General features: G+C 34.4%; 5 protein-coding genes and 1 non-coding gene across 8 annotated transcripts in view; 3 read left to right on the top strand and 3 right to left on the bottom strand.

Moving 5' to 3' along the window:
- Positions 1-1,349, top strand: part of LOC109000676 (small nuclear ribonucleoprotein-associated proteins B and B') — an 8,939-nt gene extending 7,590 nt beyond the window's left edge. The window contains exon 2 of the mRNA XM_018977637.2: positions 1,001-1,349. The gene's annotated coding sequence lies outside the window, so the exon portion shown is untranslated. The remainder of the gene's footprint in view (positions 1-1,000) is intronic.
- Positions 1,350-10,288: 8,939 nt separating this feature from the next.
- Positions 10,289-17,045, top strand: LOC109000677 (glucomannan 4-beta-mannosyltransferase 2-like). The gene is made up of 9 exons (XM_018977638.2): positions 10,289-10,982; positions 11,164-11,262; positions 11,649-11,901; positions 13,386-13,496; positions 14,514-14,650; positions 14,833-14,946; positions 15,084-15,283; positions 15,391-15,609; positions 16,288-17,045. The coding sequence occupies exons 1-9, from the start codon at positions 10,653-10,655 to the stop codon at positions 16,448-16,450; spliced, it is 1,626 nt and encodes a 541-aa protein (XP_018833183.1). The 5' UTR covers positions 10,289-10,652; the 3' UTR covers positions 16,451-17,045.
- Positions 17,046-35,420: 18,375 nt separating this feature from the next.
- Positions 35,421-35,503, bottom strand: TRNAL-UAA. The gene has a single exon. It is a non-coding gene; the product is annotated as a tRNA-Leu (tRNA).
- A 124-nt stretch (positions 35,504-35,627) lies between these two features.
- LOC109000678 (splicing factor U2af small subunit B-like) lies at positions 35,628-46,655 on the top strand. Of its 3 annotated transcripts, XM_018977639.2 has the most exons (6): positions 35,628-35,950; positions 36,062-36,230; positions 36,832-36,958; positions 37,068-37,533; positions 37,998-38,021; positions 46,289-46,655. In XM_018977639.2, exons 1-4 carry the CDS (start codon positions 35,714-35,716, stop codon positions 37,513-37,515), a joined length of 981 nt encoding a protein of 326 aa, XP_018833184.1. In that variant the 5' UTR covers positions 35,628-35,713; the 3' UTR covers positions 37,516-37,533; positions 37,998-38,021; positions 46,289-46,655. The 3 variants fall into 3 exon arrangements, with proteins under 3 accessions (XP_018833184.1, XP_018833186.1, XP_018833187.1); XM_018977641.2 differs by lacking the exon at positions 37,998-38,021 and having other exon boundaries at positions 35,640-35,950; XM_018977642.2 differs by lacking the exon at positions 37,998-38,021 and having other exon boundaries at positions 35,640-35,950; positions 46,218-46,655.
- A 790-nt stretch (positions 46,656-47,445) lies between these two features.
- Positions 47,446-52,268, bottom strand: LOC109000679 (histone deacetylase HDT1-like). The gene is made up of 10 exons (XM_018977643.2): positions 52,141-52,268; positions 51,030-51,100; positions 50,709-50,920; positions 49,943-49,956; positions 49,533-49,595; positions 49,332-49,450; positions 48,656-48,739; positions 48,480-48,570; positions 47,809-47,941; positions 47,446-47,722 (listed from the first exon to the last, which is right to left on the bottom strand). Exons 1-10 carry the CDS (start codon positions 52,151-52,153, stop codon positions 47,662-47,664), a joined length of 861 nt encoding a protein of 286 aa, XP_018833188.1. The 5' UTR covers positions 52,154-52,268; the 3' UTR covers positions 47,446-47,661.
- A 13,503-nt stretch (positions 52,269-65,771) lies between these two features.
- Positions 65,772-66,402, bottom strand: LOC109000653 (uncharacterized protein At4g22758-like). The gene is made up of 2 exons (XM_018977606.2): positions 66,074-66,402; positions 65,772-65,950 (listed from the first exon to the last, which is right to left on the bottom strand). The coding sequence occupies exons 1-2, from the start codon at positions 66,363-66,365 to the stop codon at positions 65,772-65,774; spliced, it is 471 nt and encodes a 156-aa protein (XP_018833151.2). The 5' UTR covers positions 66,366-66,402.
- Between the last annotated feature and the right edge of the window lie 5,687 nt (positions 66,403-72,089).

Genomic DNA, 72,089 nt, shown 5'->3' with positions numbered 1-72,089 from the left:
TTGTTTACTTATAAAAAAATGATAGGTTCTTGTGACAAGTGTTTGGCAAACCAGTACACCTGTTACATGTTCTAAGTGATTCAGAAGTTATTCTATGCACAAATTTGAAGAACAATGTTGTGCTTGTGCGTGAACCAATTTGAAGAGCAATGATGCAGAAGAGAACCGTATTGTGCAGTGCCACTTGATATGTTATTATTTAGGTATTTAGATTTCCTAGTGTTACTACCCAAACTTCAGGGCCTAGAATGGGAGAGAGATAGGCACATAAAGTAAGTCCTATAACATTTATGGATGCCTGAGTAAATTTTTCGGGTTGCATTAAATTCTCAATAAATATTGTGGGACTCACTTTGTGTGTCTATCCTCCCACTCTAGGCCTGGAATTCTTGCCGGGGATCCATATCTGTATTTTAGGTACAGACTCATGGATTTCTTCTTGCTCTACGACCATTCTTGTATTGCAACCATAGGTAGCAAAGTCCTATGAGGTGTTATGGAAACTGGATTTTGAGTTAAACGATGAAGATGCTATTGCTCTTTCTTGGGGATTCTGAGGTTGTAGATAATGAACAAGTCTCAATTTAGTTCACATAGTCAGATAGTAATTTCTGGTCCTCTAAAAGCACTGGGGGATAGAAAATAGAAAGAAAGAGTTATCTATTTCGGTTTTTTGCTCATTAATTCTTTTGCATGACGTTCTGTTGGGGCTGTTATCTTTGACTGGCCATTTGAATCATGTCTCTCAGTAGTTTTGTCTCTCTTGGTTCTCTCTATGTTTTTATTTTTTTTATTTTGTGTTTAGGGCCGGGCTCTGGCTCTGAAAGAAATCAAAGTTCCTTTTGGTCCCTTACTGAGTCTCTGATGCAGCTGACTCCTATAGGCTTCACCTTCACATTACTACTACTTTTTCGTTTTAGAATTCAATCTCCTATCACTTTCACGTACCAAAGTTTCCTATATAAGAAATTCACTTATATCATCAAATTTTTTGGAGCAGGGCTAGTTCTATCCGAGCTGTGAAGGCTTTCAATTGGTTCATCCTTGGCTGCATCTACATCCAGTTTCAGTTTGCTAGTGAGGTGGAGTAGGGCAAATCTCTCTCGTCGGTATTGTCGAGGTTGTCTTTTGATGTTAGAACAGTCTGGCCTCTGCATGGAACTTTTAGACCGATATTTACGTATTTTTGTTAGTGCATGTTGTGAAGTGAATTTGAATGTATAAGACAATTTCCTGATTTGGTACCTGCGTCTGTGTCTCTCTATCTCTCCATCATTAGTTTCTTATGAATATGATATGTTAGCAATATAAGGGAAGAGCCACTTCCGATAAGGTGCCCATGATTTATATACTCTGATCTGCTCTACTATTTCTTGCAAGACGAGAAACGATTGATTCGGCACTCAGTCTTCTTGTTCAAGCTGATATGCAAGCATGTCTAACATTTCAAGCCCGAAGAGTTTCAACTTTCATGTTTATTTTCCTTATATTTATCACCCATTCCTTCTGCCCAGAAACAAAAACAAAAATAATGAGTTTAGTCAACCAATATTCTATTAAAATCGCTACGCAACACCCCGCCATGCCACAGCAGGGGTCTGGGTTGCCTGACCGAGTTGTTGCCTAGGACGATCAATGCAATGCCTGAGTGCTACTCAAAAGTTTAAAAAATTACAAAGATGAGAAAGTTAAAAAATGGAATATAGGAACCAATATCTCCCAAAGATAAAACACATGAATTAGGATGTCAATCATCAGAAAGTTATTATCATCATGTGATAAATATATATATATATATATCTTTTTATACTCATCACATTGAAAAAAGGTGCTCGATCAATACGCGCATGTACACATACAACTACATACATATATACATACATACATACATACATAGACAAACACGTATTTATATATAAACGTACACTTGTACTAGTGTGGATGAAAATTCGTTTTTATATATCACTTTTGTAACAATATGGGGGGCCGGAGAAATTTGCTTTATAAATGGCCTTTCATTATAGAAAATGCTATTGATCAAAGATTGAAAAAGTGCCAAATATCACATAGAAGAAATTAAAGAGAGTAGAGATTTTTATATTATATATATAGGATTGAATGAAATACGACATCGACATGCATGCATGCATGCATATATCAAAAGAGTGGGCCGGGGGCGATTCTCACGAGTTTAGTCAAAATTATAATGAGATTTTTCAAAATCAAACCGAACTTTGCTTTGTCGATGGGATCGATAAAGTAGAACCACCACTACTCATGAAAGCATATATAGAATTAATGAAGTAAGCTAGCAGGGAAATGTGGAAGAAAAAAATGAAAAAAAAAAAAAAGAAATGGACGAAAAGAGAAATAAAAATAAAAATAAAACTTCAAAGTAAATCATCTACTCATTGTCCATGCATGCACTTATATTTAGTACGTAATATTTGACCTTCATGTCATTTCCAATGGTTATATGTAATATTATATTATAAGATCGAAAAATGTTGATCATGATTATGGATTCCTAAGTCGGAACTCGAATGAACAGTACTATCCATATATATATTTCAAGCAATTCTTTATTGAATTACTTGACCAATAAAATCACTTATTAAAACTTCTCACAGTCAGAATGATAAAAAAAAAAAAAAAAAAAATTACAAAATAGCGTTGCACTGCTATAACATTAGTACATTATATAGATTTGGAAAATGTTATATATGTTGCCCTTTTAAATATATTGTTCAAAATTATCGTTAATGTATTTGTGTATTTTTTTTTATATATTTTAAAAATATATAATAATAATAATAATAATAATAATAATTTTGAGGGCACATTCGGAAGTCTGAGTACAACGCCCTATAGATTTTACAACTGATATTCTTATCTGATTACTGAACTCTGGGCCAAAATAATGAAAGCTGATCAGGTAAAGACCATAGATTCTCTTCAATAAAAGCTGCCACCATCAAAGACATATTATAAAACGAAAAAGAAAGAAAAAAAAAAAAAAAGAAGAGAGAGAATAGAATGAGAATCATAACTGTCGGTGCCATGATTTGTGTGTGTGTATATATATATATACACACATTGCTGCAGGCATGACAAAGGTAGCTAGTGAACACGTACATCATTGCTTATAACTAACATTAATGACATACATAACGTTTATTCATGAGATATATATTGGTCAACCAACTGATCATTCCACTTGCAATATTTAATTCATTAGTCTAGCTAATTAGTTTGATCTTAAGGTTTTTTTTTTTTTTTTTTTAATCTTATGTATGTATTGTTAAGATATAAAATAATAAAATCTATCTCTTCTGATCATCAGTTTGAGCTTTTGGAACAAGTGATGATTTCACATGGTATCAGAGCAGAGATCTTAAGTTCGAATCCTGACTCTACACTCTATTTTATTTAATTAAATATTTCACTTGTTGAGCCTACTCATTGAGAGAAAGTCTAATCCACAAGTGAGGGGAGGGTTAATATATAAAATAATAAAATTTATCTCTTCTCATCAGTTTAAACTTTTGGAACAAGTGATAATTTTATATGTATAACCCTCAATGATAAGAAAGAAGAGAGTTTATAAATGTGGGGAAAGATTAATTATACAATTTATGTTTCGCGCATTTTTTGTCCAATTCAGAGACAATTAATTAATTAATTAAATATTTGATCTCCATTTCAAATTAAGTACTCGATCGATCCAATATTCGATCGTATGGTTCAGACTTTAATTAATCTTATATATATATATATAATATAATATATATAGATGTAATTTGTTAAGAATTCGTTTTCAATTTTGTTTCTAAGTTATCTAAAACTTTTATTTTATCATAAATTATTTAAAAGTAGTCAATGATTAGCATGACCGCCCACGTTTGAATACTTTGGGCAAATCATGGCTCTATGATAAATGACAAAAGAGAAACAGCTAGTCATGTGTACTTAGTGGCTCCTTTATGTTCACCATATTATTAATTATATATAATATTAGTATAACTAGATCACCAAAAAAGAGTAATTCCCTCGTGCATGATCTTTATTCGTAGCGAGCACTAAATTAAGTTTAGTCTAAAATCTTTTAATTTAAAGAAGGAAAATCCCCACAAAATACAAATGCAAAAAGAATCCAAAGCTCGAATAATACTCATTAACCATGACTTTGCTCTCCCAACCGACATTAATCTATATATATATATATATATATATATCTATATACATACAAACACATATATATCTATAGTAAATAAATAAGTTACGACAGAAGTAAACAGTAAAATTATCGTCCTCCGTGCATCCCATCTATTTTTTTGGATATTTTAACTTTTTTATCCTTTTATATTTTCTTTTGTGTCCATTTACATAAGAATAATTTAATTTTTTTACTGTGACGGTGTAAGAGGGGCTGTAGGTATGTATGTATATATATATATATATATATATATATGAATGTATGAATATATTTGTAGATTAATAATGTCGGTTGGGAGAGCAAAGTCATGACTTGTTCATAGCAAAATTAAAGTAAATTAAGGTTATGATGAGACGTTGTTGATAGAAGCTTCATGCACCCAGCATGCATGCTGCATCCAGTACGTACCTTCTTTAATTTCTACATTTTTACGTACCTTGGTTTCTCGTGCAGCAACCACATGCATTAATTAATATTATCGCAGTACTGTTGCTCCTGATGATCATGAAAGTCCACCTGTGATCAGATCATATATATTCAGCCGGGTTTGATCTGTTTAATTATTTCTTAGATCGATCTTCTTTAATTATTATTTTTCTAATATCGGATTTTAAACTTCTTTTATAAATCAATTCGAGTATAATTTATACAGATGTAGTAGTAGTAATACTACTGCATATAATGTCATGTCATGTATATATATATATATACATACACGATTTGTAAATATTAATTTATATTAAAAATACGTACGTAGTACCATTCATCCAAAAATGAAAAACAAAACAAAAACAAGAAGAAAAAGATCACGGCTATTGGCCTCCCCACAAGAGACGAGAGAGAAGACTATATACTTTATAATATAGAGTGGGGTGTAACAGTTAAAGGTGGACGATCACACACATTCAAAATGTGGTAGGTCACCAATGTCTCGCTTTTGGCACATTATCCCTGTGATTACCCTCACCTTCCCCCACAAGCATCGGTACAAGAGTTCAGATCAACTAGCAGCCAAAATGATAAGGATTATTATTTTTCTTTTCTTTTCTGGACAAATAGATAAGGATCAGTTGGTTTAGCCTTGATCACTCATGCCTTTACTACCCACCGACAAGCTGTGAACCCCAGCTTTTATATATATATATATATATATCACCCATTAATTATACCATTAGTTCCAATATCATGCTTGAAGTTTCAAGGGTTTATATGATCGATCGATCCTCATAATATTTATCAATAAAAATACACACTTTTTGCCAAATTTTAATGCATTCACCCTACTTTAAGCTGCCTCAAAATACGTGGGTAGCAAGTCATGGACTGTTTTTTTCCTTGGTTAATTTGACTCATACACCACAAAATCCGTGATCCCTCACCTATCGACTTGGAGTACTGAATGTACCATTTGTACAAGTCAACTGTTACAAATATAAAAAAAATTATATAAAAATAAATTTATAAATTAGATAATTTCATACGAGATCCATTAGATATAACTTTATAATAAAAATAATTTTATAATTTAACGTACCACAATAAGTTATATTAGTTTGTAATTTTATTTTTATATAATTTTTTTATAACTAAAATATTGCAAACATTAAAATACCTCAAATATAACAACATTTAATAAAAGAAAAAATAAAGAAAGACAGGAAAGGAAAAAAAAAAGGTACCAGAAGTTGACTACTAATGACAGACATAAACCCTAGATCAAGGCTTCATAGCAGGCTAGCTTAAATTAATTGGTATGGTTTTGTATATAAAAACTATATATTTAACCATTAGAGAAATTAAGCCGAAGCACTAAATCCTATGTCATTAATGGCCCACATGATGTTTAGCACTCTAGCTACCTTAAGATCATCAAGTCAAACATGATTCCCGGGAAACATGGTGGCAAATTAGGGTTTCGCGGGTATGTATGAAAAGAAAACTTGTAATTGATAAGGATTTTCCGAATTAAAAAGAAGAAAATTATTTAATATTTCCCCTTTAAGTTGGAGTAATTGGAATAGTGGGAAAGCGTATAATATATGCATGACCAAAAGCATAAAAAATACAAGAGCAAGATTGCATAATTTTGTTGTCACTCTAGCTATCACTAGAAAATGAGTGTATCTACCACCTTGTTTTTTTTATCTTTTTGTTTGCATATTGACATAACCTTTTTTTTTCCCTCTATATTTTAAGAGAAAAAGATTAAAAAAAAAAAAAATCCAGGAGATCAGGGGCCGATATGTTGACTGGAGACATGATCATGATCATCAGTAAACATCATGTCTTAGTGACTGTGCAAAGAAATCTCTGAGTTTGTAGGTTTTTTTTTTTTTTTTTCACTTCTCTCCAAATTAAAAGCTACTCCAATTGTAGTTGTTAAATAAGATTAAGTCGAATTATTTCAAGGAGCGGAATTTTCACAAGGTCGGATCTTTACTTTTCTTATAGTCCACGTCATTTTATTGTTTGCACTTTTACTTCGCTTAGGAGACTACTAGAGTATCCTAAAAAATTTCATGCTTCAAGATTAAGAGATCTAAATAGTTTCTCTAAAAAAATGAAGAGAGATAAGAGATTTTATCTTTTTACTAAACTTTTTTACTCATCACATTTAATTTACGTAGACTCTTATTTAAATAATTTTCACACTTAAAAGTTAATTAACTTCTTTAAAGTTGTTTGCCAAATGTGTATGGCCTGATTGACATAATCCTTAACCTCCAAAATAGAGGTTTGGAGTTCGAAACCCCCATCTTCCAATAGAAAAAAAAAAATTATTTTCTTAAAATTGTGGTAGTGGTGGGGAGTTAATAAATAACTTTCTGACCAATGTGGACATAACTTGGTCATGAGATTTACCTCTATCAACAATAGTAAAATATTGGAATGTAATTATTTCAATATTTTATTACATAAATTATTCTTTTATCTCATATTTGTCATTCTAATTTTAAAGAAAATAATGTTTTGAAGTGGTCGCAATCCATGCATGCACTGCAAATTAATTAATAAAATTAGGCATGCAGGAGATATCATCTTTGTCGTTAATTGCATCCCAGTAATTACCTAAACAGCCGATCTGGGTGGTATCAGCAAAACATTTCAGTGCATAACTTTTGACTTTTCATAATAGAGACAACACCAAGACGAATGCCGCAACTTATGAGAATGTGTGATGCCACTTTGCTCGGAGTGATTGAATGCAATGAACCATACCTAAAATATTGGAAAATGTACTTAAAAGTAAAATTTATAAAAAATTTACTTTTTCACGTATCAATTATTGATATGCTAAAATTTAAAAATTAAAAATTAAAAATTTAAATTTAGAAGAAAACTAACAAAATTGATCTTGTAAGTAAAAATATAAATAAAATCGTAAGTATATATAGCACTATTCTAAAATATTTTTTTATTTTTTATTTGGATAATATTGTTCCGAAAAAAAAAATAGATTTTAATATTTTTTTTTTATATATAGAATCGGGATGGGGGGTTCGAATCTAATTCCCTCATTTAGATATCAGACCTAATTACCTCATCTAATCCAAAATATTAAATATTATAAAGTCCAATTTGTCTGTCAATTTTTCTCACTTAAAGTTCACAAATTTGCGATAAGTTTAGGAGATTTTATCGTAAACTTGAATGAATGATATATCACGTTGACCCATAAGCCATTTTAAGCTCATTCATTTGGAGTTAGGACCAAATTTTCTTCACATATCTGAATTCTAGTGATAGAGACAACACCTAGATGAACGCCGCAACTCATGAGAATGCCACTTTCGTCGGAGTGATTGGATGTAATTATAACCATATAAGAGACTTGAATAATATATAATTGGAAAGTCATGTACCTATATATATGTATGTAAACATGAACTTAATTCATCTTTCTATATATATAATTCATCTTTTAACTCAATTATTATTCTAATTAAATTGAATCGATTCTATATATAACTTGGGCATGCAAGGAAATGATTTATACAAAAGAATTATATTACTTGTAAGTTCGTGTGTAATTAATTAACATATTGCTTATTATGAGATAATGTCCGTAAAAAATATATATCAAACCAAAGAACTTTTCCACATTAATAGTATGTTGTGTACATACACACACATATATATATTTTTTTATGGAAATAACTTGCACTAAAGGAATGCCTCCCGTTCTTGACTTTTAAGATGCCATGCAATTTTTAAAAAGTTAAATATAAATATAAAAAAAATTTAAATTTATGAAAAAATATAAATTTTATTATTTATTTTATATTTTAATACTCTTACTCACATGTGAATTAGAGTCATGCATCCTCAATGAGTAAGCCCAATACGTAGACTTTAATACTCATTCTAATCATGTGTGGACTAATACGTGAAATATTTAATTTAATAAAATAAATTGTAGAATCATAATTCGAATTTAGAACATCTACTCTGATAGCACTTGAAACTATCATTTATCTCAAAAACTCAAATTTATGAAAAGAGATCAATTTTATTTATTTATTTTATTATTTTATATCTTAACCTCTTTCTTTCTACTTCCTAAATCTACCTAGAATTGTGCAAGAGTAGTTTATAGAATCTTTACCATCAAAGTCAAATTTCAACCTTGTGGATTTCAACCATGTAGTAGGTAGTACGTATTCATTGTACTTATGAAGAATAATTCATCTTTTTTTTTTTTTTAATCTTATAGAATGTGGAATCAATGAAAAGTGTAATAATCTTCTTGTTCACATTGGAAAAGATGAAAGAAAAATAAAGCAAGCCTTAATTTGTCTATGCATGCAATAAATGGATATATACTTTGAGTGCTCGAGGTGAACGTACCCATTCATGTTCAAGTCTGTTTCCTCTTTAGGTGGCTACGCAGTTTAGAACACATCAAATTACGGTCATGCTCAATACAATATTATCTTTAATTTGTATACATTTAAGTGGCTTTTTATTGGAATGAAAAGTCCCTTAAAATATTATCTTTTGTATACATTAATAATTATAATCTAACATTTTCTTTATAGTGTTACAGCCACAAAAATATTTTATAAAAATAAACTCATATAAGACTGATGTGATTTTACATGATCCATTATAATATTATAATCGGACGTACCACATCAAAATATATCAGTTTGTGAGTTAACTCTTATGTTTAAAAGCATTTTTCAATCAAAAGATGATCGGTTTCAAATATCACCCTCCATTTAGGCTGGACAATCACCACTCACATAATCAGACCAGAAACAAAAACCTACACACTACACAAATGATCTACAATGTTAGTAGGATTGTCTTTTGGAAAAAAATCTTTGGTAATTCTTGTGTTGGGTTTCTGATTCTTGCCTCCAATTTACAGCTTCTCAGGAGTCTGAAAGGAAAACTTTTACTTTTAAAGAAGCATGCAATTTTCTTGTCTATAAACAAGTTCGAGATCCCAACCTGGAAATATAGGAAATTTTAGGATGCTTGCTCATAATGTCTTTGAAGCCAATTTGTTTTGTTTTGTTTTTTGTTTTTACCCCTTTGGTCCCTTTTATAGGTACTTGGAATGGGGTAATCATAGTGGTTGATTAATTGGCGCCCCTGAAATTGCAAGGTACTTCATATTCCTCAGGCTTCGGATTCCTAACACACTGGCCAATCAGAAGAAGCCACCTCATTTAATTTACAGACAATATGCAATGATTTCAAAAAAAAAATTTATATTTTACACATTATTTAAAAATATATAATTTTATTTTTTTATTTTTAAATGATGTGGGCGAAACTTATATTTAAAATTTTTAAAAAATATATACAATTTACAGGCGTACTGAAATGTTTGTTCAGCCTTGAATTGACAATTATGTGTCCAACACATGGTAATAATCTTGTAATGAAGCCATTCACACTTGCTGTTGGAACGGCTCTAAAAAGGGTTCCGAAAATCTTAAAGAAAGAAAATAGTCACTAAAATCCAAAAATATTAACCAAAAAAGAAGTACAATATTCACAAAAATAAAACTGAATAGTACTAAAAATACTATAAAAGAACCTACTTTCTCTCTCTATCAATTGCTCATCCCTCCCTATCTCTCTGGTCTCTATAAGACTATAACAATGTCCCAATAAGGTTCTGTATCTGGTTCATTTCCGTAGTGAGTAATAGAGTTTTGGCTGGCAGAGGGGAGGCCTTTCCAAGAGTGCGAGGGAGGGGAGGCCTTTCCAAGAGTGCGAGTTAAAAATTTGTTTGTACTTAACATTTGTTTTTGGGGAGAGAAGATCTCTGGTGTCCTTCTCCTTGTATGTGCACCTTATAAATTACAGTGACAAAAGCCAGTTACAAGTGTCCCAAATCCACCACATTTTGCAAACACATAAACCCAAATTAGGGAGAGAGATCTTGGGTTAGGGGCCATAATCTTATCTTTTGTGCGAGATGGCTGACATTTCACAGAAGATTCTGTTGCCGGAAACGTTTCAGGGGGTGAGAGATGAGGTTGCAGGGCAAATTGGGATGATGTGGGAACTGATCAAAGCGCCATTGATTGTGCCTCTACTGACTCTTGGGGTGTACATTTGCTTGGCCATGTCGCTCATGCTCTTCATTGAGAGGCTTTACATGGGAGTGGTTATAATCCTGGTCAAGCTCTTCTGGAAGAAACCAGAAAAGCGTTACGATTATGAGCTCTTACAAGAAGACTTGGAAATGGGCAGCTCCAATTTCCCTGTTGTGCTCATTCAAATTCCAATGTTCAATGAAAAAGAGGTCCGCTTTGTGTATTTTTCTCTCTGGATTTGCTCAATATATTTGTTGGTCGTCTGTGTTATTTTCACCATTGCGCTTCTTTTCTTGTTGTATGTGTTTTCCTGATTCTAACGATAAAGTACTAAATCTCGATGCTTTTCTAAGTTTTCTTTGCTTGTGTTTTCATGGGTGTTTGGGTCAGGTTTACAAGATCTCCATTGGAGCGGCGTGCGGACTTTCATGGCCGTCGGATCGTCTTGTGATCCAAGTCCTCGACGATTCAACTGACCCTACAATCAAGGTACTCCATTTTGGCCAAAGCCAGCAAATTTCTCCCTAAAATCGATAAATTTCACACAATTTCTCTGCTTTCTTCGTTACTCTTTGGTATTGACTGATTTTCTTCTGGTGAAATGGACCAGTTCTCTATATCTCTGTTTTTATCACATACACTTGATTCCCAAATCAAGCATCACTGAATTCTTACTGATTTCAGCCTTTTTCCTGATCTGGGTAAATCTGCCTTTTGCCATTTCATGTTCACTTAGCAGCATTTCGCACATTATAAAACTTTTGTTTGATGCACAAACATCAAAACCCCTAATCTGAGTTCTGCTGCTACAACCAATGCTTAATGCCAGAAAGCTGTTTCATAATTTTGTTTTTGGGTACTACATTATGTTGCAGCAAATGGTGGAGGTAGAATGCCAGAGATGGGCGAGCAAAGGCATAAACATAGTATATCAAATCAGAGAGACCAGGGGAGGGTACAAGGCCGGCGCTCTCAAAGAAGGGCTGAAGCGAAGCTACGTCAAACACTGCGAATACGTAGCCATTTTCGACGCAGATTTCCGGCCAGAGCCCGACTTTCTCAGGCGAGCCATCCCTTTCTTGGTCCACAACCCAAAGATTGCATTGGTTCAAGCTCGCTGGAGATTTGGTAAGCCTTCAAAATTAACCCATGTTTGAACCATTTTAAGTTTTAACTACGCTCATTAATATGGCCTAATTCTGTTCTTGGTCTTGCATGTTGAAAGTGTCGGTGCCCAAATCTTTCCCTTTTTTTTAATTTTATTTGGGGGTAAAAGTAAAATCCGGCACAGTTTGTTTTCTCTCTCTTTCTCCGTCGGCGGGATTTGTTGCAGAGTGCATGGCGTGGGTGGGGTCTACCAAACGAAAACCCACCAATCACGGGGGTGTGGGACCATCTTCTGCACTTTCTTTTTACACTTGCTTGTCTCTTGGCCGTCCCTCCCCTGATCATGTGTCTCCCCTCATTACATTACAATCTAGGATAACTTTGCTTACAAGGCACAGTTTGAATTCAAAATCATTTCACCTCTTTATTATAATTTTCGTAAATTTTAACATAAATTACAATAAATCATTTAATTTTTTTTAAATATCAAAACAATAATAATATTAAAAAATAATATTTTAATCAACTTTTAACTTTCATCTCCGTTAATTCTTATCATCTAATCTCTTGCTAACATACTTCATATCTGTCTCACTTTATCTTTATCTGTCTCACTTTACTTAAAATGTGGCAATTTTATCTTTATTTGATTTTATACTTTTATTTTTGAAAGAAAGATTCAAAGAAAGAATGGTTTGCCACCTCAATTGGAATTTATAATTGAAATAGATCTCCAATAATTGTGTCTGCTTATAGATGAACAGAATGTGATTTAAGAGCAGAATATTAAAAATGAAACGAAATGATTAGTTGGTGAGATTTTCACTCAGTCTTTTTAATCCCCCATTTTTAACATGTTAATGGACATAGCTTCCTTCTTTGGGTCTTGAAATGACGTAAGTGTCCTGGCTATAGACAGAGAATCTGTGTCCTTTTCCTCGGACTAACTGGCTTGAACAGAGTGGAAGTCGAGGGTAGGTTTGTCATTTTGTGGGAAAACAACCAGTATGGTAGTTCTCTTCTTTCCTGCCTTATCAAGGACCCAGATTGTACGGATCAAACGGTCAACTCTTATGGGAAAGGTGAAAAGTTAAGGGCAAATCTGTCATTTCGTGTTGTCACACCAAATTCAGCCAGCAGCTCCACTTCCTAGTGGTCTTTTTGATTCTTTTTATTTCCAAGTTTATTTTGTCGGTTAAATGATTGATCAAGAATTGGGTCTAAAGTAGAAACAAAAGAAAATATAGAAAGTGGGCAGGACCATAGTCCAGTTGTAGACCCTGTGTCCGGTTGCCGACACTTTAGCTTGTGCTTCATTTTGAGTCACGTGAGAATTTTCCCACTTTTTTATTTCATTTATCTTTTGTTTTTTATGATGATATCAAGTATGTGTTGAGCTTTCGGAATATGTACCCTTTCATCTGATAAATGAGATTACTAATTATGAAGAATGTGGTTGGTTTGGTATGGTTGGTGGTGATTGAGTTTTTGAAGTGGTTTTGCAGTGAATTCTGATGAGTGCTTGTTGACAAGAATGCAAGAGATGTCATTGGATTACCATTTCAAAGTTGAGCAAGAAGTCGGGTCTGCAACACACGCCTTCTTCGGTTTCAATGGTAATTTGCAACTCCTCCTATCTATCTGAATTGATCAAGATATACTTATTCAAGCCACATTAGCTAGACCAATTCAACTATTTGAATTAGTCTGACCATACCTGTTCAATGCAAATGAGCTTTAAACTATGGTTTAAAGATAACTCTTTTTAGAAAGTCAATAGGTTAGAAGGAAGAACCTCAGATATCGAGTGACTAGTGACTGGTTCAATGTTCGCAACTGAAGGGAAATTAGTTGAACAAATACACATGTTAGTTAATGCTCTGTGAGGGCTATTGGAACTGGTGAGAAGTTTTGGTAAAAATAAATAAGATTCACCTACTCTATAACATTATTAATGGGTTTAGTCCATTTTCCAGAATCTGCAGTGATGTGCTCATAAAGACTGTCACTGTTATCATCATCATCATCATCATCATCATACATTATGACTCAATAGAAACATTCATACCATCATTTTTTTCCTAAAAAAATATGGGGCATTTTGTTAAAACTTAAACCAGTGCAATAAATTTTAAAAGAAGTCAAAATTACTTGTAGTACCCATTTTTAGTCACAGTGAGTGTTCTCATAACTTGATAACTTCCCCAATCAATGAAACTTTCTTTTGACCGCAATTCAAGGAGCACAATAAGATTTAAGTATGAAAATCCAAACAATGCATTTATTAGCGATATCAATTCCATTGGGATTGCTTATTAATTGTGTCCTTGCTTTGTTGTTAATTTTTGTTTCATGGTAAAGCACTACAAATTTAAAGTCTTAACACCCAAATTACCTTAGAAGAATTTTAAAGATGAAATTGACACGAGGCATTTCCGAGGCCAAGACACCTATGCATTAGAAGCTATGTGCACATCAATATGCATAAAGTGAACTGCTTGCATACTGCTAATTTTCAGAGAATAATTTCAAATTAGTTCCAATTTCCTATCTTCACAACCAGGCAAACGTGTGCATTGTTTTTTCCATGTGTAGAAGTAATGAATTGGGTTTTATATATGAATTTTAAAAAGGGACTGCTGGTGTATGGAGAATCGCTGCTATTAATGAAGCAGGTGGCTGGAAAGACCGAACAACAGTGGAGGACATGGATCTTGCTGTTCGTGCTAGTCTTAGGGGCTGGAAATTTTTGTACCTCGGCGACCTCCAGGTATCTAGTGCGGGTGAAATTGAAGCAGTTATTCCATTTTTCTGTTTTTAGCCAGGTCACAGATATGAACTGTCTTTTAATGTTATCTCTGACTTATCTTAGCCGCACATGGGCTCTAGTTTATTACTAAATTTATCTTGGTGGATTAGCATTTACTAAATTACCAATTATCTTTATGGCAGGTGAAAAGTGAACTTCCTAGTACTTTCAATGCCTTCCGATTCCAGCAGCACCGTTGGTCTTGTGGTCCTGCTAATCTGTTTAGAAAAATGGTGATGGAGATTGTAAGAAATAAGGTCAGTTTATTCTTAAGATATGCTATAGAAGTGTCCAGACTTATTAGATTTATGAACTTAAGCTAGAAATCAATTTATTCAGTTTCTTTTATAGCTTATAAGTTCTAATATTGTTTGTTTTTTAAATACCGCTGCAGAAAGTAACATTGTGGAAGAAAGTATATGTCATTTACAGTTTCTTCTTTGTTCGGAAGATCATAGCCCATATGGTCACTTTCTGCTTTTACTGCGTTGTACTCCCTCTGACCATCTTGGTTCCTGAAGTTCATGTTCCAATCTGGGGAGCTGTTTATATTCCTTCCATCATCACCATACTTAATTCAGTAGGAACTCCAAGGTCTGCTATACTACATAAATTTGTTTTTCTCATCCATTTTCTCATATTTTTTAGTCCTCTTTTCCTAGGCAAGAACTCCCTTTGCTTAGGTAGTCTCGAACTTGCAGGTCAGTTCACTTACTGTTCTACTGGATTCTTTTTGAGAATGTGATGTCTTTGCACCGGACCAAGGCAACATTAATTGGTCTGCTGGAAGCTGGGAGAGCCAACGAATGGGTTGTCACAGAAAAACTTGGAGATTCTGCCACCAAGAAAGATGCTACCAAGAACAAAACAAACGCCAAAGCACCTTCTAAAAGACTAGGATTTTTCAAATTTGGAGACAGGTAACTTTTCATTGGAACCCTTATAGGTAACTGCATAACCATCTGCATGATAATTATTTTGAACAATATTTTGTTATATCTGGATGCTAACAGAGGAACAATGACAGGAAGAGATACGGAGTTCCCCCAAAATGGCACCAGGCCAAACAAGACAACTCACATATTACTAGAAACTAATTTTTTTTCTTCTTTTATTACCGTGATTCAGTCGTTGTAATAGTAGGTTATTAATAATTAGTAAGGAGCAAGGGAGTTACTAGTTAGTGATTCTATTTTGTTAGGCACAAATTTTTTTTTTTTTTCCAGTTGCATATAGACAATGGTCCTGCTCAACCTAAACTTGACATCGTTTTACTGAATGCACATGGAAACGGATGAGTTTAGAAACACATGAGTTTGCGGAGGAACGGAAATTTTATTGCAATCTGTGAGCTTGAGAAGTGAATACTAGTTGTCCCTGGTGCATCATGATAAAACCAAGAGGGTATTTTGTATTATTTTCTGCAGTTGTTAGATTCTAGGTTGACCTGTTTTGGTATATTATATTTCAGTTACCTGGCATGGTTGCATATATCCTATGCAATTGCATCATTTGCATGTGCGCGAATTTGAAGGGTGTGTATATCTTTCATGACTTGAATTTTCTTTTTCTGTTTCTTCTTGCTTAAATTCGAACAGGATGCATACATTGGAGCTGGGATTTGGAGTTTTCCTCTTCTTCTGTGGATGCTATGACTTTGTCCATGGGAAGAACAACTACTTTGTCTACCTCTTCCTCCAAACCTTTACCTTCCTCATCACTGGATTTGGCTACATCGGGACCATCATCCCCAGCTCTTAGTGGCAGCATGCTCTCATACATTAGATTGGCACATCATCTTATTAGTGTTTGTCATGCCGTTTTCGTATCTTTCTTGTCTGCAACAACTTATATACGAGGAGGGTTCCATGAGCCACGATTGATTGCTATATGTATTATTTCAACTCATTCGAGAAGAGGTCATTCATCATGCTGGACAAAAAAGTTCTTGGCATGCTTTCCTCACCCGCTTACTCAAAAGCAATCTTGGAAAATAAGAGAAAGAAAATGTTGGCTATATTGGGAAAATACATTTATACAGAACCAGGTGCAAGGAAACAGCATAAGGTTTAGACAACAAGGAGATGATGTTATGTAGTTTGTTTGAATAGATTGTAATTGTGAGATTTTGATTTTGTTCTTTCTTTTTAATTTTCTATTTGTTAGTTTTCCTAAGTTTTGTTGAATAATCTTGTCAATCAAAAGGATGAAGTTGTAACCAAAGTACTTATAATTTTGAAGCCATTTGCTGTTGGGAATTCATTTGCAAGACTGCATTTTTTCCCCTTTGCAAGACGATTTTTATTGAAATAGAAATTTTACATGGAAGTCTTACAACACACCTCCATTTATTCAATTTGTAATTTGTCAATTTTACTATTCTATGCTTAAAAACGTGTGTTTAAATAAAATGACAAATCAAATATTGATTAGATAGAAGCGTGTGGTAGCATTTCCATCTCCCTAGTAGATCATGATCTTCGCCATAGATCTAATTCTAACTAGTCAAGCAAATTAGTGGATATTCATCACAAATATTAATTAAGAATAAGAGCGAAGATCATAGATCTAATTCTAACTAGTCAAGCAAATTAGTGGATATTCATCACAAATATTAATTAAGAATAAGAGTGGGGAGGAGGGACATTTTCATGTCACTTTCCATGCCTTGTCCCAATCATATATATAAAATGATCCCATGTTACAAGGGAAACATTGTTTACTCGAGGTTTACTTCTAGTACAAGGCGTCTTTGTCTTCCCTAACCTTTTTCTCTGCTCTGAGAGAGAGAGGATGACAGATTTGGACCATTGGAAGAGCAACAACATGTTTATTTATTTAAAAATAATTGGGCTCTTAGAATTATGTAACCTTTCAATGCAAACCCACTGATTATGGAAACTTCCAAAGCAAGGTTGTGCTGCAGTGGGCCACCCTACCATGTAGCATCACACCTTTACTATTATTTATTATTATTAATATTGGAGAATATCATCACGCCTTCTTAAGGCTGTTGGATGATTAGCACACTCTTTGCTGTCTTTAGGGTTGGCTACTTTTTTTTATCCAACAGGAAAGATTCTAGCCTTGCTGCTGAGACAATTCAGAACTCTCTCTCAAAAAGGGAATATAAATTGCGTGTGTGAGGCTTCAACAGTACTAATTGCACAATTGCGCGATTTGTGGGAAGAAATTATTAGTTTTTTTTTTTAATGTGATATCAATTGATAATTTTAATAAATCAGATATGGAGCAAAGAAGAGGAGGTTATAGAATAAAGGAGATAAAAGAGACGCTCCTAACTTTTGAAAATTTTTAATCATGCAAATTTTAAATAGATAAGTTACACAGTCACTTGGTAAAAACTAGATCTCATCATGAATAAGTGTTAAAATGAAAAACCTATTATTTTTTTAGTGGAATCTATTTTTTTTATAAAGGATTTGTGCAATGCTTACACACTTTATATTTGTACCTTGTATTACTCTTTTGAATGTTCTAATGGATGATGTGACTCAACATCAAAATAGTTTATACTTCAAAAATTATATATGTTTTAGATGGTCGAAAAAGCATAGATTCAATGTTGAAAATGCATTGGGCATATTGTGAATGGGTAGTGCTACAAGAACCGATAATTTAACTGAAGAATTCAACTGATAAGTGCAAATGCAATCGACAATCAAAATAAAGTAAAACAAAAAATAAACGACAATCGACAATCAAAATAAAGTAGCCTATTTTTTTTTACTCTCCTCTCGACTCTCCAAGATGAGTTCTTCCTCCCCTCTAGTAGTCTCTTCTTTTATGATCCTTACCTAACTTCCCTTTAAACTTTTCACCCTCCACCATCATCTACCAATCATTCCACTGCATCTCCCAACCACCTATTCTTAGTCATGACAAAAGATAAACCAAGCATGGACCTCCTCATTGAGCAAACGAAAGCTTTGACTTGAAATGATATTATCTTGGTCCTAGTCTCAGAAACTGCCACAAAGATCTCCAACCATGCACTCATAGGTAAGTTGGCTTCATCCCAAAGCCCTTAACAAACATACCTTTCATACTACCAACTATGTGGTTTGGAGTTTTGTTCTGAGACTTAACATTGAAGATTTGGGAACCAACACTTTTCTTTTCACCTTTCCATCACCATTAGAAAAGAATAGAGTATTCCTTCAGAGACCTCGGAACTTCAAGGGTTGTCATATGGTTCTCAAGGAATGGCCCCCAGGACTAGTCTCTAGGAAATCGATCTCTCTTTTCCTACGTTTTGGATTCACATTTGTAGTCTACCCCTTGAGGTGATGACAGAAGAAAATGCGGTCAAAATAGGCAGAGTTTTGGGACGTCTTATTGAAATAGACCATTCTTATCTCCCCTATAACTGCGTAAAGCCTTCCATGCGTATTAGGGTTGAAATTAACACAGAAAAACCGCTCTATGAAGGCTTACTTTCCCTACAGCAAGCTTGTCCAATCTTCATCAATTTAGCAGAGGAACCATAGTTCGGTCACTGGATGAGGGCTGATGTCCAAGAACCACGTCGTTTGAGTGCTGGTTTGTCAAGGGTTGAAGAACCACTGAGAGATCAAACCTAGTCAATCCCATTGCTCGAAAATTTACCCCAAATCCCACCTAGCTTACCACCAATGAGAATCAAAGAAGAATCTGAAGTTCTCTTGCAAGTTCGTCTAGGGTTATCGAAGCAACAAAGAAAAGCGTCTAGGTAGAACATATGTGAAAAGGCAAAGCGGTTCTCATCAACACTGAAAAAGGAAACAAAAAAGAATTTTGCATAATCCAACTTTTCTCTGGAGCTTCTGACGCTAACTTGTCTAGCCAAGAAGATGACACTATTCACCATTCTGAAGGTCAGCTCTCTCAAGAATTGATCCATGCACTACCTACTCAACTACATGTGGCGTTGATCAATATCATCCCCAAACAATCCTGATTGTTCCATTAATTAAGGGCAATAACTCTATCTCAATCAAACATCATGCCCCCTTATCCCAACAACCCTGACAGCTGATGTAAGCCTCACCATTACTCCAAGTGCCCATTTCAGAACTAGAAGTCTCCCCTGGTCCCCTAAAGCAAAAGTCTCATTTCCCCCCCTATCGATAACGTCAACTTACCCTTACCAGCCACACCCACTGAAACAATAAGCCCAACTCCAATTAAGCCCATGGTCAACCCATTCTTTTCAATCAAATCATCTCCCATCTCCAAAACAAGAATGGCCCAAATGACCTTCCTGACTTCCCTAAGCCCAATCATAACCTCTCCCTTCTTGTGAGCCCTTCGGGCAGGGCATGCATTGCCTTCAATACATTCCAGTTAAGCCCTGCCCAATCTTTCTTTCTAGCCCATTTAGTTCCCCACCATCAATCCACCATCCCAACATAAACCTTCTCCCTGCCCTCTCAAACCCTAGCAAAGAAAAAAATGGCCTCTGCCTTCTCAATCTCAGCCCCTCCTCCAAAATTATCCAATGAGTCTATTAAGAAGAGGAATAATTTCAATGAGGAGAAACCTATTCCACCATTTCCCCACAAAAAATGCTTCCTCAGTTCAATAGTCACAGTGGACGAAACCGAAATCAATGAAAAAGAGAATGGAGGCTTGAAGCTAGGAGCTGAGACACACAATCTCATTAATATTTCAACAAAAACAAAGACAACACAAAGATCGAAGAAGGAAAGGGTGCAAAGGAGGAACCTAAAGAACAAATCCACCACCGTTCGATATGCTCCCTGCCAGAACCAAGAACTGAGGGCTTCGAGTAATAAAGTCCAGACTCAAACTATGAACATTGTTTACATGAACCCAACGACTGAGGTGGTCCTCACTGCTACCAAAGAATCCATGAGGCTTCTAGCATGGAATTGCCGAGGTATTGCCCGACCTCGTGCAGTCATATCTCTTAGGGCCAATATTAGGGTCTTCAACCCTAAGTCATTTTTCTTTCTGAAACTTTATTATCTACTAGTGATACAGCACACATTGTAAATATGTTGGGATTTTTGTATTTTGTGCATGCACCTCCCACCGGAAAATAGGGGGGACTTTTTCTCATGTATCGACCTGGCTTCGATACTGAACTTGTGAATATTTCTAGTAATATGATATCCATGTTAGTCTACTCTGATTCCACCCACATGCCATGGCTCTTAAATTTAGTTTACTGCCTTGCCTCGTATTGTAAAAAGCAGAAATTTTGGGATCTTCTTAGTAATTTAACTTAATCCTTTTCGAGTCCTTTTTTATCAATAGGAGATTTCAACTCAATCCTCTCCCAATTAGAAAAGCTATTTGGTAAACAATTTGCTCAAACTTCAAACTCGAAAGGTCTTCAATTATTCATGAATATGTTTGGATTTGTTGACCTAGGATCCACAGGCCCAAAGTATAATTGGACCAATAACAGACATGGCCATAATATGATCAAAGAGAGACTTGACAGGGAGATTGCCAACCTCCCATGGCTTGACCTCTTTCCCCAAGCATCTCTTACAACCCTCACTCAAGTCTCATCTGACCATGCTCCGATCCTTCTAGACAATTCAAACAGGAATCAATTTCCAAAATCCTTCAAATTTGAAGAATTCTGGCTTAGAGATCCCTTCATATTCAAGACTATAAAAGAAGTATGGAATTCTCACTTTATTGGCACGCCTTCCTTCATTCTATCAAAAAAACTCAAAATAACAAAAAAAACACTTCGAGAATGGAATCGCAAAAGTTTTGGTCATATTCAAACCCAAATAAAAAAAATATTTTCATTCTTCTTTCCTCAATCTAGGGTCAAGAATTAGTTTCATTGTCCATCTCTTTGGAATCTGATTTGAAAGAAAATATGAATGAACTGCTCTTAAGGGAGGAATCTTCAAAAATTTCAGAGTGACTTGGCTTACTACCACTGATTTTAACACAAAGTTTTGTCATGCATCCATCTCGATAAGATGTAGACACAATAATATTGAGTGTCTCAAAATAGGCAGAAATCAATGGGCATCTGATCATTCGTTAGTCATTGCCAAAATTCAAGATCATTTTCAGAACACCTTCACCTCCTATAATCCTGCCCCACCTATAGGATTAGAACATTTATTTCCAATAAAGGTTAATGACACTAAGAATGAATTCTTTTGTAAAATCCCCTCTGATGAGGAAATCACTCTTGTCGTTAGAAAACTCCCATTTTCAAAGGTCCCAAGACCTGATGATTTTACAGGCCTCTTTTACAAAACTTTCTGGAAAATCATAAAAAAAGACCTAATTGCTACTATAAAAATTTTCTTCATTCATGGCAAACTTCTTAAAGAACTCAACCATACCAATTTGGTCTTAATTCTCAAAGTGGACAATCCAAATGATGTAAGTCAATTTAGACTTATTAGTCTCTCAAATATTTGCTATAAGATCATAGCAAAAATCCTAGCTGATAGGTTTAAATCTGTCTTACCAAATATCATCTCTCCATGTCAATCTGCCTTCATACCGGGTGGGCTCATCCAAGAAAATACAATCCTGGCCCAAGGAATTTTTCACCTAATGGAAAAAAGAAGGACCAGACTAAGTACCATGGCTATAAAAATCGATATAGCCAAAACTTTTGATTCCATGGAATGGTCTTTCCTCATTGTTGTTCTCCATCAAGCTGGCTTCAAACAACAGTAGATTAACTGGATCAATGAATGCATCTCAATAGTTACTACTCACTCATCATCAATGGTTCCACTCACGAGTTCTTCCATCCTTCAAGAGGTCTCAGACAGGGAGACCCCCTATCTCCTTTTTTATTTATCTTAAGAATTGAGGTGTTGTCTAGACTCATAACCAAAGAGGAAAACCTCAACTGTCTGAAGGGTATAAAACTGTCAAGAGAGGGCCCATTTATCTCCCATTTACTTTTTGCTGATGATTTATTTCTCTTGGGATCTGTCTCCAACCAAATTGCTCAAGCCTTTGCAGAATGTCTAACTCTTAGTCAGGACAAAACATCAACCAAAGAAAATTTTCCCTCAATTTCAGTAGGAACACCACCCTGGATTCTATCAATATAGTTAAAATTTCTTTTGACTTTAGAGTCTCACCTCCAAACTCTAAATACTTGGGGTTACCTCTCTTAAATGGTGATGAAAAGAAAAAATTCCTCTCAGAAATCATAGAAAAGATACAAACCAGACTTCAGGGTTGGAAAACAAAAATTATTTCTCAAGCATAAAAAATAGTACTGATCAGAGTAGTAGCCAGTTCAATACCTTCGTATGTCATGTCTACCATGTTAATCCCAAGGAGTATGGCAAAGAAGATAGATACCATCTTAAGAAGGTTCTAGTGGGGTTTTGAAGATAAGATAAAAAAGAAAAAAAAATTACCCCCAAATCATGGAAAACCATTTGTTTGCCGAAATCTATGGGTGGCCTTGGACTCAAACAAACATTTATCTTCAACTCGGCCCTTGTTTCCAAGCATGCATGGTCTTTCCTCAATGGATCCATTAGACTTTGGAAAGATGTTCTGACAAAGAAATACTTAAGATCCAACTCTTTCCTTGATGTTTCTCTTAAGGCCACTGATTCATGGTTCTAGAAAAGCCTTCTAAAACAAAGTGATTTTTTAAAGTCAAGTGTCTGCTTTTAGATTAACAATGGAGTCTCTACTAGAGTCTGGACTGACCCTTGGATTCCCACCTTACCATCCCATAAGCCTCTTCCAAATCCAAACATTCTAAATGTTGATCATACCATGGCTGTTTCTGAGTTTACCTTAGAAGAACCGAGGTACTGGAACATTTTACTATTAAACACCCTATTCTCAGAAAACACATTAAGGGAAATTCAGAAAATTCCTCTGGCCAACCACAACTTTCATCTCATACTAGATAAAACCAGATGGCTCCATCATTCCTCAGGTAAATTCTTTGTCAAATCAGCTTATACAGCCCTGGTCAGTGAAAACAGATCACCCACAACTAGTAATCTGTCCATTAACTGGAAGAGTTTATGGAAAATGAAACTGCAAGATAGACTAAAGTTGCTTCTTTGGAAAATAAGCCACAATATTCTTCCCACAAAAACCCTTGTCAACACTGTCATCCCCCTTGAAAAGGACCAGATCAGATGTCCCTTGTTAAAACAGAACCAGAGGACCTCACACATCTCTTCCTCAACTGCATTTATTCCATAATAATGTAGAGACAATCCAATTGGTCAATTGACACTTCCTTCTTTGCAAGTCAACCGATCTCTAATTGGATTAATAATATTCTCAATCCATCGACAAACTTAAAAATTCCAGAGGAAGAAGAACACCAAGCTTTTCAGAATTTTGCCACCATAGCAATGGACAACCTCTGGTTCCTTAGAAACAAGCTGGAACATGAACAATTAGTACCTTCAGTCTCTATGTATATCGAATCAGTGTTTAACACCTTCAATCAGCATTCAAGAGCTTGGTCAGAGAAAAACAACCAGAATGGTGAAAATGAAGAAAGGCAACCTGTGGGACATCATCTCATTACCTTTGATGTTGAAATCAGAAAAGAGGGCTCCATCCTAGTAGTCGTCTGCTGGAAAGACAGTGGAGAAATATTATTTGCAAAAATAGATCTCATCAACAAAGTCAATCCGAATCTAGGAGAAGCATCTGCAACCTTAATGGCCATAAAAGAAGCGGAAAAGCTAAGTTGGAAAAAATAGTTCTAGAAGGAGATTCAAAGGTGACTATCCAAACAATTTCAAACTCCTCTCCCATTCAAGAATGGATCATGAGCCCCATCATTAATGACATTAGACATCATTTAAATTCATTCAAGGAATGGACAATGAGGAAAATTCATCGACCACAAAATCGATGTACGCACAACTTGGCGCAATGGGCAGTGGTGATGCAAGCCTTGGGTAACATCTCATTAATCCAAAGTCCACCATCCTTGCTATAATTTTATAGTAGAAAAGATCCACCTCTTAATTCTGTATAATTCTATATGCTTCTTGAACTTATAAACTCTATTTTTTATTGACTACGTTCTAATATATATCAATATCATCTTGCGAAAAAAAGAAAAGTAAAGCAAAATTAGATAAAATAAAAAAAGTCAACCTATCATTTTTATCGGTCACTTTTATAGGTTCAACTAGCATTTTCCATTGTGAATTGTCCTGATTTTGCATATAACACCGCATTACTAAGTGCTTTTGTTTTATTATTATTATTTGTAATTTCATTAGGGGTAAAACTCATCCAAATTTAAGGTGCTTAAAAAAGATGGAAAAAAAATTATAATACTCTTCAAGCCGGCTGAGATGCCAAATTTGCAATCAGATAATTAGACTCGATAACATAATTTTCCTTGCATGCATGCCCTAGATAGCTTGCTGTTCAACTTTGAAGTGAACCAAATTACATCCAAAAGGATACATACTTGGACTTGCCAACCACTTTGTGAGTATTAATGGCCGATAAATAATTATATCAATCAACACCATATCAAAACGGAAGACCACACTCCACAAGTTGGCACTATTACTGCTTTGAGAGGACCGATCTATGCATTAATTTGTACATTCCATTCATAGGGATAGGAATCTGTTTTCTTCTTGCACAAGTTTTCAATTCATGATGTGGATGCACTATAAAAAGCTAGTATTAATAAATTTAATTATCATTTAATTTATATCTTAACGCAATATCACAAATATACAGATCTATACAGAAGAGTTGGTGTTTGCTATCTGAAGTGTAAATAATTAAGCTTTGTATAGGAGAGAATATATACATGCTTTGATGAACGAGATTTTACTTGTAAATGGTCTTTTATTCCCTCTCTTTGGGAGAATCGATAAATAAAGTTTTTTTTTTGTTTTGGTAGGAAAAAAAAAATCTACACTGTGTGTATAGAAAAAAGATATCGTTCAAGTTTTTATCAAAATATGATGATTTTAAATAAGAAATATATAAACACATGAAATAGATCATATAACATTTGTAAAGTACTTGTATATATAGATTTTTCAAGCAGCATTAAATATTCTATAAATGCTATAAGACCCGTTACATCATACATGTCTTTTATCTCTCTACCATTTGAAGTTCTCGAATTCATGTAAAAAGGTTAAAACAATAGGCATCGTTTAATTATACAGATGAGATAAAAATTAAATAAAATATTATTAAAATATAATTTTTTAATATAATTTTTATTTTAGTATTTAAAAAAGTTAAATTATTTATTATATTTTATGTGAGAGTTTAGAAAAATTATAAAGATTAAATGAGATGAGATGAGATGAATTGAAATAATTTATGTAACCAAACAAGACCTTAATCCATGTTTGTGTTTGGATATTAATAAAGTGTACATTTGTCGAATCAAGCTAAGGTTAAATCTTGGATAAATAAATGATATTTTGAGTTCTACTATTCATCGTTTCCACATATTACACACTATACTTTTTTTTTTTTTTTATTCTTCTTAAATTAATTAAATTTTTCTACTCATTATCTAAATACCACACATTTAGTAAGAAAATAAAAATAAAAATAAAAAGTGTCACGTGTGGAGGTGAAGAATATTATTTTTCTTTGCTCGACTCAAAGGGAAAAATAATAATAGCAAAAGTAGGATAGTCGTCACTAGCTAAGACTTTATCGTTTGTCTTTGTTTGTGGATTTCCTTAGACTTTATTGTTTGGCTTTGTTTGTGGATTTCCTTGTGGATCCATGCTTACGAAATGGACATGTTTCCATGTCTTTTTATTCCAGTTTTTTCTTCTTCTTCTTCTTCTTCTCTCTCTCTTCTTCTTCTTCTTTTATTTATTTATTATTTATTTATTATATATATATATATATAAACCTCATTTCATTGATCCAACTGTATCATCTAAATACAGTGGGGAGTTTCCTCCATATCCAACTATATACATTGTGATACAAGCAAATCAAACAATGTATGTGCAACTACATTGCCTTCTCTAAGGATCTATTTAATATTACAAACATCAAAACATATTATTCTTGATCTGATATATGAAATGATCATCTCAAAATAGCTTTCATCTACCACTTGTTTCTAAATGTCTATTACTACTCATTTGGAATCACCTTTTAAAAATACCTTTCTCATTCCCAGAATTTATTGCTGTGAGTGCTCTCCCCTTCCTTTTGCTAACAGTGGATCATGAAATAGTGCTTGCTTCTTCCTCTTGGTAGCCAATAAGTTGCCTTTCTCATCCCTAACATCAATCTCAATTCCAATCATACAATGCTTATTATCAATTGCCACATTCCAATTTATCCTACAAAAACCTAGAATTGGATTTTGCCATGAACCACTTCTTGCTGTATTGCTATTAACTCAGTTGGATACCCTGGTTTTAGCTGTTGCAATGTCTTGTAGCATTTGATGAACCCTGTTTAGTATTGATTTAGGATCAATCAGGATGTTCTTAAAGATATATTCATTCATTCTCCACCACAAATTCCAAATGATCAGGGACAATTCTTTCGTCTCTTCCTTTGTAAGCTTGCTAAACATGTCTTCTACTAGTTCATTTAGACTCCTGCATGAAAGCCTTGCTTTTTTGAATTTTCCTTGAGCATTGTCCTAGAATATCATTTGCAGAAATACATTCTCATAGAATATGTTCTGTGGTTTCTGGTTCCTCTAAGCAAAGAGGACAAATTTGATCTTCCAATACCTTATTCTTGCACAAATTGCTCTTAGCAAGTAAAATTTTAAGTCAAGCTCTCCACAAGAAACTCTTTGTAGCTGGAGGGATGGCTAGTCTCCATATTCTGGTCCAGTGTTCATTATTATAGGAGTTTTGTGAACTTTCACCCTTTTTTCTTTCTTGAAGTTCCCCTTGTAGATTGTAAGCACTCCTAATAGGGAATATTTCATTTGCTATGCTTCTCCACATCAGTGTATCTGGCCTGTTGTAATGGCTAATAGGAATCTGACTTATTATTTCAACATCTTCCTTTGAAAAGACTACTCTTATCAAATCTTGGTTCCGTTTCATTGTTCCTTCATTGATCAGGACCTCTACTTTTGCATTTGCCCCCAGTGTGTTCTGTCCACTCTGAGGTTTGAATGTAGTTGGTTGTAGCAGCCATTTATCTGACCATATTCTAACTGACTATCCAGTCGCAACGCTCCATAGAGTCCCTTCTTGAAGCAAGGATCTAGCATATAAGATGCTCCTCCAAATATAAGGTGGATAGCTTCCCAACTTAGCATGGAAAAAATCAGTATTGGGAAAATATTTGTGATGTAACACTTGTGAAGCTAGAGAATTATGGTATTGAGTCATTCTCCATCCTTGTTTTGCTAATAAAGCAAGGTTGGAATTTTCAAAATCTCTAGGGCAGGTTTGGGGGGTGAGATGAGAATTTTGTGTTTTGTTTGAGAGTTTAAAATATTGTATTTTAATATTATTATTGTTTTGGGATTTGAAAAAGGTGAATTAAGATTTGAAAAAGTTGAATTGTTTATTATATTTTGTATGGAGATTTGAAAAATGTGTAATGATGAGATGGGATGAGATGAGAATTTTGTATCTCATCCCACACCCTAAACCTGCCCTCAGAACCCCCTTCACCTTTTGATTTCTCCATTTGTTTCCAATTTATCCAACTAACCTTTCTCTCCTGATTTATTTGGCCCCACCAGTATCCTTTCATCAGCTTGTTAAGGTCTTTCAACAATCCTTTAGGTAGTTTAAGAACTCCCATAGAATAAGTAGGAATAGCTTGAATCACTGATTTGAGTAGTATCTCTTTACCTGCTTTCAATAGGAACTTCATTTTCCAGTTATTAAGTCTTCCTCTAACTTTGTCAAGAATGTTGTTAAAAGCCTTTACTCTGGATCTTCCAACCAAAGCTGGTAATCCCAGATAGCTCTCATAAGAAATTGTTGTTCTTATCACTGCAATACTGAGTATGCTATCTCTTGTAGAAGCTCTTGTATTCTTGCTAAAAAATAAAGAAGATTTTTCTTTGTTCAACCTTTGGTATGATGTAGTTTCATATTGGCCTATCAAATGTAGCAACCTACTTCATTCTAAATAGGACGTTTGACAAAATAACAAACTATCATCTGCCAAAAACATATGTTATTGTTAGTTGTCCTCTTGCCATTAGAAAACCAGAAATGACTTTGAACCTTTCTGTTTTGTTGAGTAACTGATTGAAGGCCTTTGAGCACAAGATAAAAAGAAAGGGTGATAAGGGATCACCCTGTCTTATGTCTCTTGAGTGTATGAATGATGGTTGTGGGTTCCCATTTATCAGGATAGTGTATGAAACTATATTGACAAGAATAAGATCTATCCACTTTTTTTCGAACTCCATCCTTTCCATCATTGCTGCTATGAAACTCCATTACAATCTATCGTATGCCTTGCTCATGTCCAAATTTAGTGCCATATACCCAGTTGATCCTCTCAATATGCTTTGCATAGAGTGCAAAACTTCAAAAGAAACTATTACATTATCAGCAATTAATCTCTTAGGCACAAATGCACTTTTTGTTGATATGATTTCTGGCAAAATGGTTTTGAGTCTGTTGGCTAATACCTTGGCAATAACCCTGTTTGGGGTTTCTGTTTTTTGGAATGAGAACTATAAATGTTTCATTTATAGAACTGTCCCATTTATTTGTATTTAAAACCTATGTCACTGCTTTACTAAGATCATTACCTATTGTTTGCCAGTGCTATTGGAAAAATCCAGCTAAAAATCCATTTGGTCCTAGAGAACTCATAGGGTTCATACTGAAAATAGCTTATTCCACTTCTGTGAATGTAAATTCTTTTAGCAGCCTACAATTAATCTCCTCAGAAACCTGTGGTTGCATAGGTTCCAGACATTCTATTTGACCTATTGGATTTGAAGTTGTAAACAAATTGTTTAAGAAAGTCTGAAAAACTTGATTTATCCCTTGTGGTGAATTGTATATGTGCCCATCTTCATCACTAATGTTGCTGATATAATTTGTTTTTCTCCTCTGGAATGCACAAATGTGAAAGTATTTGGTATTTCTATCCCCCTTCTGAAGCCAACGTTGTTTTGCTCTCTATCTTCACTTCACTTCATCTTTCTCTAATCTCATTGTCACTTCTTTTTTAATCTGTTTTATTTCTTCCATATCTCTTCCAGTGTTCCTCTCCTGAAGTTGTTGTAGTTTTGACTTTCTTGCCTCAATAGCTCCCTTTGTCTCCTTCTCCTGGACCATGCACCATTTCAATAATTTATCCTTGCATCTGTTAAGCTTGTTTGAAACTGCTTCTATTGTTTTTTCAGTATTAAAATTTCCATTCCATGCAGTAGAAATTATTCCCTGACATTCACTTTTTTGTCCCCAGCTATATTCATATCTAAATCCTCTAGCCTTCCTTCTTTCATATTGAATTTGAGTATTCAAATCTATGATGAGAGGGTTATGATCTGAAATACATGTTGCTAATGTGTTGACATTGATCTGTTGGTACAGTTTGATGTATTAGGAATTAGCTAGAGCTCGATCTAACCTTTCTTTTGTGAAGTTAGCACCTTCTTTGTCATTGGTCCAGGTGTATTTTGGTCCTCTATATCTCAAATCATTCAATTCAGTGTCTTGCATGGCTTGGGTTAAAAGACTCCATCTGAGCATAAGGCCTTAAAGCTCTCCCAAATTTCTCGTTTTGCTGTGATATTTTATTAAAATCACACATGCAAAGCCAATGTCTGTTATCTACTAGTTTTAAGATTCTTAGCAGCTTTCTGAGTGTTGTACAAGGATTGCCATAAAAACCTGAGAGTAGCCATCTCTTCCCATTTTTTGGATCAATTACATTAATAGATATATGAAGATATATGATGATTAGTATAGGATTCCAATTCTATGTGAACAATTGATTTCCACATAAATGCTAGCCCTCCATTGAATCCTCTACTATCTATTATAAAGCTTCTGTCAAAACCAAGTTTGTTCCTTATTCTTTCCATCTTCTCCCTCTTACTTTTTATTCCAATTGATACTAGATGCAAACTTGCAGTGTGTGTAAAACATTAATGAAGTATATTATACTTCAACCTCCAATCCTATAAATGAGATTGGTTGGGTATTTTTTAAACAGAGATGTTTTAATTTTGAAGAGACGTTCTAGTTACAAAGAAATTTCAGAAAAATAAACTCGCAAATTAACATGTTTTGATATTTTGTATGTTAGATTATAAATATATTTTTATTATAAAGTAAATTCAACGGATCATATGAAGTCATGTCAGTTTGTATATTTATTTTTATAAAATCTCTTTATAATTATTGCAAAATTACATACTACACACAAATATTTAATACTATTTGCATAAAAATTAAAATCTATATAAACAACAATTTAATGCTATGTTTATCTTTCTCGATGTTCGGTCCAATGATATCTCCCAACAAGTGTTTAGTATTTTACAAAATAAGTAATTTTACATTCGTGAAATGGGTAAACACTAGGGGTGTAAATTTAAACCGAAAAACCGGAAAACCGGTCCGGACCGGACCGAACCGGACCGGTTGGTCCGGTTTTGAACCGGTCCGGTCCGGAACCGGTTCCTATTTTATGAAAACCGGCCGGTTCCGGTCCGGTTCCGGTTCCGTAGTTTTTGGGACCGGACCGGACCGAACCGAACCGGTTAGAAAAAAAAATATAAAAATTAATTTATATATTATACAAAATATTTATATATATAATATATAATTATATGTTAAATTTTTATATATAATATATATAATTATATATCATATATGAAAAAATTTTATATTATAATTTATAAATAATAACATAAAATGTTAATCTTAAATATGAACATTTGTAATTTATTTGATCATATGTTATTAATATAATTATATATAAGATAATGTTGTTATAATTTATAAAATAAAAGTTTAATCTTAAAGATAAAAATTTAATTGATCATATGCTTTAAGCATAATATATATATTAAATTTTTAATAACATTTTATAATAAGAATTAACATTTTATTATATGTTTTTTATATTTAAAAAAAACCGGAAAATCGGACCGGACCGGACCGGGAACCGGTAAAACCGGAAGTATCGGTTTAGGAGGGTAATCGGGGCGTAATCGGTTTTGAAAAATACAAAATCGATACATACCGGTTCGGTCCTAGATTTTGTCCAAAACCGGACCGGACCGGACCGGTTACACCCCTAGTAAACACCATATAAAATATAAATTATGATGCAAAATAAATCATGGGAAGGTTTTGCATGGCCCTGTAAATTGTAGCTTTCTGGAAACATCAATCTCATACGCTTTAAAGTTTTCTTGTTTTCTCTCTTTTGGTTTGATGAGATATGTGAAGGTTTCTTCCACACAAACATAACATGTACACGTGATGCCAGAGACGCACACCCAAAAATAAATAAATAAAGGATTATATGAGATGTTTTTGTATAATAAATGTGTCAGTTGACGGGTCCTTTCACATGGCTGTATAGTAAGTCTCTGGGCTCTTGATTAATGTTGTCTTGTTATGTATTCAGACATGAAGCATCCATTCTGACATTGACACGTCAGCTTCTCCTTATGTCAGCTGCCCATTATTTGGGTGATAGCTTTGATCCCCCATTCTATGCAACATGGGGTCATCTCTTCTGTATAATATTCCCTACCTTCTTTTGTTTTGTATTATTCTCTGCAAATTTACTGTACATTCAATTGACACCTTTCTAAAACTAAAAGGAAAAAACTAATTTTTCTCTCCATTTTGATCACTCCATTTAATCGTTAATTAAAAAAAAAATTTATTTAATAATTAAAAAAATGATTTTAAATATATTAATATATTTTATTTATTTTTTAAATATATTTAAATATATTAAAAAATATATTAAAAAAATACACTCAGCAGTAAGAGTGGAGTGATAAAATAATCCCACTCTTTTCAAAAAATCTATATGTTAGCTCTTTTTTATAGTTATTTACACCTTAAATACATTATTAATATATATTCTTAAAGAGAAATAATAAATACAATTATGAATGTATAAGCACCGTATAATTATTTTAAAAAAAATAAATAAATATGAAATCTACATAAAAAATAATTCTTTTAATAATAAATCTTATTTTTTTTCAAAATGACTATGCCACAATTACAACTTCACAATTACAAACAGTATTACTCATTTATAAATTGATTTGTTTGTAGTGGAATTCTTTCGTAATTGTCCAACTCGCTTTCTCGATACTAAAAAGCGGCAAGCAGTTGATTATTTCATGGCATCGAGAAAGCCATTTGTGTGCTTTAATGGCTAATATCATGTGCCTGATCCTATTTGGGGACGAATTGTAGTTGCATCCCGTGATATGATTCTAATTTTTTGCAGGTGAAGATTGGAGTTGCATTATTTATATTCATATATCCTAACACTTTCTGCTAGTTAGGATAATGAGATGAGATGATATTTTAGATGAGTTGAATAAAAATATTATTAGAATATTATTTTTTAATAGAAAAAACATATTTACAATTGTGAATTATGTAACTACTGTGTAATGGCTTTGAAATAAATAAATAAAACATAGGATTTACATAAAAAAAATTAATTTTTTAATAATAAACCTCACTTTTTTTCAAAACGATTACGTGGCGTTTACACACTTCACGATTGTATGTAGAATTACTCTTTTTAATATTATTATTATTTTAAAATTTAAAAAAATTAAATTCTTTATTATATTTTATATAAAAATTTTAAAAAATTATATTAATGAGAGAGAGTTTCTTATCCAAACCAACCTAACCTACCCTTCAATCTCAAAGATTAGGCCTAAAGTTTCTTTCATATCCAGCATCGCCAAAACAGGTACAGAGCGCTAGCACCAGCCTCATGATCCCAGGCCCAAATACTTGAACCTTTAACGTGACCTACACCGAATAATTGGGCCAAGGTTCAAGTTATAAATCTTTGGGTCCGAGCTTTAGCTGTTATAAACAGATATGATATCAATCTCATCACCTTTTGAAAGAATAATGCCAGCTTTTACCGTTTGAATGTGAGTTGGTGTTATGTGTTGGAGATAAAATAAGTCTATAGCCCAGCCCACGAGAGGATATATAGAGGCCCGTGATCAAGCAACGAAGAGATAAATAACCTGAAAAGAAATAAAGCCAAAAATTATGGATGATTGGAGTGGCAATATTACATACAATCCGTAAACTTAACACAAATATGATATAAAAATAGTAAATTTAGATTTTATATAAATGAGTTCGGATAAAAAAAAGTTGATTCGTTAAGACACGATTAATAAGCGGATAACTTGCTTAACCCGAAATCAACCCGCAATAACTTGTTTAAATGGAAGGATAAAAATGATAAATCATATATTAATGTGTAGTGTATGAAATGATAAGTAAAATTTCTCAAATTTTATTATTGTCGGATTTTTACTATTGATTTTGGTAGTAGGTACGTGTACCTCCGTCCAAGTATCATTATGTATAAAAAATTGCATCAACATTATTGTTCACTTCTAACCTTGACAAAAAATTGCATCAACATTATGTATAAAAATAAAAAATAAAATAACGATGATACATTTTCTTTAAAAAGAGTGGGTAAGTAATACTGCTATGCCCTCTTACCAAGTGTGCAAATTGTACTTTTTTTAAAAATTTTTTTTTTTCAAATATTTTTTAAACATGTTTAAACATATTTTTTAAAAATTTTAAAAAATACTAATACACTAATAGTCATTTCCTTAATCAATAAGCAAAAAAAAAAAAAACTAAATGTATGAGCGGTCAAAATGAGGGGGCATGCTAGGGCTGTACAAAAATCGACGCCACTGGCCGCCACTGACGCGAATCGATCGGCCACATCAGGAACTGGCTGGAATCAGTGGAGAACCAGTCGGCGTGCAGTGAAAATTTGAAGAAACTGACATTCAGCAGTTTGGTTCCAGTTTTGAAGCTGAACCGGACAATTAAACCAATCGATATAATAAAATCTTTTTTTTTAATATACCCTTATCGAAACGTTAATAAGTATTACAACAGATAATGGAAACGACATCGTTTGACATTAAATCAAATGACGTTGTTTTATTAAGAACGTACGGAAAAGAAAAAAAAAAAAAATCTGAAACGACGTTGTTCCACTTAAACTTAAGTGGAACAGCATCGTTTCGAGATAAGTCATCTTCTTCCCCAGCTTCTTCTTCTCGAATCCGATCTCTGCAACTCTCTCTCAATAAAATTGCCAAAGAATTGAAGCCGACCGAGAACCGTCTCGATCAGTTTCCTCCTCCCTATTGTCCAATTACAGTCAATGCCTCTCTTATTTTTTCAGACGTCGATTTTCACCCCTAGAGCATACTAGCATTATTCAATTAAAAAATAATATCTATTCTATAAAAACAACATAATTTTGACCAAAGCAAGAATGTTGAAAGTGTTTCTAGTTGTAAATTGTTTAGGCTGCGTTTGGATGTTGAGATGATTTTAAATAATTTGAGTTTATCTGTAAATAATAATATTTTGTGGGTCTTATTGAATTATATTTGAATATAAATAGATTGAGATGTGTTTGAATATATAAAAAAAGTTAATATAGATTTAACTTTTTTATGAGGAGTTAAAAAATAATAGATTTTATCAACGATTGAGAGAAATTGAATTGATCTCAATAATAAAAAACTATGAAGAATTGCTGGCTGTGGGGTTCGAACCCACGCGCACTTATGTGCAGAAGATCTTAAGTCTTCCCCCTTAACCTCTCGGGCAAACCAGCTTCTTGTTTACTAATCATGTCGTTTTATTTAATTACCATAACAATTCAAAGGAACCATCTAGAAGAAAGAGAGAAATCATCCAACGGTGAGGATTATATATGACAGATCCAGATATAAGTATTCTCTCCGTCCTCTATTAATCCAACCAAAACCCTCGCCCCAACCCAGATAGATTCTGATTCAGAGAAACAAGGCTAAAGAATAGTGTAATGGCGGAGCATTTGGCTTCGATATTCGGGACGGAGAAGGACCGCGTGAACTGCCCCTTCTACTTCAAGATCGGAGCTTGTAGGCATGGAGACCGCTGCTCCCGCCTCCATACCAAGCCCAGCATCAGCCCCACTGTTCTCCTCTCCAATATGTACCAGCGCCCCGACATGATCACCCCTGGTGTTGATGCCCAGGGCCACCCCATTGACCCCCGCACCATACAAAGGCATTTCGAGGTTTCTGATTGAATTGTTATTTCTATGCGTTTTGGGTTTTTACTAGTGGTTTGTTTGGCCTTGTATTTATAATTTATTTTCTTACGCAATTTCTATAATTGGGGTTTTTAGGAATTCTATGAAGATCTGTTTGAGGAACTAGGGAAGTACGGAGAAATTGAGAGCCTCAATGTTTGCGATAACCTTGCTGACCACATGGTTGGTAATGTCTACGTTCAGTTCAGAGAGGAGGAACATGCTGCCAATGCTCTCCGGAATCTTACCGGAAGATTTTATGCTGGTTAGTTTTTTTCTTCATCAATTTCCCGACGACTGTTCTTTAGGGGTTTCTACGTGTCTATTTCATTTTCGAACTTTTGTTGTCTTTATAAATTGCGAATTCCGAGAATGAGTTAGCTATTGTCTGCAACCCGTACGACCACTAATTCAATTGAAGCACTCTTTTAAGGATTGATAACTGACGTGGCTTAGGCAGAAATAATTTGAAGAACTGACGTTGTTCATCTTAAATCTACTTTATAATAAAATAATTTTATAATATGATAAAATCATACGAAATCATGTCAATTTGTAAAATTATTTTTATGCAATCTTTTTGTTATTAAAGTATTTCTCTTCGTGGCTTCATGTAATTTTCCTTATCCGAAGAATTTGTTCATCGTCACAATTTTCATGCATTTTACACACTAACAAGCTCTCCTATTTAAGCCCTTATACAAAGCATGGTAAGTGTATTTTCTTTTGGAGTTGCTCTCTCTCTCTCTCTCTCTCTCTCTCTCATACGCCACTCTATCTTTCGTGGCCCATATCTTTAATTGATATATAACGAGAACCTGGCCAACTTTCATCTCACTTTGGGAACCCAAATATTGTAATTGCAGGCCGTCCCATCATTGTTGACTTTTCTCCGGTGACAGACTTCCGTGAAGCCACCTGTAGGCAGTATGAGGAGAACACATGCAACCGTGGTGGATACTGTAATTTTATGCACTTGAAAAGGATTAGCAGGTTAATCTCCTTTACTTTTTAAAAAATATATATTCTCTAGAATATGTAATGTGGAGTTCCGCCTGAACTTGTTGAGCTGAATTTGTTCGATTGTGCTGATCTTTGTCAGGGAGTTGAGGCGTCAATTGTTTGGGAGGTACCGACGAAGGCACAGTCACAGTCGCAGTCGAAGCCCCTACAGGCATCGTAGCTATGAAGAGCGCTCTCACGGAAGCCATGGTTCAGGAAGAAAGTATGATGAAAGGGACCGTTATTATGAAAGTCAGAGCAGGAGGCATAGGAGTGAAGGCCCTGGCCATAAGCGAGAACGAAGCAGAAGTAGGAGCCCTGGGGGAAGGAGGAACCACAGTCCGATTAGGGAAGGCAGTGAGGAGAGACGTGCCAAAATTGAGCAGTGGAACCGGGAAAGGGAACAACATCAACAGCAAGACAATTCTAGTAAGATTGACAATTATGGAAATAATGATGGAAGTTATAATGGACATGTGCAGAATGGAGATCAGTATGATGACTGCCAGCAGCAGCGGAGTCCACTACAAGAAGGATATAATTACTGATCTTTTTATCTGAATCTGGTGTGTTTCCTCTCTTTTTGTGATTTTGATATTGTGTTTACTTCATTAGGAGAAAGTTACATTTCTGGTAGAAAAATGCTACATATTATGTCCTCATCCCACTTTTATTCCACTACAATGAGGTAAAATTGCCCACTTTTAAAAAATAAGAGATGATCCAAGGGTGATGTAAAGTACTAAATTGTACTCAAGTAGGCGAAATATGCTTACCTTACCTTACCTCATGAGTTTTTATCTTCTTTCTAGCGTACTAGAATGTAATTAGGTGTCTCACTTTGTATACTTCATGTGTACTTGAGCATTGCTTAGTTTCATTCTATTCGATAAAGATTCATACTTATCAAAAAATAAAGGCCATTTTTAAATTGGGTTAAGAGTGGGACAGGTATGTAGTATATAGTATTACTCTACAAAGACCAATAATTTATATTAAAAAAGCTTACAATCCATATTTCACTTTGCAGTTGGCGTGCAGATTCACAGTTCTGGTATGGAATGTAAATTTTTTTACCCTTTGCCTTTTCATCTGCATGCATACTCCTTGACTGTTAGCTTCATGGATGCTTTACTGCAGGATAGGCTTTTAAGAACAATCATCTAACCTTTTTACCAATGTCTTTGCCTTGATTATATCCATACTGATAAAGAAACCTTTGAACAATTCCATCTTGAAAAAGCAGTGGTTCTATCCCAAACAACATCTAGAGGGGGTGAATAGGTGTAATTCAGATTTTGTGGACAAATAAAAATTAATGGCAAGAAGCAATTAAAAGATGACACAAATCATACAAATAATCAATACAGAGATTTGGTCATGAAGTGGAAACTCATTTGAAGAACGTCTTCAAAGTCTAAAACCACTCCAGGTGTAAGCCACCACTTAAAATCCACTATAGAAAGAGTTTGTTACAACCAATATAGAGACACTCACAAAATCTTTGTAGTTCCTAAACTTGGCTTGCAACATCACGAGTGGCCCACTCGATCTCTACACACATGTAGTGTCGGAACTCCGACCTTTCTATAACATCTCACAAGAACCTCTCGATCTCTGCATCACAGCAGCTCCGGAAACCTTCCGGCCAACAAAACGTCCACTTCAATGGACTTTGAATGAGATTTGATCTTGAGTGTGGTGCGGTGGATTTGTGTTTGTCCAAGAGAGATTCACAAGGGGAGGAAAATGTTTCTCTTTGGCTCTTGAAACACTTAGGGTTTTGCTCTGTTTTTCCACACCAAAGAACAGAAATAAGCTATTCTATTTATAGTCCCAACAAGTCACGGCGCTCAAAAACATGAATTTTAAGTTGTCTTGAACATTGGCTCGAACGAGGTGTCGAGCGTATTTCGAGCCAATCTCTCTGGATGAGTTCAGCTCGAGCGCCACGTCGAGCGCACATCGAGCGAACCTCTCTGGATGGGTTCTGCTCGAGTGCCACGTCGAGCTCACATCAAGCGAACCTCTCTGTTTGGGTTATGCTCGAGCGCTGAGCCGAGCGTAGATCGAGCGAACCACTCTGTTTGGGTTCCGCTTGAGCGCTACGTCGAGCGCACATTGAGCGAACCTCTCTGGAAGGTTCCGCTCGAGTGCCAGTTGAGCCATGTTGAGCACACTTCAATCTTTTTCATGTAACACTGCATCAACACTTGTTACAATTCAACTTTATACAGGTTTTTGCAAGAATATGCCAATTAACTATTTTTTCCCTCGACAATCTCCCCTTTTGGCATTTCTGTGACAAAACTTCTAACTTATACATAGAACCTAATCCTGACACACCCCAAACATGATTCCCATGATTTAGGCAATATCTTGAACATGTTGAGAAATTTCTACAAATACTTGGCAAACGGTTAAAAGAACCACAAAAAACATGCAAGAAATAATCTCATAAGCATAAGCAATGTCAGTTGCATAGTTTTCATAAACAACTTTTCATTAAGAAATTAATCAGACATTGAGTTCAATAGACAAACAATAGCAGCATGTGATTAACAAAAAAAAAAGCTGCTTCCCCCATAAAACAATGTGTTACTAACAAACACAAAAGCTACTCTCCCTACATCCATACCACTCTCCCTTTTTGTCACAAGTCAAGGGTCTCAACTATCACCATCAGTCTGACTGCCATCATCTTCATCGAGACGCTCTTCAATGTCGTTGAAGCGTTGAGTCACAAGCTGCTGTAGGCTGTCAACTTTAGCATCAAGACGATCAAACCGGGCTTCAAGACTGGCAAGGTACTTAAGGACCTACTGAAGGCTGGGATCAGTCGATCTTGGTGTCGGTATGAATAGTGCCGAGCCTTGAGGCTGTGAACTGGAAGGCTGAGAACTGGATGACTGGGAACTGGATGGGTGGGAACTGGATGGCTGGGAGGAGGATGCAGGAGGATGCTCGACATTCAGTGGGTGAGGGGTAATGTGAGCACAACTCAGCTGTATGGTCCTACGCCCAATAGGAGCCTTAAGAGGAACTCTAGGCTCATGAGGAAGAAGCGTAACAGACTTAGAGAGGGCTAACCTACTGATGAGGCAGGCGAAAGGCAAACCAGTCCGTGATTTTGGGGAATTAAACACCTCAAGCATAACTCGGCACAGATGACTCCTCAGGTCAATGGAGACATCATTGATCAGTGCATACAAAAGAGTAGCACGGTCAGGACTGACATCACTCTGATGACCAGTAGGATATAGATTTGTAAGGACTATCCTACTGAGAATGAGAAAATCAAGTGAAAAACGTGATGTGAGAATGAGTGACTTACCATCCTAACTAGAAAAAGGACTAATTAGACATTCAACAATGACTGTCGGACTAGGAGAAGAAGTCCGTGTATAAGGATACGTAGGGTTTGCCACTCGTGGGGCATTTAGCAAGTCCGCTAACATGCCCGGAGTCACCCGAAAGACAATGTTCCGGAGACTAACATCAAAAGAGCCATCATCAGAGATGGCATGAATGTTGGAGTAAAACTCCTTAACCAACTCCACAGAAGGAGTGAGATGACCAGTGGTCAAGGCCAACCACTGGCGAGACTCAAAAATATGAGGGATAACAGTCTCAGTAAGCTCACCGAGGATGACTTCCCGCTCGACAATTGGAGAACGGGTAGAAAAGTTTTGAGCGTAAAGTTCTCTTGCACGAGCATTGTGGAAATGTGCTTGAGTGGGGGCAGGAGGATTTTGGCATGGACGAACACGTCGAAACGTGATTTTGGCTGTGGACATAATCAGTGACCGTTAGACAAGGCTAAAGGTAATGTGAAATGCCCAATGCATTGGGCATTGGGCATTGGGCATGTGCATTGTGCATTTTGAAATAGATTTTGGCAACATTCATGCCTTGGTTTTGAAATAGATTTTTAAAACCCAAGTTTGGCTAAGTCACATTAAGCATGTGCATTCATCATGCATTGGGCATTTCACATTACCTTTAGCCTTGTCTAACGGTCACTGATTATGTCCACAACCAAAGTCATGTCTCGACGTGTTCGTCCACGCCAAAATCTTCCTGCCCCGCTCAAGCACATTTCCACAATGCTCGTGTAAGAGAACTTTATGCCAAAATTTTTCTACCCGTTCTCCAATTGTCGAGCGGGAAGTCATCCTCGGTGAGCTTACTGAGACTGTTATCCCTCATATTTTTGAGTCTCGCTAGTGGCTGGCCTTGACCACTGGTCATCCCACTCCTTCTGTGGAGTTGGTTAAGGAGTTTTACTCCAACATTTATTTCATCTCTGATGATGGCTCTTTTGATGTTAGTCTCCGGAACATTGTCTTCCGGGTGACTCCGGGCATGTTAGCGGACTTGCTAAATGCCCTGCGAGTGGCAACCCCTACGTATCCTTATACACGGACTTCTCATCCTGGTCCGATAGTTATTGCTGAATGTCTAATTGGTCATTTTTCTAGTTGGGATGATAAGTCACATTCTCACGTCACGTTTTCCACCTGATTTTCTCATTCTCAATAGGATAGTTCTTACAAATCTATATTCTACTGGTCATCAGAGTGATGTTGGTCCTGACCGCGCCACTCTTTTGTATGCACTGATCAACGATGTCTCCATTGACCTGGGGAGTCATTTGTGCCGGTTTATGTTTGAGGCATTTAATTCCCCAAAATTATGGACTGGTTTGCCTTTCGCCTGCCTCATCACTAGGTTAGCCCTCTCTAAGTCTGTTACGCTTCTTTCTCATGAGTCTAGGGTTTCCTCTTAAGGCTCCTATTGGGTTTAGGACCATGCAGCTGAGTCGTGCTCACATTACCCCTCACCCACTGAATGTCGAAAATCCTCCTCCCAGCCATCCAGTTCCCAGCCTCAGGGCTCGGCACCATTCATACCGACACCAGGATCGACTGATCCCAGCCTTTAGCAGGTCCTTAAGTACCTTGCCCGTCTTGAAGCCCGGTTTGATCGTCTTGATGCTAAAGGTGACAGCCTACAGCAGCTTGTGACTCAACGCTTCAACGACATTGAGGAGCGCCTTGATGAAGATGATGGCAGCCAGACTGATGGTGACAGTTGAGACCCTTGGCTTGTTGTGACAAAAAGGGAGAGTGGTATAGATTTAAGGAGAGTGGTATAGATGTAGGGGAGCAGCTTTTGTATTTGTTAGTAACATTGTTTTATTGGGGAAGCAGATTTTTTATTTTTGGATAGATAATTTTCACAGGAGGAATTTTGATATATAATCATGAGGTCATCTAACGCGTGGTCAATTCTGTATACACGTAGAGCTTTCTTACACCTTTGATTGCCTCCCCAAGAACTCACAGGTGGCAAAGCAACAATTGATTGAGCTAGAAGTGTAGTGTGTGATGTAAGTCACAAAATATACATAGTACATGTTTTAAACTTTTGTAATTTGTAAATGTATATGATACAATTTTCAAAAGACATGTACCTAAAATTTTCAGAATTGATACCACTAGCACTCATTGTCACATTCATGTGCAAAACAATATGCATGTTTTTTTTTTTTTTTTTTGAGAAACACAACAATATACAAAGACAAAATTATGTATGTATTGAACACATACAATATGCTTTTAACAAAAAAATGAAGAAGAATACAAAAGACCTAAACATGTGTAAAATGCATGAATGCATGACCATTAATTTATACCACAAATACCATGTCTGGTCTGCTCCTCCCCCTTTCTCACCCACACTTGTCTCACTTTTACATGATTTACCGTATCAGCCTTTTGGCTAGTAGTCAATTGGTCTAACTTCACATTGATCATCTCATTTTGTCTTGGCTTTACAAGTTTTAATGCCCTTTTCTTGAGTAGGGCTTTTCAATTCTCTTAGGATGGTCCCTAAGCTCAAAACAGTTTGGTCGAATGTGACCAATCTTACCGCAATTGTGACAAACGTGTTTTGCCTTGTGAGCTTTTTGTCTCATGGAGGGTGAGACGTACCTAGGGGCATTCAAGAACTTCTTATTTTTTTCAGAAGGTTAAGTAGTTCTACTTTTAGAGAATGCAAGAGCATGAAAATATTGATTTTTTAACTTGAAGCAATCTTGTCTAACATGACCAACCTTCCCACAGTGATGAAATATAGGGCTCGTGTTGCGAGCTCCTTGTCTCTTGGGAGGTGGGACAGGCTTTTGCACATGTAGGGGTTTCTTACCCTTTTTAAAAAGTTGTGCTTTGCCATTCTCATTCGATGCAGGAACAAATATTATTTTTCTTACCTTTTTGCATGGGGTTTTTAAAGTTGAAGCCACATCAGATTTTCCTTCAATATATCCCATACCTCTCTTGTCACCAAAGGACTTTCCTGAGTTAAAGATTTTGTCAAGCTTTTGTTTCCCAGTAGACAAATTTTTCAACTTATCGTTTAATAAAATCAACTCACTTCCCTACATTTTCATTTTATCCTCGAGTGACACATTCCTCTTTTGCAACTGATCGGTTAGACAAATGGCTTCATTCAATTTATCTTAGAGATCCTCATTTTCTCTTTTGCAAATATCTATATTCTCAGTATGTGCTTTATTGAGTTTCCGCAATTTTACATATTCATTGTACAACTTCTCATAGATTTCCTCCAACTCATCATCATCCCCGGATTCCCTTCTGGATATACTCTCATTTTCAGACGTTGATTCACTTCTGTGACTTTGGCCACCAAAAGAAGAAGTGAATGCCATGTAGTTGCAATTTTTCTTTGGAGAGAGACTCTTTGAAGAGTCACTTGTCTCAGAATCATTATCACTCAAAGAAGCACCCTTTGCTTTCTCTATGGTCTTTTTGTAATTTGCACACTCAAGGCGAATGTGTCCAAAACCATGACATTCATAACACTGCATATCAGATTGTACCTTGTCTTTGGTAGCTCTAGTGTATTTCTTAGAGCTCCGTTCCTTGTTTCCTGAGCTGGAATTTATATTTACTCTCTCGAACCTTTTCTTCTTATCCCCCCAGTTCTTTCTATTTCTAGATACCAACATCTTTCTAAATTTTTTAGCATAAAAAGCTACTTCTTTGTCACTCATAGCCAACTCATCGGATGACTCATCAATAGTGTTGAGGGCTATGGACTTATTTTTCTTATCCATAGGAAGAGTATGCTCATAGGTTTGGAGAGAACCCACCAGCTCTTCAATCCTCATATTGTCTAAATCTTTGCTCTCTTCAATGGCAGTGACTTTGGGATGGAATCTCTCAGGAAGAGATCTGAGAATGTTTTTCACAATTCTATTTTCAGGGATTTTTGTCCCCTAAATTAAAACTAAAATTGACAACATGATTGAATTTGGCATAGAAGACATCAAAAGTTTCTTCATCTTTCATTCTAAGTTCTTCAAAACTCGTGGTCAGCATTTGAAATTTAGAATTCTTTACAGCCTTGGTACCTTCATGGGTAACCTCAAGAATGTCCCAAGCTTTTTTACAATTTTCACACATGGAGATTCGCTTGAACTCCTCCTGGTACACAGCCATGAAAATCGCATTCAGGTCTGTTATTCCAGCCACACTTATTTCATCCCTAGAGTAATTATCCACACTTTTGGGAGTTTGAACTCCCTCAATGATAACAACTGGTTCTCTCCATCTTTTTGTTATGGAAACCCACACGTTCATCCATAGACTTTAGGAACGCTCTCATTCGGACTTTTCAATAAACATAATTGTTTCCATCAAAATATGGTGGTGATGTGAGAGATTGAGACTTATCCATTTAAACCACTATAGCAGGAACACACTCAGGAACTGAATCCTAGCGGAGTGAATCCGCTCTGATACCAATTGAAAAAACAGTGATTCTATCCCAAACAACACCTAGAGAGGGGTGAATAGGTGTAGTTCAGATTTTGTGGACAAATAAAAATTAATGGCAAGAAGCAATACCACTCCGGGTGTAAGCCACCATCTAAAATCCACTATAGAAAGAGTTTGTTACAACCAATATAGAGACTCACAAAACCTTTGTAGTTCCTAAACTTGGCTTGCAACACCATGAGTGACCCACTCGATCTCTACGCGCATGTAGTGTCGGAACTTCGACATTTCTATAACATCTCATGAGAACCTCTCGATCTCTGCATCACAGCAGTTTCGAAAACCTTCCGGCCAACAAAACGTCCACTTCAATGGATTTTGAATGAGATTTGATCTTGAGTGTGGTGCGGTGGATTTGTGTTTGTCCAAGAGAGATTCACAAGATGAGGAAAAGGTTTCTCTCTTTGGCTCTTGAAACACTTAGGGTTTGTTCTGTTTTTCCACACCAAAGAACAGAAATAAGCTGTTCTATTTATAGTCCCAACAAGTCACGGCGCTCAAAAACATGAATTTTAGGTGGTCTTAAACATTGGCTCGAGCGAGGTGTCGAGCGAAGGTCGAGCGCACGTTGTCTTCTGAAACCGCTCGAGTGAGACGTCGAGCGCATTTCGAGCGAACATCTCTGGATGAGTTCAGCTCGAGTGCCCCGTCGAGCGAACCTCTCTAGATGGATTCTGCTCGAGTGTCACGTTGAGCTCACTTCTAGCGAACCTCTCTGTTTGGGTTTCGCTCGAGCGCCAGTTAAGCCATGTTGAGCACACTTCAATCTTTTTCATGTAACACTGCATCAACACTTATTACAACTCAATTTTACACAGGTTTTTACAAGAATATGCCAATTAACTAATTTTTCCCTCAACACATCCTTTACGTTTTAAATTAACAAGAAGCAGCCCACCCCTCCAAAAAATAAAAGAAAAAAAATTGCGTGTAACTAGCACTCAGTTCATCATTTAGAATTTTGTATGAATAACTGCTTTTCATCTGATTTACCTTCTTCAGTTTCCTTTCTCAAGTGCGCCCTGCAATCAGAACTGTTATAGAAACTTCGATACACGATCTGATAAGTTGAATTCTTAGTAACAGAGGATTTACCAAGTCATTTTTCAGAAGTTGTTGCTTGACCTCTAGTCAACAGAAAGGACTCCTGCGGTTTAACTGTGCATCAATTGCATGCAATCTCTCTCTCTTTTATTTTTTAAATTTGTGAGTGTACACGAATGATTTTACAGTTGGACTCTGAGAAACCACCGCAAAGTCAGGGAACGATCAAATTTCCATGGGGTCCTGTTTCTGGTTTTATTTTCTACTAAATCTCTTTTTATCATACCATCCCATAATGTACAATTAATTGGTGATCTTATCCATGTTATTGAGTTTTGCAGGTTCAGGTATCCCTGCTTCTCAGGACCAAGCAATTGTTTTAATTGCTGCTTACCATAAAATTTGTTTACAGGTTGGGCGCAGCGGCAGGGGTGGTATGTGTTTACAGGATGTATCTGGTCTCGGTTTGGTTGAGAAAGAAAGCAGCTGCAACCCAAATCGTTAGGTTTTGAGAGCCGTAGGTGGTGGGTGAATGTTTTATTCGGTAGTGTGTTCTGGTCACATTGCAGGTCAAGGATGGGATGGGATGGATGCAGCGAAAGACATTTGATATTTTTGGGGCCAATTTGGTGTAATGGTATTTTATTATTCTCCATTTGTATTAGATGGGTTTTAACCTTGTTGACATAATTAGGATTTGCATAATCTTTGTTTTCAGAGTGTATTTGACACTTTTGGTATGATTGTGTTTTTGGTTATTCGACGTTTGATTTTCTTCACTGAATCGTCTTCGTGGGTTTTTTCTAGATTGCTTCAATTTTCTCACTCTACTCCGATAGTCACAAGAACTTTTAAGCAATTTTTTTCCATAGTTTCAATGCATTTTATATTAAAATTTACATTACAATCATTTGTTTTCGACGTGGAAGCGAATTAAATATTATATTTCTTTAACTTTCAACTGGCAACTAGTGAAGACTGCTAAAAAAGTAAATTAGTTTGTTTTTTATTTGTTTCTAAATAATAAAATATTATACTATTTTTTAATATTAATTTTATGTTGAGATTTGAAAAAATTAAATTATTTATTTTATTTTATATAAAAATTTTAAAAAAATTATAATAATTAAATTAACTATGATAACAAATAAAGCATAAAAAAACTCGGTCCACCTAAACCTCGAGACCTATATATTGATCTCCAAGTGAAGACTACCTATAAAAAGATGAAAAGTTTGTTAATAATAATAAAATCATTGGAGTTAAATTTTAGAACAAAAATAAGTTATATAAAAATATTATAAATTTAAAATATATATAAAATATAACTTTCGTTTCAAAATTTTAAAAAATTATATTATGTTTTGCGTTTGTTTGAAAGTTCAACAAAAATTATAATAATTAGATGAAAAAATTAAAACTCTAAAATTAAAAAATATTTATATTTGAATAATATTAGGAAAAAAAAATTTAGAAAATTTTAAGAAGGATTTTACAAACAAGCCCTTAGCAAGGCTAAAAGTTCCACGAAGCTGACTAAATGTAGATAAAAGCTGGGACAACACAAAATACGAGACAAAATCACCACCTCCATTAAAATGGTCCAAGAAGCACAATAGGGATATACTAAATCCTTGAACAGAACTCCAAAAACAACTAGAAAATTCTCTTGTATACCATGCCAAAACCCTAATAAAACTCGACTCTGTAACCCATCCCATGAAAAAAATCCAGAACATGCTACGGCTGTGTGCATGTACAGATAATCAATCGTCCACCAACTACTTATTTTTCACCATGCTTGGCCTTTGTGTGTGACTGAAGACCAACATCTGAGGTGAAACTCCTGCACAAGATAAAAGCTGTAAGAACACAATGCAACCTAATTTAGAATAGGAGTAACACTTTCCATTGTTGCAAGTAAAAACATACTTGCTACAAGACTTGCAAGAGAATTGACCACCAGATTTTGGGGTCTGCGGCTTAGCTTGGTCGCTATTTGCAGGAGTCTTTCCAGCCTTCTTGGAAGGATGTGGAGTTGCGGTATGACCACCCTTCTTACCATCTATAAAATAAAATAACCACCACCAATTATCAAATAAAGTCTCGAGTTCAGAATTAAAGCTCACCAAAACTTTCAGGCAAATAAAAATATTGCTTTATTTAGCAGTAACTTAAAAGCCAGCTGAAATTCAAAATCAGGAGGTAAACAATGTGACCTTTAAGGAAGATGATCAATATGTCCAGAAATAAAATTAACTAATATGAAACTTGAGATAATAAAGAAGGAAAATTCTATACACCATACTACCATCTCACCTTCATCCTACTAAATAAGATGTGGCATATTTATCACCATTAAATAATAATTTATTACATGTTTCTTTATCATCTAATGGTAATGAATGTGTCACATACTACTTAATATGATCAAAATAGGATGAGAGTGTAGTATATAGCATTATTCAATAAAGAAACTCAAAGTCAAACAAAAATTATAGGACCTTTTTTCAAATTGCTAGAAGTCAAGCACATCATAGGAATTAGTCTAACAAACCTACAAAAAATAATAAAAAAAAAGGAACAAAGACAGACAAAATCACCTGTCTTTTGAGGAGTAGCTGGTTTTGCTTTTTTAGCAGGTACGGGAGTTTTGTGTGCAGCATCAGAGGGCCTCTTCTTTCCCAATTCAACCTTTTTCGTTAAGAAATGATTATTATCCATGATGCCCAGAAATTTAAAAAAAAAAAGAACTAGAATACAATAAACAGTCAAATACCTTCTTTGGTGTTTCTTCACTCTCCTCATCAGAGTCATCATCAGAGTCATCACCAGACTCAAATGACATTGCATCATCATCATCCTATAACAATAAGTTACACAATTCAAAGCTGGTCAAATAATGTTTGATTAGCATGTTCAAGAACAAAAAATGTAAAAAGGAAAAAGAAAAAAGATATGTTTACTCATTAGGAGTTTGCACAAACAACTGACACACTAAAGAGTCACAGAACACTCAAATCAAGAAGCAAAAGATGTTTTTACATTAGGTATTAACATCAGGGAAAAAGAAAAATGCTCAGATGTGTTCTCGAGATTTAAATTTTGATTTGGGTTTTTACAAAATCATATTAAAACATGAGAACATATTTACGGCCATTTTCAGAACTTGTAACGGAGAAGTAGAAGATGAATGCTATTTCTCAGCTAGCCTTGGATCCTAGTATAAAATATAATGAGGACCTACTGTAATCATGTTACAATTGCTAGCCATGAACTTTGGTTGCAGTTTCATATCTTCAAAAGTGGAATAAAGAAAAAACTAACTAATAATACGCACATCTTGGGGCTTTTGCATTAAGCATTATAACAACTCATTTCCATATATTGCCAAATCAGATAAAGGGAAAAAGATCACAAATTCATCTATAGCCAAATTAGAAATTCATGCATACCTGATCACTAGAATCATCATCCTCATCGTCTTTGATTGGTTCTACAAGCTTAACCTGCTTTTCAGAAGATTCAGGCTTGGATGCAGCTTTTTGAGTGGTAATTGTTGAACCAGCCTTGCCTGAAAATTAGTTACCAGTCAATGGCAGAAAGAGATTAAATCTCTAAATAAAGTAAAAGTACAATGGAGGGACATCATCCACCATTTTCTCCGCTAATCAATGGCAAATCCTCCAACTCTTCATCCTCTGAATCAGTATCAAAATCTGTACAATTTCAAAAAGGTAAGGTAGATTATTTTAATAAGTAGAAAACAGTAAGTATTAAAAGTCAACTTTTTTATGACAAGGAATCCCGGAGACCATGCAAATGCAATGTCTTTTAACCAGTTACATCCCTGGAACCGTGTGATGCGTCCACATCACACAAATCAGGTAAATAATCTACTTTTCACCAGTGAGACACGGTTTCTTTAAGTTTTGCTTTAGACCTTAGACTTGGGGGGAGCATAACCCCCAATACCAAGGACCTTACCACTTGAGCCATCCCCTAGGGTTATGTCTAACAGTCAAATTTAGGATATGTTATAGAAAAGGCAATTTTTCACACTCACCGTCATGATCATCCGTGGCAGAGACAACAGCAAAGAGTCAAGGAATTCACAGGTAAGAAATAGAGGCAAGCACACACTGGTTATAGTAATCAACACCACCAAAGAAAGTGATGTAGTTGAGCCTCAAGAAATTCACATGCAACAGCTAATCGCATGATTTAAAAATGGTAAAAAAAAAATTGGAAATAGAAATAAATATGAAACAAGGTGCACGCCCTCTGCTACAACTCAGTGCCAAAAGAAATTATTTGTCAAGCAAAATAAGACTGAGAGAGCATCAATAACTAGAAAATAAGCATATGGGTAGCATTTAAATTTAACCAACATTCTTGCATCACAAAGAACTGAGCATCACAAATTTATCCAAGTTGACTGCAAGAAATAAATCAACTAACTAAATAATCCAGAAAAAAGAAAAAAGATTAAATTTTAAATTAATTCATACAACTCATTGCTGATTCCATATGACTGACAGCCTTTTTGAGGCAGTGATGAATTTCAACCTGAAATTTGTAGTTTATGGAGAAGACAACCCCCTGCCCCGGCTCTCCTTTTTAAGACTAATGCAATGCAGAAATGCACAGCTTATGAGACTTCAACGAGATTATAAAACATAACTTCAATAAGGACTTCAAGCAGATCCAAGCTATAAAGAAAATTTATGATCTAATAACTCATCCTAAGAGAAGAAAGCTGAAAAGTATCAACCAATTTGTATAAGGGAAGTATCAAAGAATCACTGAACAGGAAGAAGCGAAAAGGATATTCCTCTGGAGTAAATGCTTTGTAGCCAAGAAAGTAGACACTCCCATGTTTCCAGTTGTGAGAGAGCTCAAACTCCTTCTCAAAAACCAAATCAAAAGATAGCTGAGGGAAGTTCTCCTGGGAAAGGGTTCCCAAGACAAGTTTCTGATCATCAAACTTTAAGAAGAGAGGGACTGATTCATTTCCCTTTGTCTTAAACTCACCCAAAGATGCCTGGACAAAAAGCAGCATTTCAGACATTCCAAGAACGTGCAAAATAATTGTATATCATGTAGAGAATATAGCCCAAAACAAGCAATAGTACAAGTACAAGCATTCTTACCTGCGAAAGATGTATGACCTGCTCCTCACCAGGTTTAACTTTAAGAGGCTGCCCTGCCTTGACTTCAACACCTTAAAGAAAAGAAAGAAGAGTTGTTCAACATCTGCCCATCCATTGATATGAATGGATAGATAACTTACAACAAAAGTGATCATAATACAATATGAGTTGACCCTGACCACAGTAAGGTATAATATAAAGATGTACCCACAACTATATCTCATCAAGACACCATCAGAACAACACAAAATCAGAACACTTGTTGGATACACATCAGAAAATAAAAGATTATAACCCCCAATAACTTAATATATCAGAAAGACACCTGACTCAAAGACCACTAAAAATGGCAGAGGCAACACGACGCCCTTCATCATAATCATAAAGAGCCAAACAAAAACAGATAATAAAACAACCATAGGAAATTATCATTATGTGCCTTGGAAAGAACACAAAAAACTCAAAAAGAAATTAAGTGCCATTTGCGCAATTTCACTATTAGTTATCTCGTACTCTCGGACCCAGAATCCTCTGTATTCTCTTTCGAAAAAGAAAGGACAATCGATAAATTTCCAAATATATCACGCTGATAAGTGAGATTCTTTTTCGGCAAAAGCTAAAAATTAAAATAAACCATTTCCAGCATCTTACCAAACAAAAATTACGCGACTCCATGAAGCAAACACTGAAGTAACAGAAACATGACAGGCTACTTCTACAGACATAGAAAAAAAAAAAAAAAGCAAACTCACCAGCTCCAAGCGACAAACACTAAAATAACAAAACCAGCAAGCATGCAGGGCGAAAAATCAGAAAGTAGATTTCCAATACAGTAAAAAAATGAAAGAAGCATAATCACCAATATATTCTCTACTAGAAAATCCAAAAGAAAAATATGAAATCATTTTCCCGAGATGAAAGTGTTCGCATTCAGAGACAACGAAACAGACGGACAAAATCAGTTGCACGATGAGACGAGAAACAAAATTTGACGGACAAACGAAGCGACGAAAGTCCGTGTCAAAGAAATTAGATATGTGAAACCCAACCCAAATAGTATCATGATGATGATGGAGGAAAATGCAGTGAGTAGAGTATAAAAGGAGCTTACCCCAAAACTCCATGGTGGGCAAGAGAGGAGGAGGCTAGGGTTTCAGGAGGGTTTTGGAGAGGGAGGGTGAAGGGAGCAGCAAGAGGAGGAAATGTCAGGGTTTGAACTTTGAAGGGGCATTTTATAAGAAAGTTGCCGCCGTGTTTTTAGGGTTTCTGTTTTTAGAGTCTCAGTCCGAGAAAGTATGCGTGCGACTGGTTTTGGGCCTGCTTGGGCCCTGGCCTGGCCTCTTCAGTGCGTTTTATCAACTGCTTTGACTATTTTACTAGTGTCGGAGTTGATTGGATTTTCCATTTTTTAACCATGGGCATGTAGAAATCATACAAAAGAAAAAAAAAAATAGCAGAGAAATCAAATTTGCAGTTTTAAAACTTGTAATTTTATATTTTTTTTAAAAAAATAGATAAATTTGAAATCCACGTAAAAAATTATTTTTTTTAATATTAATCTCCACTTTTTTTCAAAGAGTATAGCAATTGAAGATTGAGGTGAAAGTGAGTTCGATGTATTTTAATATTGGAAATGATCCATTGGACGAGATTTTGTGTATAGGATTGGTAGAATTTTAATCCAAGATTAATGGTTTCGATTTTACTTTTTTTGGGTTACAAAAAGATGAATTGATTATATAAACACGAATGTTACTGAGAGGAATGCATGATAGGGGAGATTGGATATGAGAATGATTCTCACAAGAGTTGTATTATATACAGTCACTTTTACGTACTTTTTGCATACTATACTAATATGATTGACTAAAAGAGTTATTTTATTTTGTAAAAACGTGACGCAATCAATTACATTAGTGGACAAGAAGTAAGTAAAAGTGACTGCATATAGAATTTTTGTTCTCACAATGATGTGGGCAGTAGCCAATTGGTGAGATTGTTCGCTGAATAGTTGGTAATTTTGTGGATTTTGTAAATAGACCATGAGAAAAAATGTTTGAGGATAGGTATGATGTTCTTTACTATGGGCACAATTCTCCAATTTGTTGTAATATGGATTTTGATGGCAATGATGACATCATCTCAATCTCCTTCCAAGATTATATTATATTGTACATTCCTTGAACTCAAATCTTTGTGCTACTTTTTCTAACTAACAGTTTATTTTGCACGTATTTTTCTGCCCATGCATGTAGTAGTAAGTAGAGTTCTTGTGGAGTTATGGCATATTATAGTTGTAATGAGGAAGTTGGTGTAAACTTCTACCTCAAAGGTTAATTTTATATTTGCTTTGGAGCACAACTATCCAATCTTCCTTCATCAAGTTCTTTGAGGTCTATACATTCTCTTGCTTTAACGAATATATATTTAACCTATTTGATCCTACTCCATGATATTGAGTGTCTATGGACCATGAGGGTTGCAAAAGGAACAAGGTCATATTCAATGCTAGAGCGGCAAAAAGAAGAAAAATAAGAGTTTCATCAATAGTGTTAAGAATGGTTTTGATCCACTATGATATTTGTTTGCAACAAAGAATGTGGATATGAAATGGCTAGTTGTAATCCAGCCAAATGATCTTGGACTATTGGCATTCTAGAAATAGGTGTTAAGAAGTTTTTGTTACTGGCATGGCTAGTTCTTTCCCACTGCAGATGTGGATGGTTGGGCTCCTTTTTATGTAGATGTGAAAAGCTGAGACCCTCACTGTGAGGATAAAGATGGCTAGGCAAGATAATCTATAGAAGGAGATGACTCTACCATCTTATCAATGGAAGGGGTTGGCCCATCGATAGAGGGGAATGATTGGACTGCCCTATCAATGGAGGGGTACAATTCTGTCTTACTACGAATGCTTGGTACTAATGTGGATTGTTCTCACAATAGTGGTCTAATAATATTAGGAGCCTAATTTGAGATAAAGGTAAGTCTTGTGGAAGAGGAAAAATAAAAATATTAACAAACAAGTAAATATGAGTTTTTTACTCACTGTTAAGGGATATCGATCGTTATTCCATTTATATCATTTCATGTCCAAACGACATCTTCAATAGCTTCATCGTTGTAAGTGTTACAATATTTGTTGACCAAATATTTATCCACAACGACGTCGATCACTTCTCCTTCACATTTGTTGGTTTTGATGAAGACAATTGAATTTAGACATCTTCATCTGCTACATAATATATTTGAGACATTTGGGAAGACAACATGAACAAATCATTAATAATTCGATCACCAATGTGTACTAAATAAGAAAAATTCACAAGACTAAATATAAACTCGTCCTCCTTAAAACCTTTATCCATCGTAATATTTGCCCAATTACACTTGAATAACACATCAAGATCCATCAAAATATATAACATCAATTATGCGAGTTAATTGGCTATACCAAGCGGGGCCATCTTCAGTGCATATGCTAATACTGTAATTTTGAGTTTTCATTCTACTTTCATGATTCCCAAGGTGATACTTCATACCATTGACAACAAGGCGCTTAAATTCTTTAACAACCTGCATGGGACCTTTAGAATGGATTACGACTTTACGATCCAATTCATTTCTTCTATTGTGTCATCCATTTTCATTACCTGAAAAATAGTTTTTATTGGTATTCATTAAATTGACGAGAACAACGTAAACATAATTTATTATGTGATATATTATTGAACGTGAAGTAACAACTATATAGTCCTAAAACCAATTACAAAATTTGTATTGGTGCCTCTTATGTAGTTCATCATTCAATAAATAATTGAATAACAAAATTGGTATTGCCATTGATTCCAATCAATTGTGCTCTTTAGTATTTCCAATAGCATCCTATATATGTATATGGAATAACAAATGCATGTTACAATTACACAAATATAATTAAACTATAATTTAAATCGTACATATTAATAATCAAACTCCCATACAGAATGAAGTGAAATCATCAGAGTTGAGAAGTGTATAGCGAAGGGCTTGAGTCCACAACATAAAATTGAGGAACGTCAACAACTTCCCCTTTAGAATCATCAAGGTTTTAAATGATCTATTGAATATCATTTGTGCAGATTTCAAATAATAAGAACAAAACATCAGTGATTCATTCAAGAAATATCTTTAAGCAATTAGGCCTGCCACCCACCCCTAGTGGGCAAGCAGCCAACCATACCAACCCCCGCACCACCATCGGCAAGAGGGCCATGGTTGGTCCCTAAGCTCGTCTAGCTTGAGCGGGTGATCTCGCTCGAATGCTGGGTAGGTAAATTTTCCTACGAACCATTTGTCCACCCGTGGGCCTCAATGGGTCGATGGGCCCGAAACCTATTTTAGAGCCATTTTGGATCATAATCTCTTTTTAAAGAGCTTTTCGGCCAATTATGGATATAGACCTTGTTTTTCAGTTCAAATATAGCAAGATAAGTACAAATTTTAAAAATCTAACATATATAAAAATAAAATTTATTACTTATCAAAAATAAAATAAAAATAAGATTTATCTTTAAATATAAATAGACCTAATAAAGTTTCTAATTAATAATTCTCAAATATTACAGTAGTCTAAAACAATTACACATTAATCTATAGCAATTTTGTACCGTAAGTCAAGAACAATATGAACATATAACAAAACGTTGATCTTATTTAAATCTTACCAATATTTCTCATACTTGAGTCTTATGTTCAATGTCAGAACATGTAAAGTGAATCAACACTTTTGCATATTTAATCCAATTGCTCATTTACTTGAAAAATTTATTGACAATATTGATTATATGTTACATATAAAAACCCAAAAAAACTTAAAAAATTATACAAAAACCCAGATATTTTCCCAATCCACATCGTTGGGCTGTTTAGATCTCCCTTCTTCCTCATCAAAATGACAAAAACATTTCATGTTCTCATCTCCCATGACATCAAAGGTCTTTCTATATTGTTAGGTCATTTCCAACATCAAGAAGGTTGAATTCTATCTTGGAAGAACATCAAGACACAACATGTTCTTACATTCAAGACCCGTAGCATAAGCAAAACTTTTGAATTTCTCAAGTCTAACCGATCTCAAAAAGGTCATTGCATTTCTTATATTTGCAATCGACTCATAAACATCTTTCAAACTATCGGTCACAATAAGGTTAATGATATGTGCACAATATTGAACATGTAAGAACTCACCATCCAATATGGACATTTTTCTCTCTAGACTCTAATCCTATTCTCTGAATACTTAAGTGTAAGATCGTTAGATAAGACATTTTTCACTATTACTGTTACCATTTGCTCCAAACCCCACTTATCACTATCTACAAAATGAGTAGTTAAACACATGTTCAAATTTTGGATCAAGGTCCATATATTCTAAGAACATCTTCCACTATTGTGTGACGAGAATGAATGTTAAACCATTACAAGAAAAATGTCTTTTTCCAGCGATTTTATGTTTGACGGAAATAAAATCACTGTAAAAAACCTTTATTTCCAGCAATGTCGTCGTAAAGTTTTTACATCAAAGTTCGAAATTAGTCTTTTACAATGGTTTTTTTTTATTTTTACGACAACTATGATTCGTCACAATATTTAAATTGGTTTTTTCCGAAGATTTTTTACTTGTTGAGACGGAAAAATTGCCGCAATAATCAAAAACAAAAAAAAAAAAAAGTCCATTTTCCAGTGATGTAAATTTAGTCGTAAGAACTCAATTTTAATCACTCGGCGCCAAACCGCCTTATACTCACTTTTTTGCCTCCCCTCTCTCTCTTCCCCCCAGTGTCGTTCTGCTTCTCTCCCTCGATCTCTACTCTTCATGCCTCCACGCAGATGCCACTACACGCAGCCTTTGACCCACCGTCCACCTCCATCGTTGCCGACCAACCCAGCCAAGCCCCTCCCTCGCGGCTTCTCTCTCTCTCTCTCTCTCTCTCTCTCTCTCTCTCTCTCTCTCTCTCTCTCTCTCTCTCTCTCTCTCTCTCCCGCAGATCTCCCTCTCTTTTCCCCCTCGAAGTCCTTTCTCTCTCGGGTTCCCAGTGCCGCCTCATCTTCACCTGCTGCACCATCTCCAGCTACAGGAGGAGCTACCCCCCCCCCCCCCCCCACTGTCCCTAGCCCTTCCACAAGCTCTCCCTCTCCCTCACCGTCGATCTGCTCTCCCCGTACGGATCTCACTCAAGCGCCTCGCACAAGCCCTGCACCACCTTCCTCCACCTACACAACACCACCCCCATGCTCCACTGCCTCCCTTTCAACGCCGTAAGCCAACCCAGAACAGAGTAACCCTCTACTTTTGTTTACCAGCATATAGGAAAGTAGTTTTTATCTCCAATTAAGCGAAATTCTTAGCACCTTGATGGTGGGTTTGGTAGATAGTTGTGAATATAACTCATAAATGTAGCAGCTAATTTGGTTTCTCGGATGTTTATACTCACTGTTAGATTCATTTTCCTATTTATATATTTTTTGTTCTTCCCAAATATCGAATTATTGGTATACCAAAATGCTTGCCACCTGGTCTACTTCATCAGCATCCATCGATCACCTTGGAAAATTCTTGTACTTGATTAGGTAAGAATATGGTTCGTAATTTTTATGGGGTTTTATTTCTTTAACTTTGATTGAGTTTCATGACATGTGGAATCTTTGCTAACAGCCTAATTTAAAATTTAGTGTGTAATTTTTATGCCTTTAGCAACTATATCAGCTTCATTATTTTGTTTACAGAGTTTTTCTCACTTAGAATGTAAATGAAAAGTACTCTGATTATGTATTACTTATTCAAATGAAATCTTTCTTGCTTTTGTATTGATACTTGAAACACTCTTATATTGATCTGTCACATTGTAACATAAATACTCTGTGAAATTATGATGTTTGCTTGCAATTTTTCTTGTTTTATTATTATTCGTTAGTGGCGTGGTAGATATCACATTGGTATATTGCATTCTTGAAACAAAAATTCTGAAATTTCTTGTTGATACATTTTAATAATTAGGCTTCCTTTGCAGCAAGTTCATTGTAGATGTATTGCTTCGATTCACACATTTAGTTTCTTGGATCGGGGAGGGATTGAATGCATGAAGTGTGCAAGGAAAAGTGTCCTTTGGGTACATATATATTTTTCTTCCTTTATGATTCTTTATTTTTCATTAGCTGTTTGTAGTGCCACATTTTGTATACTATCCAATTTGTTAACTTGGTGTTTTGCTGATATTTCATTATTATGACTATCAACTTACTAAAACTTATAAGCTTTTTTTCTGCTCCTACATCTTTTTTTACATATTTTTACCAGCTTTAATTTCCATTTTGTGATCCACCAACATGCAATTTACTTTTTAGAAAAAAATTTAGAAGTTTTTTCTAAGTAAAATGAAGGTAAGACAACATTTGGTTGTGCTTCCTTAAATGATTCTTTTTAAAACACATTGTTTTGTAATGGCAAAAACAAGGCAGGCTTATGCTGGAAGTTTTTTGAGCTAGATCTTGTGAATGATTGCTTGTGAAGTATAAGCAAATGTGGCCTTTATGATGAGTCAATGATTTTACATATTTAAGTTTCTATATTGCTTGTTGGCAGTTTCTCAGGGTAGAATCTTATATACATATATATATATATATAAATATATATATATATATATATATATATATAGCTCTGGAACTAAGTCCTATTATACAAAATCAAAGACAACGCATGCAGTTAATGTTCAATGGATAAGAGTTCTTTAGTGTGTCCTTTAGTTCAATGACAACTACAATGTGTGCCTATTAAGAATGGTGCGGCAAACTATTTGCTTTGAGGAACTGTTTTAGGTTGTAATGTGGTTTTTCATTAGCCATAAGCATCCTAGAACAAATCGATGCATTGTGCTAAGCAAAGTTTCTTGTTAGCTGGAATTAGTTGTGCAATAGCATTCTCTAGTATTGTCCATAGTTTTGGTGAGTGAAGTTTTGCATAATTGTTTGTATGTATTTAGTATGTTTTTCATGTGGGCATTTCACTTGTTGACGATAGTCATATATAATGGTTATTAGATAGAGAAATCCCAGAAACTACCATGAATCTTGTCAGTTGTGAATAGATTGGTCTGTGGTTGTTTATCCTCTAGTAGTTTGCTCTATAGCAGCTGCATATCATATCGCTTGCTTCCTTCCTTGCCCGATAAAAATAGATTACTGAAAATCTTTCTACTTCTTTATTCTACATAAAAATATAGCTTATCTATGAATTTTCTATTTTTTTAAGAGGCTTTTAATTCCTATTGGAATGTTGATGTTACTGTAAGGAGGATGTTGGGATGAAAACTGCAAAGCTAAGAGATGAGTAAGAAGTTCTGGACAGACAACAACATGTTGAGACTGAAGTTCAAATGAATATGGAAGAGAATCTTCAACAGCTTATAAATCGAGATGACAGTTATGTGGTTTGTTGGTGTACTTGTTTGGTTGATGTGGTTTTAAAGACAGAGCCTTTTCCCTTTTAATATATTCATTTGATTAGTATATTCTTTTAGCCTATGACTTGTATATCTTTTGCCATCTTCTTCTGTGTGTTCCTTAGATTTAAAAATGTACTTTTTTGGAATGAATAGAAAAGGAAACAATAAATCAATTTTACTTATTTTCTATCATTTGTTTTGTAATGAATGTACTTTTTGATAATGTTATATGTGGCTAATGAGATCATGGTATTTGTTGAAGTTTTCATTCCTTTGGTTTCCCTGTTTAATGTTGTTCTGAATCAAGTCTTTTCATTCAATTCCTTTCCGCTGAATGTTTTATGTGTATAAATTTTTACAATGGATCTTTTGATGATTTATAATTATGTTGTATTATTGCAGTTCTCTTCCCTCGGTTCTTTGGATGAGAAGTGGCTGGCTGAGCTGGCTTCCTCCATGTCATCGGTTATTGTTGGGTTAGTTTCACTTAATTTTTGCTCTTGTCATTGATTGAGTTCTTGTGTTCTATTAATTTATTCTATCTCTCGTAGGATATAAATATGAAACGATTTATATAATTTATTGGCTTGGAAACTCAATCAATACTTCAATACAAAGCCTTTACAGTATACACTACTAATGCTTTCGCATGGGCTTGAATTTCTTGGGGATAATTGGTTATAAGGTCTAACTTGCGAGATTACAATGTGATTATAGTTTGCTAATTCTACAATGTTATAAGGTCTAACTTACATATGTAGATGTAAGCATATATATGGAGCAACTTCCACACACTTCCCAACTTCAAATCTAATTGTAAAGGAAGTTTTAAAACAACATCATTCACCTTTGGAGGGTTGTTCACACTTGTTTTACTTATCCTAATTTTCAAAATCTTTTTCTTTTTATTTTCTACTTAGGTGTTTCTAATGTCTTCATATCTATTGGAGTAGCACTCCTTTGATTTCTACAAATATCTCAATAAATTTATAAAAAAAGAAAAAAAGTATCTCAAAACTATATGTAACCTTTCCAGGTTTTGAATTGTGCACATCACCATAATTATCAAAACTATCTCAAAAGTATATGTAATCTCAAAACTATATCTCAAAAGTATCATTCGAACATGACTCACCAATCGCATTGCAAAAAAGGCGACATCTACATTTGTTTATATGGATTTGTTGAATAGATGTGCTTGCGCAATTATGCATTTGTTGTTATAATGCACCCTATTAGAAGATGTACGGGTTTGTGATAAAAAAATACCATATATATATATATTTTGTAATAGATTATTTGTGGTGACTCTAAGTCGCCGCAAAAGTAACATTTATTGTTGAAAATAATTTTTTATGACGATTAATGTATGTCGTAAATAGGCTTTTAGTGTCAGAATGCAAATTCATCCAGAAAATTTTATTTGCAACGACGATTTTCGAAAGAAATGTATAATTGCGGCGAATAATGTTGGTCGCAAAAAGTCCTTATGGTTCCCATAACCATTTAGCAACGAAGCAAGACATCATTGGAAATAATTATTTTCAACGCTGCAAAAGAGTATTTGCAATGATTTCAACATTATTTGTGACACTTCAAACTCACTTGAATAAGGATTTCCCAATGATTTTTAACTGATTTATAGTCCCTAATTGCGGCAATATTTGTTGCGGCCAAAAAAGTTGCTTGAAATATTTTTATTTTCAACGATTTCGAGAAAAAGATATGGCAATTGATTTTTGGCAATGAACTTGCAGCGATTAGAGATTCGCTGGGAAAAAGATTTTTGCGGAGATTTTTGTGCTTTTAGCGGAGAATTTGTAGCGCTGAAAAAATTGAATTCCTTGTAGTGAACTTAGGTTCCAAGTCCTTAAAGTAGACTTGGAACCATTCACCCTCCACAAATAGAAATGGTATCTCGTCAATTATGATCATACGAACTAGACTCCTTCTATGCCATTCTGAGTGAAACTTCACAAATCCATTTAATATATTACCCTCACTACTCGCATCTGTTATTTTCTTAAGTTCAATATACAATTTAGATTGGTTTTTTTTTTTTTTCAAATACTTCATGTCTAATAGGCCTCTTCTAAATATTTTTCAAGTGGGAAATACCATGTCGTTCTTAGAGACAACCATAAATAATACCACAATGTTTATAATTTTCTTGTGGATCATTGGGGCCACTTGGTAAAATGTTCCCATGCAATAGAGACAATTTTCTTCTTTGGTGAACCCATGGGTGTAGGGGTAAAGGTAGGTGTAGGGGGCATAACACTAGTGCTAATGTTTGGACATGGAGAAATATTATGATCATTGACATTAACAAAATTACCATGTGTGACGCTTCCAGGTTACGCTTGGGATCGGAATGACTCTGAAGCGTCGGGACATGCAATACAATGTTACATGTCCCTGTTCATGAAATTAAAGGCAATGTACATAGCATGCATCTAATAATATGCAATATTCACAGTGGATAATTTTTTTTAGCAATACTATGCATCAAACGAGATATATCCCAAAAATTTTGAAAAATAATACATAAACATTAGAGTGATAAACATTTTTGATTACAACATAAGTCCAAAATATTTGTAATCACAAAACTACAGGAGGCAGAGCTCCATAGGTACATGCATAAACTAAAACATCTACTGGGCTAGTCCGTTGAGTAGCTCACGTAACTCGGTCAAGAATGCCATAATACTATCTATGAATTGGATCATGGAGGCTACAAGCTTCGCATCATGTCTACACTGCCTAGTTGATCGTCTCCAGTCTGCCAATGTCCGTTGTATCTCCTAGTTTTGACACATCGTCTACCATTTTGGGGAGAATGAAAGTTGAAACTATCATGATGAGATTTGAGTATAAATCTCAGTAAGTTAACAAAGAACTTAACTGACAGCTTAAAGATGCATGCATGACAGTAAAAGCATGAATGCATAACATGATCCTATATAAGCTTGATGTGACTTGGCATTTAACATGACGTGTACTGACATGACTTGAACTTGAACATGAACTGAACTTGAATTGATCTTGAACTAAACGTGAACTGAACTTGGATTGAGCTTGAACTGACTGAACGTTTAAATAACATGAAATACATGAACTTCGAATCTTGTTCATTCAATAAGCATGAAATACATGAACTTCGAATCTTGTTCATTCAATAAGCATGATTAATAAAAGTGACCATGTGGGTGCTACACAGTTCCCCTTGAGCCACGTGTCCTTACCAATTATTGCATCATAATACAGGTATCTATACCAGTTGTGAGTGTGTTAACATACGTATCAATTTACAAGCATCTGTACTTGCTATGAAAAAAATAATGTACGTAACTCATGTAAGGTATCTGTACCAGCACGAGTACATATGACATGAAGTTGAAAGTGTGGGGCCCCGTCTTCGCTCCGGTGACCAGTTAATTAGGCCACATTCGAAACCCGTTAATCTTTACATTGTCAACTCAAGGGATTTCATACTAATTTAGACACTTCAATGTGAATAAAAGAGTTCCACTAAAATATTACCTCATTGTAATATTTAGGGCAGTGATAAGCGTAAACAGACTTGAACATACTATTTCTGAGACACACTCTATACTTGAGACATGAAATGACATGAAATGAAAGGACATATAACCGACGTAATGCAACGTGACATGAGAGTGAGCTAAATGACATGACATAACATGAAATAGATAAACATTTTGTGACATAACATAATATGAAACAGACAAACGTTTCGTGACATGGCATAACGTATAACAAATAAAAATTGCGTGAAAAAATATAGTGTAAAGGATAAACATTGCGTGACAAATTATAAGGTGTAACAGATAAACATTACGTGACATAATATAATGTATAATAGACATACATGTAGTGACATGATATAATATGACATATCAAAACATAAGAACATAGACAACAATTCCGTTATCAAAACACATACACAATAATCTGACAGTAAGTTAAAAGCTAACTTAGTATGATCGTTGTGTGACAGATAAAAAAGTACAAAATATGAGAAACTGTAAGTAAAGATTTCTAAAAGTCAGAAACTCATCACTAACAGTTTAGAAACATAAAAAATACTATCTTAGAATAAAATTACCATTTTACCTCTCGACATGTGAAAAAATAATCATTTTACTCATAACTTAAGGATTTCATATCCTAATTTAGAACTCACCAAAACTTATATTTCTCATATAAATTTGGCCATAAATCCAAATATCTAATTAGAAAAATTTAAAACACATCACAACTATTATAAACATGACAAAGCCGAAACATATATAGGTCAAATCCCTTGATTTTTGTTGCAATACTATCAAACCTCATATGATTAAACCGAAATATTGCAACATATAAAATCATATCCTATGATCAAATAAGATTTATTTAATTCAATTTTTACCAAGAATAGAAAACATGTACGTAAGAGACTAAATTTTTAACTTTCAAGCAAATTATATACCCTAGCTTTTTCCACTTATCCCATGATCCAAAAATACTTCTTTTTATTAAAAAAAATGTTGCCACTATATATAAAAGAGGAATGCTATGCATAAGTCACTATTCACATTCACACCACACACCTATAGTTTTTTCATAGAGGGTGAGTGTGTTTTTCATAGAATGTGGGGTGTGGAATAGTGAATAGTGACTGATGAGAATAATTTTTCTATATAAAATCCTCTATTCGAATTGCGAGAATCTTGGATAGAGATTTGTGATGGAAGTATATAGTAACCTCGGCCCATCTGCTAATTTGGCAAGCATTTGGGATTACTAGTCCGATCGAGAGGGTCATACTATACATGAATTCAAGCAAAGAATTTTAGAAGATTCAAATTCAAAAATTATATCACCAAAGATGAATTCGAAAGAAACTAATGGAAATAATAAGTCATTGTGTTGGAAACAAAACAAAATGGAAAGTTATGAACCGAAGAAGCGGAGAAGCTGAATGGCCATCTTGAAGTATATATATATGCAAAGTTCACAAGCTCGCTCTACTGGGAGAGAAGAGAGGCTCTACACAAGAATTAAGAGCCTAGCTAGGGATAGAGAATCTGAGTCTTCTAATCTTTCTAATGACTCTTGAGTTTATTCTTGTCAATTTCTTCCCAAAAAGTTGAATGTTGGCCAGGTATATATCTTGGCTTTATCTAGCTAATTTTTTTCCCTTTTTTATCCATAGAAAAAATAGGGCGAAATCACAAGGGTTTTTTTTTTTTAATCTTATTTTTTCCTTCTAAGTTTTTCAATATATAGTTACAACATTTGATATACCATATTTTAAGTTATTCTTCATTTAAGTGATTCATATAAAAAAAAAATTCAAATATGTTATATTAATAATTAGTGTAACCAAATATAACAAATTAAAAATATAGAATAGCATTTTGAGAAAGATGCATAAAGAAATTAAGAAACAATCGCTTTGGAAAAGAGTGGAGTTTACTATTAAAAGTCGTAGAGTGCGCAAGTGCCGCACAATCACTTTGAAAAAAAATAGACTCTACTATTAAAAAATTATTTTTTTTCCAATATGAATCTCTTATTTATTCACTTTTTTTAAAGATATTGCACGATACTTGCGCACTCCGCAACTGCAAATAGCATTTTTCTTAAAATATTGATTTGTTTGTTATTATTAAATGTGAAAATTGCGAAATTTGATTCAACAATACAAAAATTCTATGAATATTAGTGTCTTGAGATATTTGGGTCGAAGCTTGAGTGGCGTGTCCAAGAGTAGGTGTGGGCCTCACCTATCATATAGGTGATATAATTTAATAAAGAAAAATTCTATTTTCAAGTCGATATATAGAGCTTACCTAATAAACTGCTTACATGCATAAAAAAAAAAAAAATGATTTACAATATACATTTAAACATTTGAATCTTATAAATTAATTAATCTTATCATTTAAGTGACGTAGATAATATGTTCTATATATACATCGGCTTAAAAATATAATAATTCTTTAATAAATAAAGAGAAATCGGCCTAAAAATTTACAGGTTCTAAATTATTATTCTATGATCCAACAATTAACACCGAAGAAGATGGGTATAAAGATCAAAGAGACGTGCAAATTGCAATTTTGCATGCGCTTTGAAAAATGTTTAAAAAATTTATGAAAGTATAACCTAATTTCACATTGAGAATTGAACAAAAAGAAAGAATGTTTATGCGGTTGCTATAAATAGTATAGAGCAGAATAGCCAGTCAAAGCTGCAAGAAATCCATGAATTTGAGCCAAACAAACCCATTCTTGGAAGCTTTCTCGACCTGTTTTGAGCACGACGAAGATGGCATCGTTGTGCAAATATCAACCATAGCCTTCTTAACACATAGGAAATAGTTTCTCGATCCTAATGCAATCACCTTCTCCTCCCTATCTAAGCCTGTTCCGATCAAATTAGTCAATCAACACCTCAAATTTGGCCATAACATATCACATCAAATATAAATAAACGGCTGATATAACAAGATCAGACATTTGTTTCGTATGTGTTTGTGGGGCTTACTTTCTAAGCTGAATTGTGAATAATGGAGGTCGAACATGGCGGGGTCAGTGGTCACCAAGATTGGCCGGCGATCCTCTTTCGCATAAATCCGCACAGATGTGGCGATCAGGTCGTTGACAGTTGATTCCGGCGTCATCACCAACTGCACCGGTCCCAAGCTGCCTTGGATCGTTACGTTCAGTAGCAACTTCATTAAACGTGGTCGTCCCTCCTGCAAAATCGTATCCACAACCACGTCCTTATTCGAGAGCAACTCTGGTAGCGTTTTTGGCCGGTGAAGCTCTACCGTCATAGATACTAGACTCTGTTCGTGAAAAGACAACGATAAATTTTGAGTGAGTTTTTCCCTCCGAATCTTCTCCTCCGCTTTTTTCAGGTGACTCTTCAAAGTCGGAATGGTATGTAAACATTTATCTACAACGCAATAAATGATGAGAACTATATTGATCATCAATTACTTCTGCATTTTTTGTGCTCCGGCAACCTCAAACGGCAATATCGAAAGAATTCGAGACACGGAAAGCCGAGAGCTAGTGATCACGAGCTTCAACTCTCAGGTTCCCTGCCCCCGAAAACAATCATAATCAGGAAGTCAGAAAACAGATGAGCATGACCTCATGCGGCATAAGAAGAGGTGGACGAGGAACCATAAATTCACATAATCCCTGCAATTGGTTTATCTGGAGAAGAAGATACGAGGGTGGAGAAGAAGATAATAGAGGTGATAGGCTATAGCAGGGAGGTCGGCAATGACGGAGTGTTTGCTCATTAAGAGTTCAACTTTTATGGTTAGCCATCCATCCAATGGGAGGGTAGGAAGCGGGCAGTACTGCCGGCGCACATGACACATGTGAGAGACCGACGTACGACAGCCACTAATCGTTCTCATAAGGCGGTTGTCAAAGTTGTTGCGTCCCGAGTTAGACACGTTATTTAGGGGAGGTTAGATGAAAACAAATATCCCAACCTTATCTTATCTTATTATTATAATTTTTTAAAATTTTAAAATAATAATAATATTAAAAAAATAATATTTTATTTAATTTTCATCTTAACTCATTTCAACCTACTATCCAAACTTCTCCTAAATTTAACAGCACATGTCAAAATTATTTCGCTTAATAAATATTTTTGGATCTATTTTATATGTCTCTTTCATATTTTAGACTCGAGGAATGCTATTGTACCCTTAATTTATATCATTTATTTTGTCTCTTAATATGATATTATAATATGATGCTACGTGACTTATTAATAAAATTAAAATATATATTTAAAATAAAATGACGTTTGAAAATACAAAAAAAGAAAAACTAAAATTTTAAATTTCCTCTACCCTTCTATCCTTGTGTTTTTAATTTTTTTAATAAGTTACATGACACCACGTATCAAGAGAGCTGCAAAGTGAATTGTATAAATTAAGGAGCATAGTAATATTACTTTTTAAATTTGAAAGTTTGAAAAGAAGCTTTAAATTAATATTTGTTGAAACCATTACTACAATCAAAACTTATTGGTAATTGTTTCAATAAAAATTCTACTCATCATTCACACACTATACATAATTTTTTATTTTTATTATTTTTTATCAATTATGTGGTGTATGGATGATAAGTAGAATAATTTCTTTAGTTTAACAAAAATAAAAAATAAAAAATTAAGTGTGCAGTATAATGTGTGATATATGAATGATGAGTAAAATAACTCTTTTTTAAATGTAGCACTCAACGAGTTAATGCTTGTTCATGTCAAAGACACGGCAAGAATTATGAAACAAAACCAAGTACCATTGTCCATTGTAAAGCATGGATAACCATAAAAAACAGTATGAAATAGTAAAATGAAATAAATTCATTTGTAAGTCTGTTGATATATTAAATACATCATCAATATGGAAACTTACTGCATCAATTTACATAAAAAAAAAAAGACGTAATGATATTCTTAATCAACTTATGATCAATGTAATGAGTTCTATAATTCATATGCTTAAAAGAGAGTATTTCTACTTATAATCCAGCGTGGGAACACAGTATTTACACACTTGATAAGTAGATATGACATGATTTAATTTGTAAGAGATTTGAATTTCAAACTTCTCTTACAAATCAAATTTTGCCATGTCAATGGTACAAAGGGCGTGTCTTACATATCGGCTTACAAATATAGTTTTTCTAAGAGTTTTATTATTGTCAAGATGATGTTTAATTATATGTGGAGAAGTAAGTTTCCAGTACATCAATAATTGAAATATAGAAAAATAAATTTTTTTATAAGTTTTTCTTTAAAAGTACATTTAGCATTTTTCATAAAATAAAGTACAAATATTTTTTAAATATTAACAGTACTATTAATATATTAATAAATAACCTTACAAATAGATTATTTTTATGTAACTGAGAGGGGTCCTAAATCGTAATCATACTTATCAAGAGATCAGATCATAGATCATGACTTTGGGTGGGGTTTTAGGAGCCCTAGTTACAGCCAAGCAAACAATATAGAGAAATTCTATTTGCAGTTACCATTTGAAGATTGTATGTGTAAATGCTTTATTAAATGAGAAAAAAATCATTTTAGGAGTGATATTTTTGTAATTTTAAAAAATTTTACAGATAAAATTATCTAGATTTATATTGCAGTCTCTAAATAAGGACTGTACGTTGCATTTCTTCATCAATATATTGTCTTCCTGTTAAAAGTACGAGTTTGTGTGCGCATGATTTACACGTGACAACAAGTTTAACTAGCTCGGGGTATTAATTTAAAGATGGGTCTAACACACGAGTGTGTGTCATGTAAATAATGTCCAAACTCCATTTAAAAAGGCTCGAAAGCAACATATTTGTTCGAAAGCTAATGATATTACATTTTAATGTTAATGATATATACTATGTGCGAATGTTAATCTTAGCACGTAAGAATGTTAATGGTGTCTACTACTTTCTTAAAAATTTACCTTTGAACCCTAAAAATAATGCCTGAACTCAATTCGGTTATGTTCAAATTTTATGGACTCAGTTTGAACATACATGATAGTAGGTTGAAACATATTTAACATTTCTTACACAATGCTCGTACGTCCAAGCAAATGTCAAGAAAATTTCTTACATATAGTGACGATTTTCGTTTCGTCACAAATATATACCGTCACAAAAATTTAAAATTGTTGTAAATGCGTGTATAGATTATATATAGACACACATATAAAGATATATATATATATATTTATAAGAGCACGGATATTGTGTAAAATTATCACTTATTCTAAAAGCTTAAGCAGATAGGAAGAGATAAATTTTATTATTTATTTCATATCTTAACACTCCCCTTCACGTGTGGGCTAGACTCCCCCTCAATGGATGACCCAACATGTAAAATATTTAATTAAATTAAATAGAGTATAGAGTCAGAATTCGAACTTAAGACCTCTGCTATGATATTATGTGAAATTATCACTTTTCTTAAAAATTTAAACTAATAAGAAGAAATAAATTTTATTATTTATTTTATATCTTAACACATTGACCTAGCCAAGTGCAAATGTATCTGTAAATTTTGCCTAACTATTGTTTAAATGACTAGTCAAAAGTCCGGCCAATTCTACTTTTGAGCTACAATAACTTCAAAAACTTTTTCAAGTTGGCTCAATACTGTTCATCTCCCAATTTTTTTTTTTTTTTAATCCTGAAATTTATTCATCCCCACCATGGCACGTCTTCACAAGCCAAGGTCTATAGACCATCATCCTGACGTCTTATTGTATATTCCTCTACCCGATTATGTGTATCTTTTATCCCATGTATGTAAGAGTTTTATTTAAATTCTATATTCCATACATTCAAATTTCGATAGATTTAGAATAATTCAATACTTATAACTTAATTGATAAGTTACAATGGAATAAAATTAATTTCAATAAAAAAAAATTAATTTTATATCTAATCATAGTGGGACACAAAGTCTCTAAATTTCTTAATGGTCAGAAATCTATAAATAGTACTGAAAGGTTAAATGTTATCACCCACAACATCATTGTACCTCTAGCCATCGGGAGACACTCGGAGGTAAAGTTATTAGGATGATCTTTCTCTCATAGTCATGTCAGATTCTCTATCAAACTGTAATAGAGGGAGGTATATTTTCTAATTATTATTATTTATTATCGTGGATCATATAAAATCGAAGATCCTTATATTTAATGTTTTATCTTAAAATATTTAACAATGTAATCCAATGTAGTTTTGTTTAATATTCTGTGTTTCAAATGAAAAAATATTTTTAAAAAAAAATACATTGGGCAGTTTTGTGCATGTATTGGACAGGATTGTGAAGACAATTCCAGATTTTTCAATACTAGTTTTAGGTAAGATAAATTAATGTCCATTTTGTAAAATATGGACATTAATTAATATTGGAGTGTATTTGTAAAATATTAAAAAAAATATTTAAAAAAAAATATTATTAAAATGCATAATATTATATTATTATTTTAATTTGAGATGAATAGTCCAATGTAGATTAACATCTTGAATGACTTTGGGTTTGGCCAAAATCTTTAATTTTAGTCAAATTTTGACTTTAACGATGACTAGACTATTGCCAATGCTCTAACTGTGTACGCTAGCTTAAATTCGTCCCCATCAAACAATAAAAAGTTCATACAACATAAACCAAATACTAAGATTAAAATAGAGAAACACACAAAAATCTACCAACATGTCCAAAACACGAAGCTATATATATATATATATATATATATATATATATATATATATATAAGCATGTCCAAAACACAAAGAAATATGAACAACCACATCTCATGAAATGTGGCACACTCGCAGAAACCACATAATCTGCCTCCCTTTCTTATCCATTTTGTTTTGGGTGGGCTTTCTCTCATCTTTTGTAGACTCTCTCTTATAGTCCGAGCAGCTTGGTTTGGGCCTAATGTTCGGTAAGCTTCAGGTGAGCTATCCAGTTTAAATGGGCCATGTCTAGCTGTTCCAACTGGCAAATTATTAGGGCACCGAAGGAAAACACTTTCCAATTATATCTTAACAAAACAATAAGGTCGATTAAGAACATGTTTGGATAAGGAGATAGAAAGAGAATTTTGCAAATAGTAATAAAATGATTTATAATTAATAGTGAAATTGTTTGAATTAATATGTTTTATTAGATCTTGAAAAATGAGAGAAAAAAAATTGAATAAAAATATTATAAAATTCCAACCTAATAAAATGAACAATCTTCGCCCATTATCTCTCCATCTTCCTATTTATAAGTCATAGCTCATCAAGCTTTCCAGTTTTTCAAGGGATCTTTGGGACTTTCTTATCCTTAATAGTTTGTTTTTTTGTTTCTTTTCAATCTTCTTTGTCTGAAAATGGGTTTGATTTGCATTAACCATGAGCTTGGCTGTATTTGGATTTTAAGATAAGTTGAATTGAATTGTGAATAATAGTATTTTGTGAGTCCCATTAAAATGGATTTAACTTTTTTAGTTTGAGATAAGATTAACCTTTTAGGTTGAAATGTATGAAATAAGGTTGAAATGAGTTTAACTTTTTTATGAAAATTTGAAAAAAAGTAATGGGTCCTATCAAAAATTGGTTTGAGATGAGTTGAGTTGAGTTGGGTTCAACAACCAAACGCACCCACGTCATCTAAAAACTATTCCGATATTATGTAATCTTTCAATTTTCACATTTACCCCTAATCTATTATTGAAATTGAATATACTAGTTAGCTAAAATTTAGTTACAAACATGTTTTTTTTTTTTCATTATATTAGCAATGAGCTAATTTCTTAAAACGAGTGCCTGTGACTTGTACATCCTAAAACTGCAAATATAATTTCTCATTAATTAGGTATATATTAGTTAGTGAAACTACATTCTAGCTACATGTATCTTCAAATTCTGACGTTGAAACAAAATAAAAGATTAATTTGACAGCTATTTAAACAACGGAAGCTAGGGATTGAGGTTGAGAAAATTTGTGAACAAAGAGA

The sequence above is a fragment of the Juglans regia genome, chromosome 14 (assembly GCF_001411555.2).
Source record: "Juglans regia cultivar Chandler chromosome 14, Walnut 2.0, whole genome shotgun sequence".
Lineage (NCBI taxonomy): Eukaryota > Viridiplantae > Streptophyta > Magnoliopsida > Fagales > Juglandaceae > Juglans > Juglans regia.
This window is presented reverse-complemented; position numbering and strand designations above follow the sequence as displayed.

What these genes read in the sequence shown, in the direction of transcription:
- LOC109000679 (XM_018977643.2), bottom strand. An exon ending in ATTGATTAGCGGAGAAAATG is followed by an intron (nt 49,451 to 49,532) that starts GTGGATGATGTC and finishes ACTAATTTTCAG; the next exon opens with GCAAGGCTGGTTCAACAATT. An exon ending in ATGATGATTCTAGTGATCAG is followed by an intron (nt 48,740 to 49,331) that starts GTATGCATGAAT and finishes TTATTGTTATAG; the next exon opens with GATGATGATGATGCAATGTC.
- LOC109000653 (XM_018977606.2), bottom strand. Translation starts at nt 66,365, where the DNA reads ATGACGGTAGAGCTTCACCGGCCAAAAACGCTACCAGAGTTGCTCTCG. An exon ending in TTCACAATTCAGCTTAGAAA is followed by an intron (nt 65,951 to 66,073) that starts GTAAGCCCCACA and finishes TGATCGGAACAG; the next exon opens with GCTTAGATAGGGAGGAGAAG.
- LOC109000678 (XM_018977639.2), top strand. Translation starts at nt 35,714, where the DNA reads ATGGCGGAGCATTTGGCTTCGATATTCGGGACGGAGAAGGACCGCGTG. An exon ending in TACCGGAAGATTTTATGCTG is followed by an intron (nt 36,231 to 36,831) that starts GTTAGTTTTTTT and finishes TTGTAATTGCAG; the next exon opens with GCCGTCCCATCATTGTTGAC. An exon ending in CACTTGAAAAGGATTAGCAG is followed by an intron (nt 36,959 to 37,067) that starts GTTAATCTCCTT and finishes GATCTTTGTCAG; the next exon opens with GGAGTTGAGGCGTCAATTGT.
- LOC109000677 (XM_018977638.2), top strand. Translation starts at nt 10,653, where the DNA reads ATGGCTGACATTTCACAGAAGATTCTGTTGCCGGAAACGTTTCAGGGG. An exon ending in TCAAGCTCGCTGGAGATTTG is followed by an intron (nt 11,902 to 13,385) that starts GTAAGCCTTCAA and finishes GTGGTTTTGCAG; the next exon opens with TGAATTCTGATGAGTGCTTG. An exon ending in TGGAGATTGTAAGAAATAAG is followed by an intron (nt 14,947 to 15,083) that starts GTCAGTTTATTC and finishes ATACCGCTGCAG; the next exon opens with AAAGTAACATTGTGGAAGAA.